The sequence below is a fragment of the Vitis vinifera genome, chromosome 13 (genome assembly GCF_030704535.1).
Source record: "Vitis vinifera cultivar Pinot Noir 40024 chromosome 13, ASM3070453v1".
Lineage (NCBI taxonomy): Eukaryota > Viridiplantae > Streptophyta > Magnoliopsida > Vitales > Vitaceae > Vitis > Vitis vinifera.
In genome coordinates, this window is record NC_081817.1 from 3,453,865 (window position 1) to 3,525,953 (window position 72,089).

General features: G+C 34.8%; 5 protein-coding genes across 12 annotated transcripts; 2 read left to right on the forward strand and 3 right to left on the reverse strand.

The window, feature by feature from the left end:
• Window positions 1-849: 849 nt before the first annotated feature.
• LOC100246154 (probable phosphoribosylformylglycinamidine synthase, chloroplastic/mitochondrial) lies at window positions 850-7,332 on the reverse strand. 7 transcript variants are annotated; one of them, XR_002031465.2, is made up of 6 exons: window positions 6,882-7,213; window positions 6,712-6,767; window positions 2,418-6,619; window positions 2,265-2,329; window positions 1,415-1,476; window positions 850-1,248 (listed from the first exon to the last, which is right to left on the reverse strand). XR_002031465.2 is itself a non-coding variant. In XM_010660235.3 (4 exons), the coding sequence occupies exons 2-3, from the start codon at window positions 6,751-6,753 to the stop codon at window positions 2,423-2,425; spliced, it is 4,239 nt and encodes a 1,412-aa protein (XP_010658537.1). In that variant the 5' UTR covers window positions 6,754-6,767; window positions 6,882-7,332; the 3' UTR covers window positions 2,060-2,329; window positions 2,418-2,422. The 7 variants fall into 7 exon arrangements, 1 of the variants encoding a protein (XP_010658537.1); XR_009467400.1 differs by having other exon boundaries at window positions 2,259-2,329; XR_009467401.1 differs by having other exon boundaries at window positions 1,364-1,476; window positions 2,259-2,329.
• Window positions 7,333-28,432: 21,100 nt separating this feature from the next.
• LOC100261537 (AT-hook motif nuclear-localized protein 15) lies at window positions 28,433-30,846 on the reverse strand. The gene is made up of 2 exons (XM_019223995.2): window positions 28,786-30,846; window positions 28,433-28,664 (listed from the first exon to the last, which is right to left on the reverse strand). Exon 1 carries the CDS (start codon window positions 29,902-29,904, stop codon window positions 28,921-28,923), a length of 984 nt encoding a protein of 327 aa, XP_019079540.1. The 5' UTR covers window positions 29,905-30,846; the 3' UTR covers window positions 28,433-28,664; window positions 28,786-28,920.
• Window positions 30,847-44,929: 14,083 nt separating this feature from the next.
• Window positions 44,930-55,181, forward strand: LOC100244370 (thylakoid lumenal 15 kDa protein 1, chloroplastic). Its single transcript, XM_002282897.5, has 8 exons — window positions 44,930-45,242; window positions 45,335-45,442; window positions 45,600-45,695; window positions 45,808-45,880; window positions 46,234-46,295; window positions 52,837-52,918; window positions 54,532-54,592; window positions 54,666-55,181. The coding sequence occupies exons 1-8, from the start codon at window positions 45,111-45,113 to the stop codon at window positions 54,715-54,717; spliced, it is 666 nt and encodes a 221-aa protein (XP_002282933.1). The 5' UTR covers window positions 44,930-45,110; the 3' UTR covers window positions 54,718-55,181.
• A 526-nt stretch (window positions 55,182-55,707) lies between these two features.
• On the reverse strand, window positions 55,708-59,756 carry LOC100244414 (uncharacterized). Of its 2 annotated transcripts, none has more exons than XM_010660233.3 (4): window positions 58,718-59,756; window positions 56,561-57,106; window positions 56,233-56,314; window positions 55,708-56,148 (listed from the first exon to the last, which is right to left on the reverse strand). In XM_010660233.3, exons 1-3 carry the CDS (start codon window positions 59,567-59,569, stop codon window positions 56,234-56,236), a joined length of 1,479 nt encoding a protein of 492 aa, XP_010658535.1. In that variant the 5' UTR covers window positions 59,570-59,756; the 3' UTR covers window positions 55,708-56,148; window position 56,233. The 2 variants fall into 2 exon arrangements, with proteins under 2 accessions (XP_010658535.1, XP_010658534.1); XM_010660232.3 differs by having other exon boundaries at window positions 55,708-56,153.
• Window positions 59,757-67,558: 7,802 nt separating this feature from the next.
• LOC100249572 (zinc finger protein 10) lies at window positions 67,559-68,776 on the forward strand. Its single transcript, XM_002277837.5, has one exon. It carries the CDS (start codon window positions 67,790-67,792, stop codon window positions 68,636-68,638), a length of 849 nt encoding a protein of 282 aa, XP_002277873.1. The 5' UTR covers window positions 67,559-67,789; the 3' UTR covers window positions 68,639-68,776.
• The last annotated feature ends 3,313 nt before the right edge of the window (window positions 68,777-72,089 follow it).

Below are 72,089 nucleotides of genomic sequence, written 5' to 3' on the forward strand. Positions count from 1 at the left end.
AAGCCAAATCACATCTCCTAACCTTCCTCTCCTTGCTTTAGCAACATCAACAAATGACCTTTTCTCATCCTCCACCTAGCTTCCACCACTCTTAACAACCCTGTCACAAGCAAAGCTGGAACCAACCTTGGCTTCAACAGGGGTACCAACACTAAGAGAACGTAGCTTCTCAGCCAAAGTGGCCTAACCCCCAAGTATCCCTTTTTCCTCAAGGAAAACTAAATAAAACCTTTTTGCTTCCAGATCAAGAACGGAACATAGGATGAACCTACCCGCCTCATTTGCACGCCTTTCCATCCTAAACTTCCTTCCCTCATCCTCCCAGCATTTTACAAATCTCCCAACCCTTTCCTCCCTCCAACAAGCTTCCACTCCCTCCAACAAACAGCTGAAACTCAAATCCTCAAACCAAATCCAAGAGGAAAAACCCCTGCTCCCCTCCAAGATGATTCCTTGTAGCTTCCCACCAAGACGATTCCTCGTAGCTTCCCACCGATTGCCTCCACCGAGATTTGGAAAGACTTCAATTCCAGAGCAAACCAACATCTACCTCCCCTCATTGGTTCAATATTATTACCAATCCTACTACTACCACCTTGCCTCCTATATTAAGGAAATGCACCAAGAAAGTGAAGCCAAGAAGAGAATCAGAATCAATGTGGTTAGCTTACTGTGGGAACAACAACCAGTGGACCAAGACCAAACCCCATGTAGGATTGAATACTCTGTTCTTTGCAGATTTTACTGGAGTTGCAAGTCGTCACTTTTTTTCATGGCTATGGTTGATGACAAACTAGAGTAACATAGTATTAAACACGCACAGCACCACCACTCCACTCGATAGGGCAGTTTACTCAAATAATGTCAATACACCATAGTCTTCAAATTACAGAATAACATAGCATACCGATATTACAGTATCACCAACATCCAACAGAATCAATGCTTTCCTCTACCAAAACTGTCTTCAGTAAAAAACAAAATAGGTAAAGTTGGCTCTCCTTGTTTCATAAATTATTCCAACACCATTAAAGACACCAGAAAACCAAATAAGGAGGTAGATTTCAACAATTCACTTCAAACAAATTTCACAATCATGCGTCTGACTTTCAAATGTACCATCATGTATGCTCAAAGAACATATTTATTTAGGCCAGCAAGAAGCAATCGAGCACCTAGAATATCTCATAGCATCACATCAGGAGGAAAACTTCTTCTTGCCCTTCACACTCATAAAAGTTCTGGCACCTGACAATTCACAGGGAAGGGAAAATAAAAATTGCACATTTAAGATTAAGGCAGTAACTGAGAATGATGAATCTAGAGAAATGTAAAGAACTAGGAAATTGAACCATTATTTTACTTATTTGCAATCAAACTTCACAATAGATGAGCAAAGATTTAATCTTAGTACTCTTTTAAAATTGCTCTAAGTCTTCACCGATAAGCCAGCTGACACTCTTTAGGATTGCAAAGCTGCAAAGAGGCAAAGTTTTACATTGGTTAATATCCATTGTGGTATTGGAAATTCGCTGGAGATGATGAACCTTATCAAAAAGATAGTCATCCGTCATTGTATTCCACAAAGGACCAACCCAAAATTTTCTATCTATTCTACTTGGTGACCACATAGTTTTTGATACAGAATTTCTGATCAGCAAAATCTTGATGGGGATGATCGGAGTTTTCTATTGACACCAGCTAAGAGTAAGAAAATGAAGCATTGACTAGTCATATTGCCAGGTTTTAAATGCATACTCTCATATCTCAACATAAAAGGTAGGAAATCCAGCAATCTAGCAAACAGGAAAACATGCTTTATGGAAAGTTGAGAGGATTCCCTTAATAAACCAATGCACCTTTCAAAGGCAGATATAAGACAATATCAGTCATGGAATAACAGAGATCATTCTTTCACCTAATTCGCTGAAATGGAAATTTTCACTCATTGTGTATCAATGTAATCAGTAAAGAGCTCACTATCATGTACGCTAAACATAAAAGTATGTACCCCGTTGCTTCAGATTGTACAACTTCATGCAATCGAACTATCAAAAAGTAAGTTCAAACAAAATGCTGTTCCCATTATAAATAATTGAAGTTCCTCACATATCATTAGTTATAAGTGGACGGGAAACCACAACACCATAAGAAAAATTCCAATACCCGTTTTACACTCCACTTTTATTTGTGCTTTCAGCCAATAAAGTTACGAAACAAAATTTCATAGGTTAAAAGGGAAAGGACAACATCCGCACCCTAACCTCCAAAAGCTCTGCTAGCCTTCTCACTGACAACAAAAGACCTTACCTCTCCAGCTATCAAGCTTCTGCACATCAGAAACAGGAGAAGTGCAAAATTAATCACCAATCAAAGCAGAAAACTATCGCAAAAGAATGAAAGGAAAAAGAACAGACACTCCTCAAGAGCACCACTCCCTGGCATTTTGGAACATTCGCAACCAAGGACTGGGGCCTGCCTTGTCCACATTCCACTGCTTCGGATACCATGGGAACTGCCACATCAAGAAGCATCGCTCTGGATGAGGCATCATAGCAAGATGCCTCCCATCCGGAGAACAAATCGCTGCTACTCCTAGGGGAGATCCATTCAGATTGAAAGGATAGACTTCTGTTGGCTTCCCATCATCATCACAATATCTAATTGGGGCCAAATTTGAATCAATCACACTATCCAGAACACTACCATCAGGAAAATAAGCTCTTCCCTCACCATGGGCAGCCCACACACCCAATGTGCTGCCCTCCATTCCTTTGAACATTATAGCAGGAGAGTCCTTTATTGTCACACTTGTGAAGCGACATTCAAACCTTCCTGACTCATTGTGGATGAACCTTGGTTGTGAAGGGTCTCCACCATTGCCAAAAACACCCCCAACTTGGGGCCCAGGGACCCACCCCAACAGGGCCATTAGCTGACACCCATTGCAAACCCCAAGACTAAAAGTGTCTTCCCGTTTGTAAAACTCTTGAAATTGATTTAGAAGAGGTTGATTGAATCGTATAGAAGCCGACCAACCTTTGGCAGAATCAAGTACATCAGCATAGCTAAAACCACCTACAAACACAATCCCACGGAACTCCTGCAGAGAGATGACTCCATTGAGAAGGTCTGACATGGTAACATCCCATGGTTCAAAACCGGCAGCATAAAATGCAGCAGACATTTCTCTATCCCCATTGCTGCCTTCCTCTCGAATCACAGCCACTTTCGGTTTTGAAATTGCAGTCATATATTTCTTATCTGTAATTGCAGGAGTGAAGGACAATTTCCATGAAGGTTCATGTCTACTCTTCAACCCTTCTTTCTCTAAATCCACACAAGAAGCCAATCTTTGGAATTTTTCCAGCTGAAAACTGGTTTCCTCCCACATGTCCCTAAGATAAGAAGTGTCCTCATTTAAATGAGTAACATCATCAACCTTTAATTCTATCATGGGAGTCGCAGTTACTTGTCCAATGATCTCAGCTGAAACACCAACGCCATGAAGCTTTCCCATTATCATGTCCAAGTTTGTCCTGCTAACCTCTAGAACAAGGCCAAGTTCTTCTGCAAATAGTGTTTCAAAGAGGCTATTCCCATGTGAAGTCAAATCCAAGGCAATACCACAATTCCCAGCAAATGCCATCTCCAGCACACATACAATCAGTCCACCATCACTGATATCGTGACCAGCAGAGATCGACCCATCAGCAAGGAGCTCCTGAACTCCCTCAAAAGCCCTTTTAAGGTAAGGAACATCATCAAGATCAGGAGACTCATCTCCTACTTGATCAAAAACCTGAGCTAGAGCAGAACCACCTAACCGCCGCTTTCCCTTTGACAAATCAATGTGAAGCAGAATTCCCTCATCTTCAAGCTTCAAATCCGGGGTCACTGTTTTGGTTATATCAGGACATGTGACATAAACACTGATTACAAGATTTCCAGGAGCCTTGACAACCTCACCTGATGCATGGGCTGCCATGGAAAGACTGTCCTTCCCTCCATCAATAGCAATACCAAGCTCAATCATTGCTTCCGAAAGAGCCATAGCAGCATCGTACATGGCTGCTCCTTCGCCTTCAAGTTTGGCAGCATACATCCAGTTCGCACTTGACTTAACATCAGATAGAGCAGTTACCTTTGCCCAAACAAGATTTGTCAATGCTTCTCCAACAGCCAGTCTTGCCATTGCTTTTGGATCCAACAGACCCTTGATTGGCTGTTCCCCAATCGCACATGCACCTCCAGTCATGTCAGTGTAAGTCTGAGAGATGACTGCAACATCAGAAAGGGTGATTTGCAAGGGACCAACAGTTTGCTGCTGTGCCACAAGACCTGTTACACACCGATCAACTTTTGTTGTCAAGAAGCGTTTTGAACAGACTGATGGAAGTCTCAGTACCCTCTTCAGAGATTCCATTACAGTGATCCCAGGTGCAATATCAAGTGGTTCTCGTTCATGATCAATCCGCTTAAATTCAAAGACTTTTTTAGGCATGTCCCCAAGTACTTTCTCGAGCTCAAGATCCACAGCAGGAGGAGGTGGAGGAAGTCCACTCGAATGACATCTTTGAATAGCCTTGCTATCAACTAAAACAATTCGTCCCTCACCATTTATTGTTCCAATAACAGCCATAGAGACCCTTTCTCTTTCACAGATTGATTGCAATAGGCTGCGGCTTTCAGGCTTCACTAAGATTGCATCTTGCTCCTGATATTCTGCACCCCATATCTCCAACACAGACATTGTGTGGTCACCAACTACAATTGACCGAATATCAATCTGAGCACCCTTTGGGTATATTATTTCCTTAACGACGTTACAATTCCCACCAGCACCCTGGTCATGTATGCTGATTATTGGGTTATCTTCCCTCATTTCAATGCAAGCTCGGACAACACGGTACAATTTCTGTGCCATCTCTGCATCTCCACGCTGTACTGCATTAAAATCAAGCTCAGCATCATTCTGACCACTAACCATACTAGATGCAGCTCCACCTCCCATTCCTATGCGATATGCTGGGCCTCCAATCTTAACTACTAACATTCCAATATCAGGCTCTCCTTTTGTTATGTGGATGTGATCAATCTGCCCAATCCCTGCACTGAACATGATTGGCTTTAACCATTCCCGTCTTTCCCCACTTGGAAGTCTCATTCCAAAAGTTCTGGTATAGCCCTGAATCAAGGGCTCTCCAAATTTGTTCCCATAGTCAGACGCGCCATTGCTAGCATCAATGAGGATTTGAAGAGGTGAAGCCAAGTTGGATGGGTATGTAAATGATGGATCTTCCCATGGAGCATAAGACCCTTCAATATTAAGATTCCCAACACAATAACCAGCTGTAGCAGCAACAACAAAAGACCCCCTTCCTGTTGCATGGGTGTCCCTAATGCGGCCCCCTGCACCAGTCTCTGCACCAGGGTAAGGCGCCACTGCACATGGGAAATTATGGGTCTCAGCGGTAAATAAAATATCAAGATCACGAATACTTGTGTCTAAGGGACATGTTAAACCCGGCTGAACTGGTCGCAATTGTTTCACAAGAAAGCCCTTGATTGCACTAGAGTTGTCCTTGAAACCAATGACAGAGTTATTTGGATTTGCCTGTAAAGTGCTCTTCACAATCTGCATGAGAGACCGACTCATTCGTTGCCCATCAATAACAATTTTCCCAGTAAAAAACCAGTGCCTACTATGCTCACTGTTAGATTGTGCGATATCAAACAATTCCACCGTTGTAGGATCCCGCTTGATGTCTTCCCTGAACAGCCTAGTGTAATACTGTAAATCTTGCTCATCAAATGCTAAACCCATTTCCTCATTAATATCCTCCAATGCCTTCCGCCCCCTCTCCATCACAGGTACATACCGAACTTCCTCTGGAACAACACTAGTCTCGAAAGATGTGAGCTTCTGGGTGTAAACACACTCGGTCATCCGATCATGGACCATAGCAGCAAACTCATTAATCTGATGATCTTGCAATGCACTACCAGCCTTGACATATAACAAGTACCTCCTTGATCGTTCCATTCTGGTCACCTCTGTCAACCCACACGCTCGGCAAATTGACACAGCATTAGCAGACCATGCAGTAGTAAAAGACAACCTCGGTCCAACCTCAATTATCACCGTATTGATCCCATCTCGCCTCTCCTGATCAAGAAAGCTCTCTGTCCCCAAATTTTCAGGCTCATAAGTTTCTTGAAGAAGCCACTTGAGAACTAAAAGCTTTTGACCTGACAGCCCTCCCTCAAGCCCAATATTAAAACACTGCTCAGTCTTCAAATCAACAATCTGGTTCGAGATTTTCGTTTGAACCGACTTGAGAAGTTCAGCCGTCGCACTCTTCTGGATCAATGGAATACGAAAAAAATGTATAACCTCTGCAGTGGGCTTTTGAACAAGGTTTGATTTTTCATCCAGCGGACTGGTAACACCACCAGAAACCACAGCTCTGGGCTTTGCTTGGGCGCGGCACCTCAGTGAAGTACCTCTATTAGATAGACCCAGTTTTGGTTTTCGCACATGGAATGTACCCCAAAGCAAACGACTTTTCTGCGCATGGGAGTGCCTCTGCAAAAGCAGATTTTGCCTTCGGGTACCCTGAAAATATCCAAATAGAAACCCATTTTAGAATACCTCCCAACAAAGCATGTAAATTACGCACAAGCACAGAGTTTAGCCGTGGAACATACCCACAAAAACTCGGTTGCTGTAATTTCACAGGCAGCCGCCATTTCCTTTCCTCAACCTGTTTGAAGAAACATAGAATTTTGTTTTATTATAGATTACCCTTTCCCACTAGAATTAACAGCCAAAACAAAAGACAAAGAACAAAGATAAAAAATCAGAAAACAAAAATCACCTCAGCTGCAAGGCGCTTCCAGTAAACCGTAGCAGCGAGGATGGGAATAAACAGCACCTTCGGCACCGACTGGTTGATCTTGGCGAGCGGCGATCGACTAAGATATGTACTCACCCTCACTCAGTTTGGCGGCGGGGTTGCGGCTTCGGCTATCTCTCAGATACGATCAAGAAGAAGAGAAGCTAGACAGAGAATGAGAAAATTCGACGAGAAAAAAAAAAAAAAAAAATATATTTTGGATTCTCTCTGTGTTTGCTTCCCTCTTATTTTCTCATTCTCTCTCTTCTTTACTTTCTTTCCACCATTTTTATTTAATAATTTTTCCATCCTTCAAAAACCCTAGGTTCGACCAAAGGCCTTCATAAACCCAAAACCAGAATAAAAAAATATATTTATCAAACGGACGAAATAATCCCTCAAAAATATCTAATTGACACTTATATTAAAAAATATATATATGATCCTATACTTACAAAAAATAATGATTTTATTTACAGAAAAAACCCTGTTTTAATTATTTTTTACACTTATAGAAAAAAAGGAAAAAATAAAATAAAAAGGGTATTTTTGTCTTCTAACAATAACATTTATAAATAAAAAAAAAAGTAGATTTTGAAGAGAAAATAGAAAAATATGGAAAAAAAAACATAGAAAGGGTATTTTTGTCTTCTACCCTACTAAGATTGCTAACTCCTTGCTCTGAAACTTTATTATGCCCACTCAAAACATAATTATTTTTAATATGTTCATCGAATTAGTTTTAATATACCTAAAATGTTATTTTTATTTTTCATATTTTTTTCCATCTTCTTCTCTAATTTCTTTTTTTGAAAATAACACTTCATGACAAAAATCTTGACTCTGACAACTTCTTTATTAAAAATAAAATATTTAAAATAAATTTAAAAGTGCATTTGACGGTATTTTTATTTAAAGTATTTTAAAAAAAAATTATCTATTAATATTTCTCCTAAAAATATTACAAGTAATTTTTAATTATTATTTAAATTTTTAAAAGTATTTCATAAAATTTATCAGGCATCTACTTTTTTTTAAAAAAAAAAACAATTTTTAACTAAAAAACACTTCTTAAAATTATTGTCAAATAGACTCTAAAACTAATTTCAATATTTTTGAATTTTTTTCTATCCGAGTAGGGTATATTTAATATTTTTTATTTATATAATTTTTTATGAATACTTTTTATTAAAGTAACTTAAAAAATATTAATTTTTATGAAATTTTTAAGTGAAATCTTAAATTTAAAATTCGTTTTAGAAGTCTTTTTTATTTTAAATATATTGAAAGTTTTCGATAAAATTATGGTTTTTAATTTACTAAAGATTTTTAAGTTTAAATAATTTTTAAAAATATATATTTTTTTACTTTGTTAATGATATTAAGACATTAGAAAGTAAAAAGTGAAGGAAAAAGAAGAGTAAGATGAGATATTGATTTGCAAGAGCATTTCAATGTTTTTTTTTAAAAAAAAGAATCATAATTTAAGGGGATATGTAAAGTAATTTCAATGGATAATATATAAATATAAATTCTCTAAGATTTTATTTCCTTTTCTGAAATTATTCCACTTGGTATATAATTATAAATGGAATAAAATTAGATTTCGGAAAATCATTTGGTAAAACTTAATATTTATTACTTAATAATTTAAGTTGATTTAAAGTTAAATTATACTTAAGTCACTGGCTTAAAACTTATTACTTATTTTTTATTTTAAGTATTAAAGTTATTTGATAAAATTAACTTAAGACTAATTTTAAATTATCAAATTAACATATTGATCCTAATAGATTATAACTAGGGAAATGAAGGTCAAGCAATAATGGAAGTTGCGAAATAACAAAGAAGATTATGAAAGTAATTAGGGCAAATAGAGGTAAAAGGATAAAATAAAAATATTAACTTAAAAATAAATTATTTGTTCTTACTTATTATTTCAAATTATTTTAAGTCATATCATTAAACTAATTAACCAAATATACTTAATTTATTTAATAACTTAAATTAAATTATTAAATTACTTTAAGGTATTAAATTGATTTACTAAACGCCCACTATCTTTAAACATATCTTAAAGTTGAATACCACCTTGCTTTACTATCTCACATTCCATACCACCTCTCTTTTTTCCCACTTTCACCACCTGGACATACAAATTTCTTCTTGTTCATTTTTACATTAAACAACTAAAAATTAAAAATTAAATAAAATTGTAAAATATTTTATTAAATTAATATCTAACATACCACTTCTTTCATCCAGCTTCACATTTTTTTTTTCATATTTAAATAAATCTTAATTATAATCTCTCTCATGCTTTTAATATTTTATTAATATTATCTAAAAAAAAAACTATATAATTATGTAAGCAAGACAGGATATACCTTTGTTAGGTTGTTACAAAGTTGCTATTATAAGATATCTTTTTTCTTTTTTCTTTTTTTACTTTTTATCCTTATATTAATTTTTATAGGGATTACTTGTCCTTTGTACATTAGAGGAATCTAATCAAGACACCTTTTTTTATTGAAGTTGGATCCACCCGAAAAAGAATTATAAAATATTTTATATATATTTCATTCCAAAAATTTATGTTTTCTAACCTCGGGAGTTAAAAAAAAATATAAAGCAGCCTCAATCGATCGAGTTGGGGGTCGACCGGTTCACTAGCCGTTGGAACATTTAATACTTTGGCAGGTTATCGTTACTTCAACCAGACCTCGATTGAACCTCGACCAGAGGTCGACCGGGAAGGAAAGTCTACTGGATGATAGATAGTGTTTTTAACACTCCTCGATCGGACCTCGATCGGGTAAGGGGAACCGGTCGACCGATTTCCTGACCGGTTGAGTCGGTTGGCCAAAGCCTCGACCAGTTCAACCTTTTGATCTCGAAAACCTATATTTTTATATTCTTTTCTTTTCTAGCACTTAGACAAGGTCTTTAGGTAAATTAATATGTCAATTTTGAAACGTTTTGCCTAAGATACATTTGATAAAACTTGGTTTTTAATGAAATTGTAACTTTAAAAAATAAACCGAGATTTTCAAATATGCATGAAATGATATATAAAACCTAAGTGCACTCATGCATTCATCTTACATTTGTTTTCTATTATTAAAGGTATTCCAAATGTCTTGATCTTGTATCCATTAGGTCATTTGATGAATTTCCAAATTAATACCTGAGATTCTTTACAATTCAAACCAATTAGTAACTTTATCATGGTTTGTTATCATCAAAACCTAATTATGAGAACCCTTGGGCTAACAATTTCCCCATTTTTTATGATAAAAAACTTGGTTATTTAGGAGAAGAAAAATCTCCCCCTCAAACTAATCATGGATCAATTAATCAAAATTTATGAAGTTAAAACAAAGATAATTAAGACATGCAAAATTTCAATAGGAAACAGTGTAAGTCATGAAACATATAGCATATCATATATAAGTCAAATGTACACGAAACATATAAGCCTATCATATATATGATCCAAACAAAAGATATGACAATGATATACATGTAAGTCTCCTAGAGTCTAAATATCTCTCCCACTTTTAGCAACATAAAAAAGAAACAAATGTGGTCTCTATGAAATCAAGGCTAAAGAGGTGGAGGTGGAAATACGGAGCGTAGGTAAGCCATCATCTCCTCATGCTGACTCTCCTGGCGACCCTCATTGCGCTCAATCCTCTACTAGAGATGCTCAAACGCAGCATGATGTTGATCCATGCTAGCCTTCATACGCTCAAATCCCTATTGCAAATACTCAAACTGAGAGGTGAAGTCAGTCTGATACCGATTCATGCAATCTTCCATAGAGTAGAATCGAGTATCACTGACTACTACAAGCTCCTCCATGTGAGTGCCGAGAAAGCTAATCTGAGTAGATAGATCCATCCAAAGTGCATGATCAGGAGCATGAGGTGCCTGATGAGGTGGAATCTCTGTGTGAGGAGGCTCGGTGAATGATGGCTGAGAAGATGGTCCTGTTGTGTAAGTCGGCTTAAACATCCTCATCTCAGACATCATCGACTCAGAAAATGTGGCCTTAAACTGAATACCCTCTGACTGGAGTGAAAGAATGTCAAGCTCGGGTTCTCTCTACTGAAAGCCTCTCTAAGGGTCTACTCCATTTTCCATCTCTTGTATCTTGGCCTCCTCCTCTACTTCGGGATACACCTGTCCCTGTCCCCGGGCCTATGCTGGTGGTCTCTCTACTCTCCTAATCCAAGAACCATCGGGGGCCTTCTCAAATTTCATTCACCCCAAAGACTGTTCACCATATGTATCATAAATGTCGGGGACCTCAAAATTTGTCTTTTTGCTCAAATCAACCCCGACATCCTTGAACACTCTAGTGAAAAAGCAGTCATAGGTGAGTACGCAGGTCATGCTCTCACAACATGAGATCATGTGCATCATCATCAAATACCCCAAGTGAATCCGTCTCCCCATCAAATTAAAGTCCACGATGAATGCCTCATAATAGGAGACCTCGTCTCGGTGTCCGCCTCGTGGTAGTAGGATAGAGCAAATCATGTGGTGTAGTACTCTGCTAATTACGGTCAAACTGTGGGCCGATGGTTTGCCCATCCCCGGGGCGTCTGCAAGTTCGCACATCCTCTTAATGGCCTTTCTAGGCTCGAAACCCATCATAGTGGGTCAAATCTTGGACTCGTACACCCTGAGTCCAATTGGAGCAATATTGAAAATGCGGTAGATGTTCTCCGGGTCCAACCGGATCTCGACCCCTCTAATGATGGAAATAATCGGGCCACCAATGCCATATGTCGTCCTCGAATAGAACGCTCGCACCAATGTCGGAAAAATCGGCTTCAAAACCGTCACCATGGGTAGCCAACCCATCCTACTGAACAATCCCTCAAATCCGAAATGCTAAAATTGGGAGAATTTGATATTTCTCCCTGGAACTACTTTCCTCTAAGCAAAATTTTGCTTATATCGTTGGTAGTCCTCCACGGAGCTAAATAAGCGGTGTCAAACCTCGCCTTTCGGCGAGCCTCCGACTAAAAGGGCTGAGACAACTCAATTGGAAGTTTGCCCTGTGCCTTAGAGGCAACCGACTCTCTCCTAAGAGCCATGAAAAAGACAGAAATAAAAGATACGAGGCGAGTAGAGAGAGAATCACTCACAACTAAAACCCTAGGTGCACGGGAAAGAAGAAAACCTTGGTTGTGGCGTGTGGGAGGAAGAAAGTGCAATCCAAAACCAAAACCCTAGCCTTCAATCTTCCAAAAAATCCAATTCAAAGCTTTCAATTGGTCCAAACCTTGCTTAAACTGATATCTGGAAGTCGAAATGTGAAGAAATTGAGGAGAATAGTGGAGAAAATGACGTGCGAGAGTCTTTTTAAATCCCTAGTGCCGACGAACCGGCTGACCGGTCCTGGTCCAATTGATCGCCTGGTCAACGGGTTTGACTTTTCATCTTTTGTGCATTTTCTCGTTTTCTGATCCACCTGTCATTTTTAGTTGAAATCCCCAATTGTTTATGTCCAATGCCAAAGGAATTTTGATTTTTGGTCAAAATTTGACCATTTATTTAAGTGTATGTCTATATGATGCGTCTGACATGAAATTCATGCAATCAGAAGGTATATTTATCAAGAATTCATTAAGCAATCATTAGATCATAAAGAAATCACCCTTAGTTGTCTTCTAATATCAACAAATTGTTCTTTACTTAAGAGGTTTTGTAAATATATTGGTAAGTTGATTTTTTGTGCTTACAAATTCAAGTGTTATGTCACCTTTTGTGCATGGTCTCTAAGAAAATGATGTTTAATCTCTATATGCTTAGTCCTAGAGTGTTGCAAGAGATTTTTTGATACATTTATGGCACTAGTATTATCACATTTAATAGGAACATGTTCAAAAGATAAATCAAAATCACTAAGTGTTTGTTTCATCCAAAGAATTTGTACACAACATAAACCGACTGCTATGTATTCGGCTTCTGCCATTGACAAACTATTGAATTTTGCTTCTTACTATGTCATGAAATAAGTGAATGTCCTAGGAAATGACAAGTGTCACTAGTGCTTTTTCTTTCAACCCTACAATCGGTAAAATTGGCATCCGAAAATCCAATTAATTCAAAGTTATCACTCTTAGGATACCATAAGTTTATGTCCATTGTCCCTTTCAAATATATAAGAATTCATTTCACGGCACTTAAGTGAGATTCTTTAGGACAATATTGAAATCTAGCACACAAGCATACACTATACATAATGTCGGGTCTACTAGCTGTCAAATATAGTAAAGAACCTATCATGCCTCTATACATAGATTTACCTTTCTCATCTTTATCAAGCTTGATGGATGAGCTCATTGGAGTCTTCATTGTTTTGGTTTCTTCCATGTTGAACCTTTTGAGAAGATCTCTTATATACTTTGCTTGATTAGTGAAGGTTCCTTCCTTTAGTTGCTTGATTTGAAGTCCAAGGAAGAAGTTGAGTTCTCCTATCATGCTCATTTCAAACTCACTATGCATGCACTTAGAAAATTCTTCACAAAGATAAACATTAGTAGCACAAAAAATGATATCATCAACATATATTTGAACTAAGAGCATATCATTTTCTTTGATCTTTATGAAAAAAGTTGTGTCGATTTTTCCCATTTTAAAAACCCTTTTTCAAAATAAATTTACTCAATCTTTCATATCATGCTTTAGGTACTTGTTTCAATCCATAAAGTGCATTTTTAAGTTTAAAAACATGGTTAGAAAAGTTAAAATTTGAAAACCGGGTGGTTGTTCAATATACTTATTCATTTATAAAGCCATTTAAAAAAGCATTTTTCACACCCATTTGATATAAAACAAAGTATTTAAAACATGCAAAGACAAGTAGCATCCTAATGGCTTCCAACCTAGATACGGGGGCAAAGGTTTCTTCATAATCTATCAATTCTTCTTGATTAAAACCTTGGGCTACCAATCTTGCTTTATTTCTAATAATTATGTCATTTTCATCCATTTTATTTCTAAAGACCCATCTAGTTTTAATAATAATTTCATTTGAAGGTCTTGGTACTAATTCTCATACTTCACTTATTTTAAATTGATTTAACTCATTTTGCATAGCAATCATCCAATTTTCATCAACTAAAGGATCATTTATTTTTAGGCTCAATTTGAGAGATAAAAGCAAGATTATTGCAAATATTTTTAAGAGATGATCTAGTGTTTATCCCACTAGATGGATGACTTATAATTTGATCTTGTGGGTGGTTGATGATAAACTTCCAATCTTGAGGAAGGTCTTGGCTTGATTCACCTTGCACTTGTTGGAGAGGGGGTAGTGCCAATGGTGATTCTTCTTTCTTGGGATCCTCTCCAATTTCTTCTTATTACCTTCTATCTTCAATTTGCAATTTTCCCATGGAGGAGGTCTCCAAACCTAAATCATTATCAAAACTCTCTCTTTCTTAGAAAGAATTGTTAGATTCATAAAAAATAACATGGATGGACTCCTCTACAACCATGGTTCTTTTGTTAATAACTCTAAAAGCTTTACTTGAAGTTGAGTAACTAAGAAAAATTCCAACATCCAATTTTGCATCAAATTTTCCAAGATTGTCTTTGGTGTTTAATACAAAACATTTGCACCCAAAGACTTTGAAATAGTTAATCTTGGGTTTCTTGTTTTTTCAAAGCTCATAGGGAGTTTTCTTAAGAATGGGTCTCAATAATATTTTATTGAAAACATAACAAGAAGTGTTAACCGCTTCGACCCAAAAATATTTTGGTAAATTGTTTTCATTTAGCATGGTTCTAGCCATTTCTTGAAGATTTCTATTTTTCCTTTCAACTACCCCATTTTGTTGAGGAGTTCTAGGAGCAAAAAAAATGTGGTTAATTCTATATTCATTTCAATATTCTTCAAAATCAATATTTTCAAATTCTCTCCCATGATCACTTCTTATACAAGTAATTGTAAAACCTTTTTCATTTTGAATCTTATTACAAAACTTTGAAAACTCATAAAAGGTTTTATTCTTTTGACTTAAAAACAAGACCCATGTGTATCTAGAGAAGTCATCCACAATAACATATGCATAAGATTTTCCTCAAAGACTTGGTGTCCCAAAAGGACCAAATAAATCCATATGCAACAACTCAAGAGGTCTTAACATGGAAATGAAATTTTCGTTTTTGAAAGAGTTTTTGATTTGCTTTTCTACTTGACAAGCTTCACAACTGAAGAAGAAAAAGAGAAAGAAGTGGCAAACATGTGCTTCATGGCAATAGATGAACTTGATAAGGTAAACTCTAACTTTAGTGATGAAGATATGCATGATGTTTTTGAAGAATTGTATGAGGATTTTGAAAAACTTAGTTTGAAAAATATTTCTCTTAAAAAGAAAATTCAACAACTTGAAAAAGTAAACAAAAAAATTTCAATTGTTGAAATTTCTAAAACTCATCTTGAAAAAAGAAAATGAGATTTTGAGAAAGAAAAATGAATGGTTGACCTCCTTTCTTTCAATATTTTATTGTGGACAAAAATCTTTGAAATGATTCTAGCTAGCCAATAATGTGTTTTTGACAAACAATGGCTGGGATTCAAATCTTCAAAAAATTAAAAGTGTTTTAAAAACTATTTTGTAAAAGAATCCACAAGTGCAAGTCCTTCCACTACTTGCAACTTTTGTGGAAGAGGAGGACACATTAGTAGTATATGTCCTTTAAGAAATGGTTCTTAAAAGAATTCAAATGCAAAAGCTAAAAAAGTTTGGATTGAAAAATCCAAGGTCACTAACCCTCAAGGACCCAAAAGGATATGGATACCTAAATCAATTTGAGTTTTATATTGTAAGATTCAAAGAAGGATAAGTGTTTATTGGATAGTAGATGCTCAAGACACATGACCGGAGATAAAGTCAAGTTTGCTTTCCTTATAAAGAAAAATGGAGGATATGTTACTTTTGGAGACAATGCAAAAGGAAGAATCATTGGTCAAGGCAACATTGGTAATGACACAACCTCTCTTATTGAAAGTGTTTTATTAGTAGATGGTTTAAAACATAATCTTTTAAACATTAGTCAACTTTGTGACAAAGGTTTTAAAGTGATTTTTGAAGCATCTCATTGCATCATCAAGGATATTCAAAATGATAAAATCATCTTCATGGGTCATAGATGTGATAATGTTTATGCTATAAATATTTCAAAATATGATGGTCATGATAGATGTTTTTCAAACATGATTAATCAAAGTTGGTTGTGGCATGGGAGGTTAGGACATGCTAACATGGACCTCATTTCCCAACTCAACAAAAATGAACTTATCAGAGGCATTCCCAAAATAAATTTTGTAATGCATTGAATAACACTATTAGAGCATACAAGCATATGATCATTCAATTTTACCTAGGTGTATATTAAAAAATCTTATTTTTAATCCAAACCTTGGTTTAACAAATATGATCATTCAAGCATGTGATACCAAATGTTATATTATTAACAAGAATTATACCAAGTGTTTGCAAAATGATAAAATGATATTGCAAATTAAGTTTTAGAAGGGATACCATTATCAATGCATTCTTTCCAAGGTAAGCATATCCTCTTTCTTTTATGGATCCCTACAAAATAAATTAAGTAACCTTTGGTACCCATATATTTTTAGGTCCTAAAGGGTTAGTCTTTCTTTCCTTTGAAATCCAAAATAATTTAGAGTTTTGAAGAACATGAGGAGATTTTCTTAAGGGACAAAAATCACTAATGTGACTTCCTCTTCCACAAAGACTGCAAATAGTTGAAGGTGAAAAACTAGAGACTTCCTTTATAAAATAATTTTTAAAATATTTTTGATTTTTGAAAGGCTTGTAGTCTAGCCCCTTTTGATCAAAAATGCACTTTTGACTTGCCATTCATTTTTCTTTTTCAATTCCTCATTTTTATTTTTAAAAGAGATTTTTGTCTTCTCAATATTTTCAAATTTTTCCTTAAACTCATTGAGCTCATTTTGAGGACAAAAAATATTTTTGTTGAGATAGAAATTTTTGAATCAAGTTTTTCAAGATCAAAATATAATTCTTGAAGTACATCTTGAAACTCATTATGGTTAGAGTTGGAGTTTACCTCATCTTGATGTTCTTCCAAAGCCATAAAGCACATGTTGGCATTCTCATTTGTGCATTCTTCTTCCATGGATGGAGTCTTCATTACTTTCACTTTCACTCTCTTCCTCTTCATCATCATTTGTTAAAGCCATAAAAACTATACTTTTCTTATTTTCTTCAACTCTTTGATGATTGTTCAAATTTATCTCATAAGTCATGAGTGACTGATTCGTTCAAAATTGGTGTCTCAACTGATTCATGTCCTCTCAATGGTCCCTGACAGTGGTGCCATTTGATTCGTGTCCAGCTGGTGTCCCTTGATTGTGGTCCTCAGGGAGTAATCAACAAAATTTATAACCTATTACACCATGTACTAGGATAGCCTTAGCTAGCATAGCATAGTGGCTCTAGGGTCGTTCACTGGGATGGGTTTTCACTCTACAATTGATATTAATTCAAAGTTGAATTGGTGTCTTTTCATTTCAAGGTTAGCTTTAAAAGAAAACATAAAGATGTTTGAATGAAAAAGGTTTGGTTTTAAACTAACCAAAAATAGTAACTGATTTTACTTACAAAGAAAAGTGTTTCTTGGAGTTTAGATCACTAGGTTCAGGTTCCTCATACAAAAAGGAGAATTCCGGTCACTTGTTTTTTTTCCTCGTATTAGAGAATTAACATATAGTTAATTCTCTAACCGGTGTGGTACAGATGCTTCCCATTAATGGGTTCAAACACTAAATCCCTCTCACTGATGCACCTTGCAATGGCTCGTGCCTCTCACCTAGCATTTGCCATTCAAGGTGATCTTTAACTTTGGACTTCCCTTCTCAAGCTCGCAAGAGATAACTAATGGATGTCTCCTTAGAATCCAAAATCTTACCAAGTGTTAGCTATTCTAGAAAATCCTACCTCTAAACCACCTCCCAAAGGCTCGCAAGAGATAAACAAGTGCATCTTAATGAACGGAGATCACTTGCCTTATCAAGTGTTGGCCCAGGTGATTTAGAGGCGTTTTAAGTTAATTAAAAAGATAAAAACCATTAACGGGTCACACTTTCTTTTCATTAAAAACTAAAACAACAAAATTTCCAATTTATGCATGAGGAAACTTACCCGGCTTTCTTCACTCCAAGAGACGAAGAGCCTAGCCTCTCATCCTCTAAGGAAAAATCCTCAGAGTTTGATTGACTAGAAAGAAAACTAACGAGAAAACAAAAATATGAAGGAAAAACAGAGCAAGTGCTTTATTCGTCGATTCCATAGATATCTCATTCTAAAGAAAATTACAAACTATATATATGAGGTTATTTCACCCTTTTGTTCTTACTTAAAGACTAAGGAATCCTATGATAGGTGGGTTACAAGGAGACTTTGGGGATTTAGACAACAAATATCTAAAGCAAAATATCTCAAGATGTCGGTTGGAAATATCAGGAAGCTTCAGGAGAACTCCGCGACACTGTATACTGAGAGAAAAACTCTCCGAGTAAGCGCTATCAGAGGATCCGGATATGTCTAACCGGAGAAATTGAAACGTCCTTCTCTCCTATCCGGCGTCAGACTCCGGATGTGAAATATCCGATCAAAGGATCCGGACATGTCTATCCGGAGAAGTTGAAACGTCCTCCTTTCCTATCCGGCTGTGAGATATCCTGCGCCGCCAGGCTATCCGGATCAACTCCATCCGGATTCCCCCGGGTGGAAGGAGCTATGTCGCAAGGGGGACCGTCTGCGTGCAAGATGTAGGGACCCCTCTCCCGGATGACACGGAGCTCAAGGCTATCCGGATCAACTCCATCCGGATTCCCCAAGAGGACATGTGGTGCGCTCCCCTATCCGGACTCCCTCAGGGAGAAGCACACGGCACTCGTGAACATCACACCCGGACGATAGCATATCCTATCCGGATATGTTGTCCGAATCATGGACTTAAAGTGAGCAAGCCTTGCTTCGTCATTCGGACAGCCTGCCACAGACCATGTTCCGCCGTCATCCGATGGTGTGTCCGAACGCCCTGTCTGGACATCTTTGCTCCTTGCATTCCGGATTTGTTTATAGCAAAGGACTTCAAAGCTTTGGTTCTTCATGTTTCTGAGCTTTCCATTGCTTTGCCATGGATTCCAAAGAACTCTCCTCAATCTCGGATTGCTTTGGTGATAAAAAAGCTATCAAAATACCAAAACTTAACACAATTTGATTAGAATTGATTGCAAGGGTCCTTAATATGTTAATTGGGTTAAAAGGTGATAACTACTACTCAAAAGTGTTTAAAAGAGTTAATTACAAGCTATGAAATAGCACTTTTTGAGTAGTAATCAGTGACCCAATAAGTTCTTCAAGTGAAAGCTTGGTAAGATCCTTTGCTTCTTGAATAGCCGCCACTTTTGTTTTCCATTTCTTTGGTAAAGACCTTAAGATCTTCATGATTTTCTCTACTTTGGTGTAGGTCTTTCCTAAGCTTTCAAGTTCATTCACCATCACCATGAACCTGGAAAACATTTCTACAATAGATTCAAAATCCTTTATAGAAAATAATTCATAACTATGAACAATTAAATTGATTTTTGACTCTTTCACTTGATTTGTTCCTTCATGAGTTATTTCAAGCAATCTCCAAATTTCTTTAGTCGATTTGCATTGACATATTCTATTATATTCATTTCTATCCATAACACATTACAAAGTGAAAATGGCCTTACCATTTAATTGAAAATTTCTTCTATCAAGCTCATTCCATTCTTGCTTGGGTTTTAGAACCATGACTCCATCAACTAGTTTTGTAGGAAAAGTTAGGTCATCTTCAATGACGTGTCATATGTCTAAATCGGTTGATTGTAAATACCAAGTCATTTTAGTTTTCCAATAGGGATAGTTGGTTCTCGTAAAAAATGGAGCTCTATTTTTTTGCAAAACTTTCAATTTGAGATGAGCTTGATGGAATAACCATGTCCTTTTATACTATTAAGTCTTAAACAAGAGACCTAGCTCTTATATCAATTGTTAGAAAAATTAGACTAATCCAACCTATGGTAACCACCCCAGATGAGGAGGGAGAGAGGGAGGGGGGGAGGGGGTGAAAAGGGTTATGGTTTTTTTTTTTTTTTTGTAAATTTAAAATATATGAAAATAAAATACAATTGTATGAAAGTATATAATAAAACAATATAAAGACAATTTGCATATAAGTTAAAAGAATAGGGAAGAGAGAATGCAAACATAAGATTTTATAGTGGTTCGGCGCAACTTGACCTACATCCACTCTCCTTTAGCTTCAATCCCAAGCTTGAGGTTCCACTAATTCAACGCTTCCAAACCAAGCCTTCAAACAATACAATTGAATTATGGTTCCAATCCACCATCTTGGACTTTTGGCTCCAAACACCCTTTACAATTCTCAAAAGATACCACACTCTTGAACAACCTCTCAAGCGATACCCCACACTTGAGAATCTTCATCTCAAAGATATACAAATAATTGATCTCACAAAATCCTAATACAAAAATTTTAAGCTCAAATGATACAAGAAAACTAGGATTGAATGGTGCACTAAAAATATGCAAGTTTTAAAACAATGATGCACTCAAAACACTTCCAAGACTCAAATATATTCAAGAAAGGTTTGGGAAGGTTGAGTTTTTCAATAATGAAGATTTGGAGCCTTTTTATAGAGGAAAAAAGCCAAACTAGCCATTGGGGGTTCGACCAGTCGAGCTGGGGGTCAACCGATTGACTAGCCGTTAGCATTTAAGGTTTGGCAGGTAACCATTGGACTTCGACCGATTGAGGTGTGGGTCAACCGGTTCCTCATCCGGTTGAACAACCATTCTGAAAGAAAGAGAAGGTTTTTTGCACCCCTCGACTGGTTGAGCTGGTAGTCGACCGGTTCCTCATCCAGTTCAATCGGTTGAGCCGTTTTTTTATCAACAACCAACTTTTTCAACTTAAAACCTTTCAAAACAAGTTCGAAAAACATTTGACAGAAGGTTCATTTGACAGAAGGTTTTAGTTGAAAACATGAAATCATCTAATTTTTTAAATATTTAAAACAAAATAACTCTTGGATGATTTTGGTGCATAAGTAAAGAATGTAATACATGAAAATCCTAGTGCACCAACAACCTCACAAAGAGATCTTATGAAACTTAGGTCTTGAAAAACCTCATCTTTGAGGTGATATTCTTCTTCATGATTTCTCCTTGGCTTGATTTGTTTTTGTGATTGCCACTTTGAAAATCGTCTTATCTAATCACATTTGAAATATAATCATTAGTTCTAAACCTTGTTTTGTTATCATCAAAACCGAGATTAACCAAACCTTGGTTTCACAATCATATTTTTCACTTGGTTTTTCTTCTTCAACATCTTCTTCTTCCTTAGTTATAGCTTTGAGAGCTATGCTCTTTTTCTTTTTGTCTTCACCTTCTTGTAACTTTTGTGCCAAATTGATCTCATATGTCATTAATAGCCCTATGAGCTTCTCCATAGGTAGCTTGGTCAAGTCTTTTGCTTCTTGAATTGCAGTGACTTTTATATACCACTTTGATGGGAGTGACCTCAAGATCTTCATCACCTTTTTGAATTCCTTTTAGGTATTTCCAATACTTCAAGACCATTGACAATGTCGGTGAACCTAGTGATCATCTCAACAATAGTCTTATTTTCTTTCATAAAAAAACAATTCATAGTTATGAACAAGTAAATTGATTTTTGACTCTTCCACTTGATTTGTTCATTCATGAGTTATTTTAAGTAATCTCCAAATTTCTTTAACCGATTTGCATTGACATATTCTATTATATTCATTTCTATCCATAGCACATTGCAAAGTGAAAACGACCTTAGCATTTAATTGAAAATTTCTTCTATCAAACTCATTCCATTCTTGCTTGGGTTTTGGAACCATGACTCCATCAACTAGTTTTGTAGGAAAAGTTGGGTCATCTTCAATGATGTCCCATACGTCTAAATTGGTTGATTGTAAATACCAAGTCATTTTAGTTTTCTAATAGGGATAGTCGGTTCCCATAAAAGATGGAGCTCTATTTTTTGCAAAACTTTCAGTGTGAGATGAGCTTGATGGAATAACCATTTCCTCTTGGACGATTAAGTCTTAAACAAGAAGTCTAGCTCTGACACCAATTAAGAAAATAAAGGTTAATCTTAAATGAGAAAAATACTCAAGAGGGGAGTGAATTGGGTTTTTCAAAAACTTTTTCAACACAACAAATTCAAACACAATAAAAACAAATATAATGAGATAAAGTTAGGGAATTCAAACTCAAATTTTATAGTGGTTCGACACTTTCTTGCCTACGTCCACTCTCCTCAAGCTCCTAACCGAGTGAGGATTCCACTAACTTAAAACTTCAACCAAGTTTCTAATCTTCTTTACACTTGGATTCCGGCTCCAATGGGCTCTTACACAATCTCTTCAAGATTCAACTCACTTGAAGGTTTTAACACTCAATTTACAAGAATGATCTTCTATCAACCTAGCTCAATAATGACTCAAATACAAATCAAAGCTATGATGACTCACAAGGGTGCACTAAAAGATATGCAAGTGAAGATTTAATGCACTAAGAAAGAAATGAGAGTTTTTAAGGCAAGAACAAGTGGGTAGACAATTAAATGCAAGTGTTCTTTATATCATAAATGAAGTGGAGCTCTCAATTTATAGGTTTCTAACCTCGGGAGCCAAGAAAAACAAAAAACAACCTCAACCGGTCGAGCTGGGGGTCGACCGGTTCACTAGCTGTTGGAGCATTTAATGCTTTGGCAAATTACCATTGTTTCAATTGGACCTCGATCGGAGGTCGACCAAGAAGGGAAGGCTACTGGATGAGAGATAGTGTTTTTAGCACTCCTCGACCGAACCTCGATCGGGCAAGGAGAACCAGTTGACCGATTCCTTGGCCGGTTGAGCCGGTTGGCCAAAGCCTCGACCAATTCAACCTTTTGGCCCCGAAAACCTATCTTTTTCTGTTCTTTTATTTTCTAACACTTAGGCAAGGTCTTTAACTAAATTAATATGCCAATTTTGAAACGTTTTGCTTAAGGTACATTTGATAAAACTCGGGTTTTAATGAGATTGTAACTTTAAATAATAAACCGAGTTTTCTAAAGATGCATGAAATGATATGTAAAACCTAAGTGCACCCATGCATTCATTTTACATTTGTTTCCTATGATTAAAAGTCTTCAAAACGTCTTGATCTTGTATGCATTAGGTCCTTTGATGAATTTCAAAATTAATACCTGAGATTCTTTACAATTCAAACTAATCAATAACTTTACCATGGTTTGTTATCATCAAAACCTTATTAGGAGAACCCTTGGGCTGACAGTATATTTATGCACTTGCTTATGATCATAATTTAAATTGATCTTAATCGTTTAATTACGTGACTATATCAACAAAATCATTTTATTTTATTTTATTTTAATTAAAATCCAATTTTTGGACACAAAATTTTTTACGTGAAAGCTTATCTCTTTTATTTCACCAATAAATTGTATTTTGAAAAAACACTAGGACTTTGTTAGCGAGTTTGTCCAATTAATTATTAAACCAAATTACATCTCTTCTTCCAAGCATTTTTCAATAAAAGAGCCACGTTGAAAAATACTTTTAGATTCATTTTAACTTACCTTGTTTATATTAATAGTTTTTTTTAAATAATTTGAATTTATTTATTACAAAAATAATTTATTATTTATATTCATCCATTAATATTTATAAAAAAAATTATTGAAAATACCCATTGCAAAGTATTAAATTAAAAAATTATTGGGACGTGAAAAGGGTAAAAAGGAAGAACATTTATGGAATAAAAAAAACTATAATATAGTGTTTTCAAAAAATATTTTTTAATTATTTTTCGTTGTTTTTTAAGGAATGCTTAAAAAGTAATATATAATAATTAAAAATAAAACATTAAATATAAAAATTATTTTTAAAACATATTTAAAAATATTAAAAATATTTCAAGTTTTCAAACCAATTTTTGTTTTATTAAAACTGTTTTCAAAAACTATTTTTTAAAACTGTTTTCAAAAACTATTTTTTAAAACTGTTTTCAAAAGCCCTTACTAAAGACAGCCTAATTTTTTGTATGAATTGAATAGTAGCTTGATAAGATACTCTAGTTGAGCAATAACATTTGATAAAACCACATCTTCTAGTGATTGCCATTAATGGAAAACAAGCAAACCAACACAAGTAGGGTTTCAGACAATGAGTCACCTGATTTTACACTCAGTACTGGAGCTTAATTTCAAGCCACGGACCAGCTGCCAAGTTATAAAAACACATCCTCAAACCCATGTGCTGAATATGTTAAACAGGCAAACGGTTTACATAAGCAAGCTTGGTAGTTGACAGTCCTACAGGCCATGGCTGCTTGAGGTTCCCATTGGAACTACCTGCATGCTAGGAGCAGAAACGCAGAGAGCTAGAATATCGAAAAATCCGGCACAGCAGCCGGTCATGTATGTTATGAATTCATTTTCCTTTTCACCCATCACTTTGGAAATAATTCAAGTTCAAATCACATCTCTCCAATGTCTAATCCATCGCATATTTAGTGACCAGCTGCCACCTATATATGTTATCATTCATGATGTAAAGAGGCATTTTCAATGTCCTTATATGATCCAAAAATAGTGCACTCTTCATCTACATTTCTCAATTTGGAAATCAGCAGATCAGCTAGTCGAGAGAAAAAACAATCCCAGACGTTACTATGACACAGATATTGCACAATCATCCAAATATATTACTAGTTTTGGGACACTGGGATTGGGGAACTTCTTTTCCTAAGCAAGAATGAGATAGTGATATAAGAGTAGAAAAGTGAATTCAATCACACAGCAATGGTGATACAAAATCTGACAGCCAGAAAAACGTAGCCGATATTTCTTAGAAAAATCAGAAGATCTATCAAGAAAGAGCTGAATCTGAATTTCCTGATTCCAGAATAGTATACTATTGTGCCTACCAAAAGGAGTAGGATCCTCTTCTACGTCCTAGTTTTCAATAAGGGGCGCCTTAGCTAGGCCCTTTTCTCACTGATCTTCGACCAATCCTCTTCTGTTCTATGAAAGTAGTGTACAAAGCTAAGCCGCTCTTGTCTATCTCTGTGGTTTCTGTCAGCTCTTTCCAAGGAAGAGGTATCCCCTCTATGCCCCCTCTTTCAAGGGTAACTATAATAATTAAGTGGCGAATGGATGATTCCTTATTTGCTTCTTTCCACGCCATTTAATTATGACACAATTTCCATCTCCTTGAAAAACTCCTACAAGAAGCTTTTGAGTAGTGTTGCTACAAGGAAGCAGCTTTCCCAAAACCATGCTGCTTATGAATGAAGAAACCATGCTGCTTACGAATGAAGAAACCAGCAGGCATGACTGAATGACTTATTGACATATAACTTTTCATCTTTTAGGGTAAAGTCATCATAACTCAACACTTTAAGACAGTCCATAAGCTTCCCATGCACATAGAGAGAGAGAGAGAGAGTCACAGTTTATAAATGAACAACATTCACAAATACTAAAAACTGCTGGAGAAGAAACATAATTTCACGAATGATGTTCATTAACAAATAAAAAGAGTTTCTATGTAAATAAAAAAGAAAATATAAAAGAAAAATAGAAGGAAAGAAGATAAAAAATAGATTTAAAATTAATAAATTATTTTTTCATGCTATGTCAAACTTATTTAACTTATTTTATTTTTTCGACATAAAGATTAAATAATTTAAATATATATAAGTTTCTATACAATTTTAATTATATTTGATTTTCTTTGATATTTTTTATAGGGCAATCAAATATGAGAAAATCATCATTTTCTTTAACATTTTTTTTTTCTTAGTATACCCAAGAACCAAACCTAACCTAAGTGATTTTTTCCCAACTCACCATCTCCAGATTAATCTTTGTTGCTGTTCACTGTGGTTTCAAGAAAAAAGGGAAAAGAATAATAGCAAATTAATATGAGGGCATGGAGGTTTTTTCCCCTACACCATAACTAGAAACTGAGAAGGTGCATATGGGTCACATCATCATATGAGGAGCATCAAATTGACTATGAACAAAAATAAAGAAAAGTTTTATGGAATATGATAATGAACTTAGAGGGACAGATGATCAGCATTCATTTCATTGACTCAATGACAGAAGAGATTAGAAGTCAGACTTAGGCCAACAAACCATATCCATTTTTGGATAAATAACCCAACTCAACAATGTCCCATGGACAAGTAGTGGTGTATGTATTACTTAAAATAACCATATGCAAGCACACAAAATCAAAGCCTCAAAATTGGAATGTGGTAACCAAGCTAGGACTGCGCAACTCAATATATCACAAGAGGTTGAATAAACGTAGTCATGATATAATGCATGCATCATTCAAAAACATGGGGAGTCAGAACACTTGCATACACCATTATGATCCTTTTTACTTGCTAGCTATAAACAATTATCATCCATATGCTCAATCATAATGTACCCCGAGAACCCTATATTACATATATCGGTTATGTTAACATTAATTTGGCATGGGCAAACCCGAACTAAAGGCAAGTAGACCTTATTCCCTCCTAAGTTTTGTCAGAAAAATGCTATAGTACTGCTGGTGTTTAATGGATTTCAAGTTTGACATCCTACACTGATGGATGTTTCTTTTACTAATGCATGTATGACCAAATCAAATATTAAAGGAAATTTGTTAAAACAAGTCATAACCAGCCTAGAGCTTCTTTCGGTCAAATATATCCCGGACATGTCCATGTTCAATATTACTTAGCTATCTACATTTGGAAGAAAAAAAAAAATCAAATTTCTCTATGTTGACTTATGTAGAGTCATGACCAATTCTTGCCACTTGTCCACATTCAGACAAATGAGTACCAACCACCAAGGAAATTAATGTCATTATGCTTACATCAACCAACTTTGACCAGAAAGAGAAAACAAAACAAGGCCACGAAAATAAAAAACACCTATTAGAATTCTTCCAGAGCTCAACTAATACAAATCAGATAATATGTTTACTAACTGCATATAACATTCTATTATATATCAAATGGACCTACTTATTAAAACCATAGAGTGGTCCTTTATCATCATTTTCTAATAAAGGAGTTATGAGTCGATATTATATTTTTCATACACTTGGTCATATTCATAAATGATCAGCTAATACCTTGGAAATTTATTAGTGATTATCTTACATCAACCAACCTTGACCAGAAAGAGAACAAACAAGGCCACCAGGAAAGAATCACCTATTAGAATTCTGCCTCAGACTAGTTCAACTACCACAAACCAAACAATATCTTTACTGGATGCGGTAAAGATTTTTCATACATTATAAACTCAACAAATCATTGATAAGCCTTTGTCACTATTTTTGGATGTAATGGTTGTGACTTCATATAACACGAGATCCCTATTTTACATAGCCAATAAACAATCTTGTTATTCAATTCCCCATTGTTTCCAGTGTTAATTTCATGTACCTATATAGCATAATATTCAGTTCTTCACTACTCATAACAATTATTACTGTCGCACTGCTTGTTAATCAGCATACTATGCACTCCTCAAAATTATAGAAACATTTTACTTCATTACTTGCATAGAATGTCATAAAATTCATAGATCTCATAAAACTTCAACCTTGATCACTAAGTGATTGCATATATTAGCCAAGAGGAGAAGAAATTAATAATGGAGAGGAATCATGAAAGGATAACTATATATCGACCTTCAAATCTCCAACAGAATATTTAGATAAAAATGAAATGTGAATAATAAAACTGAAGACTTACAAGATAGGTTGATGGAGGTGTATATGATCATCATCTCTATGTGTAAAAGGAAATTATAAAGTAAAAGGTAAATGACAAAGAGGGAGATTCACTACTAAATCCTTATCATTAATGGTGTAGATACTAGATAGTCTACCATAGGAAAAAGAGTTTTGTTAGAAGTGACAATTTGCTTTATTTAGGCAGGAATGCCCCTCCAGCTCATGGAGAGCCATGAAACCCTAAAGCCCCACCAAGTGTTCACTCCCTTCTAATCAAGTTGAATGATGATAAAACCCATTTGGGGAACCATGCAGATGAATCGCAGTGATGTGAAAGCATGCACAGCATACACCAGTCAGTTCTAACCAACTTGGAGTGATTTGACCTATATGTGGGAATATACAGATGAATCACACCCAGCTTTAATTTCATCTGCTCTATGTACCACAATGATGTGAAAACATGCCCTCACATGTCCCAACCCATCCAACTTGGAGCAAGTTGATCTATTTTTGGGAATGTAAATAGGAAGGAAACCAGTATTTCTCTCTTTCCCTCTCCCAAAATGAAGATTTTTCAGTCATTAATTAGTCCACAAATCAAAGTCCATGTTCAAAATTCTTATAATTAAGCGAGTATTGGATACTCACAGGTCCTACACTGTGATTCACAGTGGCATCACCATCCTTTCCCGGAAAATAGAACATGATGAGAGAAAACATTATTTATGCTTACCAAATAGAAGAAGCTAGCCCCTTTCTCTTTCTTTGGCTCTTCATCCATTTCTTCACCACTACTCCTCTCTTGCCTACATCTACATGGTTAGAAATGGATTGCTCCCCTACAAGTAGATTAGCCAGGGAGAAGAAACAAAGGCACCCACAAGTTTCAGAACATCAAAACCTACTAAGAAATGAGATTCACAAAGGAAAAAGAAAAACCAAGTAAACAAAAAGTTCTACCTTGCTTGCTATGCTTACAACAACTGTCAAACATTTTGCACAAACAAGTTAGCAAAAACCAAACTAACAAGCCCCTCTCTTTCTCTCTTCTTCGATCTTCGTCTTCTTCTTCTACTTCTTCTTCTTCTTCAAGTCTTAGTAAGGAGGTGGACGTGGAGGAGGTGCCCAAAAAACGTCATGGGGCATTTGTCCATTGGGTAGAAGATTGGGGGGGAGATTGTAGATGGGCATGGAAGATGGATCGACCAAACCATGAGATTGAGGTGCTGAAGTGCCACCAGTTCCTGAATTCACCCCTGATGTTTGTGGCATTTGTATTCCTTCATTTGCTGGCTCATCTTCAAGCGGCAAACGCTCGAAAGTCGCATTGGAAAAGGTGGCAGCAATCACAATCACTGGGCCCGAAGCCATAAGCGCACCCACAACGCTTCCACCTACCACCTGCCCTTGCCCTCCGGCCAAATAGACCGTCAGCCCAGTAGCCCCCGGTGGGGATGGCGCTGGCAAGAATGCTCCCGATAGAGACAGTATCTCAAATCTGCCTTGAAGTGTGATTACGCCTCCTGGAGCTGCCGGTTGCCGGAGGGTGACATTGTTGACAATGCCGCTGGCACTGAGGACCGAGACCCCACGGTGGCGGCGCTGAGCAAAGTTGGCAATACTCTCCGCGATGTCGCTTCCGCTGCTGATTTCTAATACATGGCTTCTGAGCGCATTTGGGCTCTCTTTAGTAATGACTATCGGAGGCTTCGGCTTGTTTTTTGAACCGGGCGGTCGGCCTCTGGGCCGGCGACCAGCACTACTAGGTTCGGCGATTTCGTGGCCGCCAGCGTTCTGCTCACTGTCTTCCAGGTCGATTTCTCTGCTGTCTTCTTCCTCAGGGTTCTGATTGGCAGCACTAGGGTTTGGGTTAGTGTTGCTGCTACTGCTATTTGTGGCGGTCGTGTTGGTGGTGGTGGTAGTGTTGTTGTTGTTATTGTCCATGAACTCTTGCTCTCTTCTGGGTCCAAGGCGGTTCAATCCACCCTGGTCATCTTCGGTGTTTCTGAGGTGAAGCGACGGAGCCGAGGACATAGGGTCTCGCATGGCCACATTCCCGGCCCACCAACGATGCGTCATGTCTTCTTCTCGAAGAAATCCTTACTATTCAAGAATCAAAACAGAAGAAAGAACCGTAAATTGGTTAAGAAAAGGTATACCCGCTTAGCTTTGCTTGCCTTCTCCTTATTCCTCTCCTCTCCTCTCCTCTACCTGGAATCTGATATATGATTACAAACACCCAACTTTGAAAGCTTCGATGCACCAACCAGCTGCCTTTTGCTTCCACTGATACAAATTGATTGAGAGATTACGCAACCCGGAATATGGATGGAGGATAACTCTAATGTTCTTCTCTTCTTGGTTCTTTGTTTGTTTCCTGTTGTGGATTGAGATCTAACAAAGAATCCCAACTCCAGCAGATAGAATCCAAACCTTATCCTCTCCCCCTCACCCAATAATCCATCCAAACCCACCCAACCATGTTGCATGAACCAGACATTAGCCACATGGGTTTTTACTCGATTCTCATGAAACCCTAATCATTACCCTCCAATTCCAAAAATCAGATCCAGAAAACGCAAGTGAAGATAAACAACTTCAAACCCAGTTCCGAAATTTCATAACATGTGGCGATCTAACATCTAGCCCCCCACAAAATCGCATCAAAAGACTCAAAGATTTAGCTCAGCTTGCACTTTACTTCATTCACCAGAAGCAAACGCCCCGAACTTATCACGTGCACACACGGTAAACTCTTAACTCCCACGCCTCTCTGTACTAAGCGTAAGAACCAGACGAAGAAGGAGAAATTGGTTTTGTACCTCTCTAGAATCACCCAGTACGATTTGGAGGATACTCGGCCTGGACCCCCCTCCCGCTGCTGGTCTTCCTACAGTTCTTTTTTCCACTACTTGTTCTGGTCCTGTGGGTGTACGTTAACAGATCGCGCACTCCCCTGGCGTACGATAAGGAATCAAAAGTATCCCTATATATACTGTACACTAGGTGGTTTTTCTGTGCCTGGTTTTGCCTTGTCTCCTGGTTTAAGCCTCTGACTTTCAATCCTCTACACCCCCTCCGCATCACTCTCCACCCACTCTACCCAATCACAAACCAACACGAATCCAAAAGAAAACCCAACGCCATCGTGGGTCCCCTCTTTTGGCTCCGCTGATGAAGTCTATATGACTCAAACGTGGCAGATTACACAGTAGAAAGAAAGACAACACCTGTCTGGAACTGTTGGCATTGCTTAAAGGGGTAGACTTTCTCTCACAAGGCGGAGAGGGCTGTGGGGTAACGTGCGCATGAGGGGGGGAGTGGGAGTGGGTGGTGGGAACACGTCACTGTCTGCAAGTCCCGACAAGGTATCGAATGCCAAGGTCTGGAACATCACCAAGAAAGGACGAGCCTTTTGAGCCTCGAAACACCGCCACCGCCTCCACCACCACGATCGCCACCACCATTACCACCACCACCACCATCCTTGAAGCTTCCTCCCTCCTCCATTTTCATCACCGTCTCTTCTCTGCCCTACGTTACTTCTTTTACTCTTTTTTTTTTTCCCTCTCTTCGTTCATCTCTGTCACCTTTTTTGGTATTCACCTTTTCCCATCTTTCTCAACCCACTACTGGGAAGATATTGGAAGAACAGTATCACTGTATCACGGCACCCTGATTTGATATGCAGCCTTTTCAGGGGGCTTCCTTCACTGCTACAAACTTAATATAGTACTCAGTTTTGGTTGTTTATTTTAATATTTGTCGACAGAGATTGAGGAAGAAAACTTGAATTCTTCTTAAAAATAAAAGCTCATTATTATATTTGCAAATGGGCTTCAAGAATGGCGATGCCATGACCATCATCTTGACTTGTCAATGGGGTTGAAATTCACTCCAACCAGTCCTCTCCATGCCACCATAGGCATAAATGCGCATTTATTTATTTATTTTTAATCCCTCCAATTATGAATTACCCAATCAAATTTAGATCATACATAAATGACACAACTAAACCTCATTTCAATCATCAAACTTATCCTACTTCTATGGACGGGTCTAAATTTAAGAAAAGATAATTTCCTTATCTTTGAAAACTATAAAAAAAAAAAAAAAAAAACTATTTTTTTCACTCAAAAAAATTATAAATTTTTCTCCCATTTTCTCATTTAGACTGAAATTTACCTTTTAAGGCTGCATTCAAGTGGGATGGAGTGCATGAACAGAGAAAATTCCATACACGATGCACATAAATATAATAAAATCCAAAAAATATGAGACAAAAGAAGAAAGGGAGAAAATCCTCATTAAAAGAGTGGGACACTCAAATCTTGATTTTGCATAATTGATGGAGTAAGTTAAAAACAGGACAGACGTGATCAGAGTAAAAATGGGTTGTCAACTTGTCAGCTGAGTGGGGAAGTGGGTTGGGTCTAGAATGATAGAATGACGGAATCTGAGCCCCATCCATGTTGGCTAGTATTTGAGGAAAGGCTTTAAAGTCAGTACCCAACCCGCTTCTCAGCATAATTCCAATTTAGGGAGGGGCATTTCAGTACTTGTAGTGATACGTACGTCTGTGCGAATCATTATTAAAAGGACAACTTGCATGGCCCCACTCGGCGTCTGTCGCCTGTCGCCTCTGGCCTCTGGCCTCTGGCCGCCACCCCCACCTCCAAGCTCAAGTGATGGATGGAATCATTACTTTGTTACGAGTTTTAAACCATGATTAGACTTTCTTTGACAAACTAACACCAAAACAATGTTGCAGTCTTTTTATCTTTTATCACATCTTGAAAATCATCACTCAATTCCGTCTTCTTCTTTTTTCTTTTTTCTTTTTTTGCCTTGATGTGATAATTAGGAATTTTAAGCTTTTTTTTTCTTTTCTTTTTTTTGTCAAAATTCGATTATGAAGAAAAAATTTGCACGTTGTGTACAATTTGATGTATGTCTTTCAGGTTGATGTCATACTCATGTACGTTAATCACATGCGCAAAGAGGGAAAGGACGAAGCCATGTTTTATTTTATTTGAATTTATGCTTGGATTGGAGTTTGAATATTGTTTTTATAATAATAATAATTCATGATCATATTTAGTACTTGTAAGCTTTTTTTATTGGGTTGCACGTGAATATAAATAAATAAAATTAAGATATAAAAATATAAATAAATGATCTCAAATGCCTCATGGACCTTTTTTATATGAATATATATAATTTTTTTTTAATTAAATATAATATAAAACATTATATTTTATTCTTTAAAGTTTAAGAAAATGAAAATATGAAAAATAAAAGAAAAAAATTTAAAATTTTTCTACCCATTTGTTGTAGAGTAGGAAAAGAAAAGGAGAAGTAAATTGTTGATTAAATATTTTTTTTAAATAAAAATTAAATATTTTTTTTATGAGATCTAAATATTAAAAAAGATGAAATAATTATTATATTTATGAGTTTAATTTTTTTATATAAAAATAATTCATTTTTAATATAAATGTTATTGATTATTTCAAATATTTATATGTAGATTTTAAGAAAAAAATGATAAAGGGTTATATTTTTAAAATCGGGTTTTTTTATTATTATTTTAATTAAATAACTAAAATTTTTATTTATTTATTTATTTCCTGTTCTTAACACTTTTCAATAACTAAATTAACCGAGTTGGCTCCACATGGTGGTTATTTGCTCACTAACAATTGTTGGCAATAATCCACAATAATTAGCCATAAGTGTTTAATATAAAGTGGCTGAGGTTCTCTCCCCCGTAGTTGGAACTCCTCTTTATTTGAAAATATGTATGTACTTTATAAGCTTTCAATAAGATGTAATTTCAACATCAACCCACGTCACAAGTTGGATGTAATTCAAATTTTGTGAACATCCTCTCCTTTAAGCTGCCACTTGTCCCTTAATTTGAGGCTTCCTGTGCCCTTAATTTGTGGCTGAATCCACCTTCCCCCAGGCTAACACCCAGTTTTCTATCTCTTTCTTTTGGAATTTTCTTTTCTTTTCTTTTTTCTCTCCTTCTAGCTTTTCACCTAGAGATTCCCTCAAAATTTTAATTTGTTTCATGTGCTACATTCAAAGTCATTATGATATTATTTAGAAGAGCTTACTCTCAATTGTGAGATATTGTCCGTTTTAGATCCAAAGGGATCTTCATAACTTTAAAACGCGTTTACAGAATTACGAGAAGTTCATATTTTTATAGTGTTAGAAACTTTCCTTCCTATCCGATGTAACTTTCCTTCCTATCTGATGTGAATATCACAAACACCCACGCGTCTAGAGAGTTATGAGGAGTTCATACTTTTATAGTGCCAAAAACTTTCACGTAGGACGTTGCGTCTCATAGGATTGTGTGACCAAACAAACAAATACCAACACCCTTATGGTCTTATCCGATGTGGATGTCACAAAGACACAACGTCCTCGTAGAAGGTTGTGTCCTATCCTTATGGTCCTATCTGATGTGGATGTCACAAACACCCCCCATGCAGACGCAATGTCACCATAAGGGTGTTGGTATTTGTTTGTTTGACCACACAATCCTATGGAACGCAACGTCCTCGTAAGAGGTTGCATCCTATCCTTATGGTCCTATCTGATGCGGATGTCACAAACACCCCCTATGCAAATGCAACGTCCTCGTAGGAGATTGCGTTCTATAAGATTGTGTGGTCAAACAAACAAACACCAACACCTTTATAGGGTTAAACAAACCCTATATTGAGGTTAGGGATTGACTCTTATAACATTTGTAATGGTCTAATCCCAACCGTATAGATATTGTCCGCTTTAGACCCAAAGTGACTTTCACGGCTTTAAAACGCATTTACATGGTTAAGAGAAGTTCATACTTATATAGCACTAGAAATTTTTTTTTCATATCCGATGTGAGATGTCACATTAGCAAATCAATTTAATAATTTAATATTAAGTTGTTAGGTGTATTAAAAGTTTTAATTAAATAAAAATCTAGTTAGATACAATGTATGAAAAAAGAAGAAGCATGAGTTATAAACGTGAGGTTTATGATTAAAATTCACTACGAAAGATATAGATTATAGTCACGTAGTTTTAGAGGGGTCATCAAAATTCTTAATTAAAAATGACTTGAAATGGAAAAATTTTGTGGATGACATTCCTAATAAATTCTATTGACGTGGCCATTAGATGAATCAAGTTTGTAATGGGTTTTCATTCCACTTAAAACAATGGGCTATTTCTTATCGCAACCAATATTCTATTATAGTTGGGGACTTTTTCTCTCCCTAGAAAAAAGCATTAGGGTTTTATAGGTACTATAGCTATTATATATGAGTCACACCCCTATTTTTGAAACCCAATTAAGAGAACACCCTCAATGACCCGTTTCAGGCACGGGCGACATCGACACCTGTATCTTCTTTGGCATCAACACTTTTGTCTTCTTCAACTCCTTTTTTTCTACAAGTTGTTTCACCATTCACCGTTGATATCTTCAATTCAACTTGATCTTTTTGTCAATTAGTTATAAGATTCAATCCCTAGGCTTCCTTCCTCCTTTCTTCCAGTACTATTGAATTTTTGACAAATTTTCGTACTGATTACTGATTTCTATGGCCATTTTTGTTTTTTGTTGGAATGAACATTGTATTTTATTTTCTTTTCCTGCACTTTCTAATTTCTAAGCTCTTATATTTTGAAAATGAAGAGATTCAAAAGGGAGTATGGATGGCTTTCTATAGAATGCCTTTATTCTTTCTGTATTTTTGTTTCAACAATAGTATCTCCTTCATTGTTACCATTTGTGTTGTGGGTTTCAGACCTTTCCTTGAGTATACATTCCTCTGACTTGTGTACACCGGCATTTGAAAATTATAGTAAAGATGAATCCACTTCTACCATGGAGAAAAAAAGGACACTGTCTACATGTTGATACTTCACAATGTACTCACATCCTTTGAAACCCAAGGTTTCTTCTTTGGAGCCTAAACAAGTCTGACTTGATTTTCTCTCTTCTCCTTAGCAATTCTGTCACATCTAACTTCCTTTTGAGCTGCAATACTTGCTGACTGATCATCATCTAAATTCCTGAATTTCCCATTATTCATATCTTCACTTGCAAAAACAATCTCTTTGGATATATAGAGTCACAAAACATGGGGACAAATGAACTAGTATCTTTCTCATTGGTCATACAAACATCCATGCTCGTAGAGGTAGTATTTGTTGTGAGAATATGGTTAGAGTAATTGAAGTAGTAGTTTCCATGGCTTGAATTAGATGCAAGGATACAAATACCACAACCATTACTATAACTACATATGCGAATGATAAGATAAACTCTCATCAAGCTTGACCTTATCAATATTTGCTTTGAGTGGAAGCTGCATCAGCCTCTTCATACTTTGGAACAACTCTCAAAACAATTGGAAATTGGAAAGCTCTTTTTTTTAATGTTATTATAAGGCTAATTCAACTAATCTAGACATAAAAGCAAGGACTGATCATTGTTCCAAAGCATCATATTACTATATTGTTTTTTTCCCCTTGTACTGAATGAATGCTTTATAAAGTTCAAAGAAGTTGTAATGCTTTGACTTGCTCTTTTTCTATTGATTATGCCCCACTAGAGGTGAATTTATAGAAAACTATAGTAACTTAGTGAATTGGGATACAATAGTTGGGTATATAATTATCTTCTTTTTACATTTGAAATCTTCCTTTACAAATCAGAAACCATAAATGTTGTTATTATGTCATTACCTCCTTTTAGGAATAGAGAGATTTTCAAAAAAGGAGATTTAAGACTTGATGCATTTGAGAATCATTCATGTACCCCCATCATAGACATCATAAGTTCTAGTTGGTACATATTCTTTAGGCTTTAATTTCTATTGATGCTTAATCATTTTTGTGTTCTAATGTATTCAAACAGAAATGGGAGTGCATTACCTTGTGAGAACCCTATTCAAGTTAGGATTCATGATATATATATAGTACTTGAAATGATTGGTTGCATTGTTGAGGTTTACAGTGGGAAAACCTTCAATTGAGTTCAAATCAAGCTTGAAAAGATTTATCATTATTTCGATGAGTTCTCAATCTCTTATAAGTTTGTGAAGCATTGAAGGCTTAGTATTATTGCCCCCACTCTCATTATCTAGATTGAATTTTGCACAATTTCTATATGTTTTAGTGTTTTATTTTCTTACAAAATGTCAGCTTTAGTAAGAACCAATAACTTAAAATCGACAATGTATATAAGGTCACCTTATCACGTCAAGGGCTACTAGTGAGCTAAGTAGGGTTATGACCTTTCCATGTTGAGTTAAAATTTGAAGGGCGCGCAGTACTTAGCTCTAATAAAATCCGTTGTTTTACTTGAGTTTAGAAAGTTTAGGTATTTGAAGACTATTTTTGAATTATTCTATTATTCTTGTTTTCTATTATGATTGTTTTTTTCATTCACAATTGGCAGTTTAAACCATGTGTGTCAACATCATGACAACGTACTATGTATCAAAATTAGTCTATAGAAATATTTTATTTTGGTTGTTAGGAGGGTAACAAATTCTTTTATATTTTGAATGCTACTAATTATATATATTACAAGAAATTCCTATTGGAAACAATAACAAGAGTATTTTTATTAAAGAAATTCATAGAATTTTGAAATTTGTATTGGAGAATTAAAAGAAAAAAAAATTTTCAATTTTGTATTTGATGATTTCTAAGAGGGAAAAAAAAAAAAAAAAAAAAAGCAAATGACTACATGTGGTTGTGGCCAACTCCAACCACATTACCTTTTAGTGGGGGACACATTTAGGATATAGCTACCAATGTATAGTAGGTGGTCACATCTATAATGCAGCTACAAGAACACATTTGTTGCAACTTACTCTTGGCCGCTATCTAATGCATGAACATGTAGCCACAACAAAGCTTATAATTGCACTATCTATGGTGACACTTGGTCACAATCAATTTGATATGGAACCTTATGTTGTTGTCATACCCTTTATGACCTTTAGTGGGGTTCACTAGCCACTGCTATGAGCTCTTCTTCATGTAGTGAAAGTTTTATCCAAAAACTCTTAGAAAAATTTACATTTAACCTTCTAATTTTATTTTTACCACCTGTGAAACTTTCCCAAACTAAGCTTACAACTCATTTTTCTCACATTCTCTCACAATTTTATTGCTTAATATCAATGAGTAAATATATTATTTAATTAATGGTGTTAGTGCATTAGGCTATTAAAATTAAGTTAACAATTTTGTTCCATTCATCATGGTTTAAGTCTTTGTATACTTTCATGTGATTTACACTCTTTTGAAGATTTAAGGTTGCTATAGCCTATAAAATCAACTCGAGATTAAACAGGTAAGTATGGTTGAGTTATTTGAGAATACTAACGTATAAGACATATAGTAAACTTATATAAATTAGAAATAAAATTAATTTTGAAAGAACTTTAAATTGAGAATTAAAAAAAAAAATTGGAAAGATTTCATATTTTAAATTCAAATAGATTCGGAAAGATTTTCCTTTTAGAATTCTTAATTTAACTTCTTTTTCAAATCTTTTTTTTTTCAAAATTCTTTAAAAGATTTAAAAAGATTCTCTTTTTTAAATTCTCAACTCAAAATTATTTTTTAAATTAATTTTATTATTTGGAAAGATTTTTCTTTCTAAGTTCTCAATTTAAAATATGTGATTGATTCTATATGATTTATTATCCATTTGCATGCATGACTTGTATCCTTGATTTATATTTTCCCTCTTATCCTATTTTGATAGTATTGGTTGGGGTGTAAACAAAACTGCAAAAACCAACGAATAGATCCAAACCAATCAAAACCAACCATATTAGTTCATTTTTCAATGATAAAAAAGGTTCATTCCATTTGAGGATTTTGAAAATCGATTTTTTTAATTTGATTTTCGATTTTCTTATCTCCTAATCAATAAAAATTGAACTAAACTGATATTTTAAAACTTAATATATAATTATTTGATATTTGATAAAAAAAATTTATATTAGATTCTATTAAAGTAATTTATTATTTTTATATTATGGTCAAATTAATTCTAAATGCATTCAATATATATTTTACATCAAATCTAAGTTGGTTTCAATTAATTTTAAAAATAAATTAGTTTTAAAGGTTTAATATAAACTCAAATTAATGGGCTTTGGGCTCAAAATAAAAATAAATCTACAAATGGGTTAAGCACTAAAACAGACCATTAAATTGGATTAAAACCGATTCATGAAAACCAAATCAAATTGACCTTAAAATGCTTGATTTGTTTTGATTTTTTACTTCAAATATGGTCAGTTCGATTTCTATCACATACAAAATCGACTATATGAGTTCAGTTCATTTTTTACTCAAAAAGCAACCAAATCGACTTTTTCCCACATACTACTTTACCCTAGATATTTGTGTTTAATGTGTGCAAGTTACAAGTACTGGAATATTTCTCAATGTTGGATGCAACGTATTGTCCTCTTCATGTGATCAAATAGGTTTAGATGAGCGTTACTTAGTGTTATGTAAACTCCGTTTGGAAATATTAGAGGATTTATGTAATTATTATTTTGTAACAAAATTGTCAAAGTTGGAGATTGCTAGTGTATTAGGCTATTTAGATTAAGTTGTTAATTTTGTTCCATCCATCTTGGTTTAGGACTTTACTTACTTTCCTATGATTTCCACTCCTTTGAAGATTTATGGTTGTTGCAAAATCAACTCTGATTAAATAGGTAAGTATGGATAAGTTATTCGAGAATAATAACATATAAGCCATAAAGTGAACTTAAGAAATTAGAAATAAAATTAATTTAGAAAAAAATTTAAATTGAGAATTTACAAAGAAAAATCTTTCCAAATAATAATAAAAATCTAGAAAGGAATTTTTTTTAAAAATCTTTCCAAATAATAAAATTAATTTGGAAAAAAATTAAATTGAGAATTTAAAAAAGAGAATCTTTCAAATCTTTTAAGGAATTTATAAAAAGGATTTGAAAAATAAGTTAAATTAAGTATTTTAAAAGGAAAATATTTCCAAATCTTTTTTAATTTAAAATATGAAATCTCTCCAATTTTTTCTAAAATTATTAAGTTTATAAATTAGTTTTAGTAAAATATGATTTCTAAATTGATTCCAAATTCACTAGATGTTATCCTATATATACCTCTTGAAAGAGTTCTCTTAAGAACTAATGCACCTTAACTTTTAATTCATTATTCTTTGTGCTTAACCCAAAACTCTCAAATATGTTTGATCATTATTCTTTGTGTTTTACCCAAAACTCTCAAATATGTTTGTCTTTTGTTTTGTTGGGTTGTAAAGGAAATTTGTATCTCTTCAAACATCGAGGTGAGATCCATTAAAGCACATGAAGTGTTGCTTTGCAGACATAGATTGTAGTATAGGTTATGAAGGGTAGATCTAAGGATAACATCTACCAAGTAATTATGTGTACTATTTTCTATATAGTGGATTGTTGATTCGAGATCTTTGACCTTATGGTTTTTTCTCTTTACACTTTCTGTGGAGGTTTTTCATGTAAAAAATATTTTTTTTCTTATGTGTATCATTTTTAATATTTTCTACTCTCATAGGAATTAAATGAATTAAAAATCTCAACTTTTGGGCTAAAATTCTTAAAAACACCTATTCACCCCTTCTAAGTATTTCCATACTATATCAAATAACCTTCAAATAGTTTAGAAAAAAGTTTCAATTGACATTAAAGGTATTCTAATTTACAATCTTATCTTTAATTTATTTGATAAGCTTATTAAATTTCCAATTTATGAAGTTTCTTCACTTATTTACATCACTAAAACATGGTCAAATAATAGATCTATGCGCATCAAGTCCTAATAACAATCCTAATCAAAGCGATACAATGGATTTTAAAAATAATGCCATCCTACTTTTCTAATAAGAACGGTCGGTTCTCGAAAGGAATGGAGCTCTATTAATCCAAAACCTATCCATATAAGATGATTTGGAAGAATTAGTCATATCCTCTTAGATAGTTAAACAAAAAACAAGATATCTAACTCTAATACCAATTATAAAAAATAAAAATAAAAAACAACTAATTTGAGTAAGTAAATCATCTAAGAAGGGGAGAGGGGGTGAATTGGTGTTAAAAACTTTTTCAAAATAATCAACAAATAACCAAAATAATAGGAAAATGAAGTATAGAGCAATAATAAATTAAAAAGATATGCAAACTCGTTTATAGTGGTTCGACACCCTACTAATGTCCATGCTCTTTAAGCTCATAATTGAGTGTGCCTTCAAGACTTTTAAAGCCGAAGTTTTTAAACTTCTTACACTTGGATTCCAAGGTTCCAATAAACCTTCACAATCTCTTCAAGTATTTAACTTATTTAAACTCCTTTATTTCATAATGAGTAAATAAAAATATATTTAATGCTTTCAATCCTAGAACAAGTTTAGCTCACAATACAAAGGAAATGTAAGATGAGTTAAACAATGCATTAAAGGAATTTGCAAATGCATTAAAGAAGAACTTTTAAATGAGAGAAAAATATATTTTTCCAATTGAATGTAGTTGTTCTTGTTGGAGAATCACAGATCATATAGAATGATTATAGAAACTAATCATCCAAACAATAGATACGCCAGAATCTCATGTTAAATCTATAAGATAATAATATTGAAATATATGTCTGAATCCATTAAGATTATGTACTTGAGTCTTGTCTTTCACATCTGAAACGAGTATTGCAATCTCAAAATCACAGACTAATGAGATGTGAATAAATAAATAATTTTTTTTTATATCTCATCTCATTTAGACTAGGGACCATAATCCTATTTATACCCCTTATTATTTTATTTTATTTATTAGTCCATCATTAATAAATTAAATAAAATTGGTCTCTACACATTGCAAAACCCTTACAATTCATATATATAGAGATGCTTTAAAGGCCCATTATTAATTTAATTGATCACATTTAATTAGACCGAAAAATAAGATAGTTTAATGTACAATGTGTTAATATGTAGGTCCATAATTATCAAAATATCCAACATTTCTCTTGTTAATAAATGCTCTAAAACTCTTCAATTTATAAGTTTTTAGCTTAACAACCCATAAAGTCACAAAAGACCCTCAATCGATCAAACACTGGTTCGACTAGTTCACTAGCCATTAAACATTAAATGTTCTACAGGTGACTACTGGTGCTTTTCAATCCAACCAAAGGTGTGAGTGATCCTCGACTGACCCTTAATTGATACTCTACTAATCCAAAATCTGATAAAGTTATGCCTTGATTAGCTACACCCTAACTATTAGAAGAAAAAGAAAATTAAGAGCACCTTCGATTGGTCGAGCCAACTCGATTGAGTCAATTCCTAGCTGGTTCAATCAATTCCTACTTTTTTCAACCAATTGCATTGTAAAATGCTTAAAAAGACTCGATTCAAAGTCTGGAACTTCTAGTAACTTGTGTACACATTCTTATCTTATTATGATGAATTTAACTTAAGGTTTTGAATTAAAATAAAGATTCATCTATTTTCTTGATAAGAATGATTGTTTTAAGCTTAAGAAATGATGAAAATAAACTGTTAAGTACATGAAAAAATAATTTAGACCTAAGTGTACCAACAAATACCATCTTACAAATTGTTTTAGGTTACTTCAAGTCTTTAAGAGTTCTAAGAATTCCTAGTATTGACATTTTTCCATAGTTGCTTGAACTTTTTTTTAGATTTTCACAATTAAAATTGAAAACTTTACTTGATTTGAATCATTAGTAATCTTAACCTTAACCTTGTTTTTGTAATCATCAAAATCCATTTAGGAGAACCCTAGGTCTAATCGTTATTTTTTTTATAGTTATAAATGAAATTAGCAACTTAAAATTTAACAATTTGTATTTCATTCCATAAATGTTCACATCAATTCCAATATTACAATAATTGAATTCAAATTTACAAACAATTATAATGAAGATGATATTTTGGGTCAAGCTTTGGTATAGATTGAAGCATGGTTATTCAGTATCATACCTTATAGTTTCACTAGTGATTTGTTGTCACCTATATATTAAAGGGTTATGTGGATGGAAGACCTATAATAATCATAAAATTGGAAAAATAACATCCTTGATATTTTTTGGAGACATAAACCTCTTTAGAAATTGTTGTCATTCTTTATATTTATTCTAAAACCTCATTTCCCTCTTTTTTCTATTTTGCTCTCATTTTTACTACCCACTTCTCTTTCTAAGTTCATTTTGATTTGTCTTCCATGACGTTTTTTAGCCTCCTTCTCGCTATTGTCTCTGATGTGAAGTTCCATCATAGCTTTATCATGCAACTCAAATTTTCTCTTATTGCCACAATTTCGTCATTATTTCACTTGAAATGATTAAAATTCTTCTTTAATTGATTAACTATTATTTTAAAGATATATATATGTTTTTATTGTAATGTGATAACTTAGTTAATAAGAAGATAAAAACTCAGGGAATGTTTGGTAAAACTTAATACTTATTATTTAATGACTTAAATTAACTTTAAATTAAGTTATTCTTAAGTTGTTGACTTAAAACTTATTACTTAATTTTTTATTTTAAGTATTAAAGTTGCTTGATAAAATTAACTTAAAACATATCTTAAATTATAAAATTAATATATTTATCCTTGTAAATTACAAATATGATAAAGGAAGTTGAGTAACGATGAAGGTTATGAAGTAGTAAAAGAGATCATGAATATAATTAGGGTAAATAAAAGTAAAAAGATAAAATGAAAATATGAACTTAAAAATAAATTAATTATTTTCACTTATTACTTGAAGTTGTTTTTTTATTTAAAAGCACACCATTAAGTTATTTTATCTAATATACTTAATTTCTTAATGATTTAAAATAAATTATTAAGTTGATTTACCAAACATCCACTTAATTAAATATATTTTATTTAACACTTGCTAAAATTGAATATATTCTACATTTTTAGGAATATTGCTAAAGATGAATGTCCTTTTTGTGATGAAGCAGATATAAAGCAAGTCAAAGAAATTATTCTCTTGATGTAATAAGTGAATGAAAATATTATGACCTTGTTTGCTATAATTAGACTTTTTTTTTTTTTTTTTTTTTTGTAAGTGAAAATTAAAGTTGAGGTCAAAGTTAATTTTTAAATGACAATACGGATATTATAAAAGTATAATTAAATATGAAATAATTTCTTTCTTAAGTCAAAATAAAGCTTCTACGAAAATCAATATTGTTCTTATTTTCATATTAAGTTTTTTTTATTAAGTCATAAACAATTTAAATAAAATTAGTCAAATAAATATAAAAGTTTTTAACTTCTCAAAACTCGATCCAAATAAGACCTATGTTACACATATATTTTCTTTTATTTATATTATTTGTATCTTAATACTTTTGTTGTACCTTGATTACACTTTTATATCATAATTAAAAATTTTCAATCAAATTTTGTTTACCTTAGTAAGATATTCTATATTATGGTCATCTTTTTCACATCTAGGTAATACATTTTGTATCTTAGTCATATTTTTTATATCTTAACATCAAATCATATTATTTGCACTTCGATAACATTTTTGTACATAGGTTACAATATTTCATATCTTAGTATTTTTGTTATACCTTAATCACATTGTTTTTACATAACTCACATTTTTCGATCTTTTGTAACATTCTTATAATTGGATTATAATTTTTGTGCTTTAATATTTTGGTTACCCTATTTTTATTTTTTATATTTTTGTATTTACATAGTCTGACCACAACTTTTAAACCCTAATTACATTTTACGTACCTTTACTAAATTCTTGACGTACTCTCTCTATATATATATTTACTAGGATGAAATGCCTTTAGGCCCCTCAGGACCACTGAAAGCTTACTCGATCGTGTATATATTTACTAGGATGAAATGCTCTCCATTGGAGGTTTACTTGGTCGTTAACTTTTGGGTCGGTTAAATTAGTCGAGGTGCCCATAAATTGGTCCGAATATTCACGGTTATAAAAGTAAAAAAACCTTAATATGAAATGCCATTGTAACGCTGATTTCCAACGTGCCATTCCTCCGAAGGAAATTGAAAACGGAAAGGGAGAAAACCCAAACTACCTACAGGACAAAGAAAACAATATCAGTTGCTCAAGAAATATTGTCTTTTAAGGCAAAAATGAAGCCTTATCCATGATCCACATTGAGATTTCGGGGTGGGAAAGAGGAAATAGGAAATGGCTCTCCTCCTCAACGTCTCCCTCTCTTCCAAGCTCCCCCCATTCCCCATTCTCAAACCACATCTCTCTTTCCCCAAACCCCACCTCAACTCTTCTCTCTTCCACAACACCAACTCTGCTACGCCCCAGGTCATATATTGACATTCCTCATCCTTGTTCAATATAAGTAATCTTGGTTTTTTTTTTTCTTTCCTAAATTCGTTTTTGGGTTTTTTTGGCAGGGAAATGGAATCAACTTTGATCATCTTCACTTGTCCGTTACTAGGGGAAGCTTTGTTGCTCTTCTCTCGGCTTCTCTCTTCTTTGTCGATCCCGCGCTCGCTTTCAAGGTAAATGGTCACCACATTTTTTGTTGCTTTGCAGGAAAAAATACAGGAAAGCAAGAGATTATGAGCATAAGATGCGGAATTTTTGTTTTATTTTTCTTAGTTTTCCCGAGGACCAAACGGAGCATAATTTTGTTCTGAATTTTGACAATGTTGGAAGGGAGGGGGTCCGTACGGCGCGGAAGTGACCAGAGGCCAGGATCTCACCGGCAAGGATTTCAGCGGGAAGAGTTTGATCAAGCAAGACTTCAAAACGGTAATGTAATTTTCATTCAGAGACTGAATTCTCATCTGGGTTTTGAAAGATCAATTATTGTTTTCTGTTTGGGTAGAGGACTTCATTGTGTTTCTGTTGTTCTTTGTTGCAGTCCATACTCAGACAAGCCAATTTTAAAGGTGCCAATTTACTCGGCGCTAGTTTCTTTGATGCTGATTTAACAGGTTTTTTCCTTATCTCTTTCTTCTGCACCAGTCTGCCTAGTGCCTTGTAGAGAATAAAGATACTCAATTCAGGCCTTTGAAATAGAGAACACAGTTCCAACTTATTCAATTCAAAGAACTAGTTTTGTTACTTATTATTGATTAGTATTGGGGGTCTAGTTCTTGAATTTTAGAATGATCCAAATGCAAATGAAGGTCATATATGGATTTTGAGCCACCTTGTTGTCTGTATTTCTGTGTAAAAGCTGAAATGTGGCCAATTTGATTAAATTCTCTAACCTGAAAATTGATTTTTCTTGTCTTGTTCAAATAATTTTCTGTTTTGTGATTTTGTTATTTGTCTTGTGCTTTAGGGGCTGATCTTTCTGATGCTGATCTTAGAGGTGCAGATTTTTCTTTGGCAAATGTGACAAAGGTGATTATTAATCTAAAATTAAAACTCAATCTCCTGTTCAATATCTTTACAGTCATACATTTCCTTTTGTCGCTCTGGTGTTCTTTTTTTGCCTTGAATGTTACCAGTTATCTTTCCAATGTAATTCAGACTCTAGTAATTTTATAAGGTTTCGCAATCTGGTTACCTGGATAATTGGAGTATTCTCATCCTATTTTATGTGATGAAGAAACTAATTCTCTTAAAATAGTCAGAACAGTGGTATACTGCTCCAACTTGAGGGATTATGCTATGAGGGAAATTGGAAGAGAATGAAAGGTATGACCTTTCATGGCTGCAGAACTAAGGTGCCACAAATGAGCATAAAAGCCTCCACTAAACAAAGTACCAAGAGAATGAACTTGATCCAGATCATACCTGGAGACCAGGCAAAAAAGAACCATTCAAAAGAATCATGGAGCAGCTTGGGTAAAGATGCATTTGAGGAAATCCCGTAATAGTTGGAGGGTCAAGTACCACTTGAAACAGGGAATCCAAAAATAATATACAGCAGGTAAAGCTACACCTGGTAAAGGCACCAATGTAGCAAGTCAAGGTGTTGTCACTTCTTGAAAAAGAAACCCCAAAAATAGGAAAGGCAAGTTAGACTTAGGTTAACATTGGAAAAAGAAAGTAAAAATAGCAAGCAATAGATTGGCCATAGATATCGCCTAAAAAAGCATCTCAAAATAAAAAAAGAATTTAGGTTCAAAGCCTCCCAAAATAGCATGTAATAGGCCCTACATACAGTATTAATAGCAGAAAAAGGGATCAATTCTTCACACTTCATTCAAAATTTCTGCTTAAAAGTTCTTTCCTCTTCAATTGGCACCATCTGTGGGAAATCCTAGTCCTTTTTTGCCTGGTTAAAACATGAATTCTATATCTGTGCTGCAGCATCTTCATATGATGAATCTGCACTAGAGGATGTGGAAATAGCACAAGCTTCCATCCAAAACTAGCTCTCGCAATTGTGGCATCGATTAGATCAGCAACAACTGGAGAACCAACACCAAATTGAGAATATCTTGTCATCGTGAACCAACAGGCGGAATTACTTGAGTGAATAGTAGCTCATTACAACCTAGGATCTACCTATCCTAGGACTACCAAGGTAAGCCAGCCTAATCAGAAGGAAGAGTTTAGCAAGATCTATGACAGCCATGATCCATCAATTACTTTGGGGAACCGGGATATAAGTATGGGATGTGTTGGAGGCTTAAATCAAGATGCCAAAAAATTGGAATGGAAGTACAAAGAGTTGGCAGTAGAGGTCAAGTATTTGAAACTACATTCGTTGGAATCTAATGATGAGGGGAAAATTGGACAAGGTTGTTTAGGTCACCCTTGGTTCCTCATCTCCTTAAAGAAGAACTTCCCCTTCATTAAATAGTACTGGAATTCAATCCTTATGGTGGTGTGGGAGATCCTACAAAACAACTTTATCATTTCCAGCAAATATTGTTTCTAGTAGATGACAAGAAGGGACTTCTATGCGGAGTCTTCCTATTCAGTCTTTAGAATGCTGCCTTGATATGATTTCACCAACTACCCACACAATGTACACATGGATTGGCACAACTGTGTTATGTCTTTGTGAGGCAGTATTTTTGTAACATCCAACCTCGAAAAAATGTCAACATTTTCTTCAACATCAAACAAGCTCCAAGAAAACCCATTCAAAATTTTGTGCATTGATTCATCATCAAAATGTTTCAGGTAGAAAGTAGTGACAAAGAACGACCATGGTGGCATTCAAAAAAGGTTTCCTCCCTGAAAGAACAAAAATAAAAAACACAAAGCGAATGATTTACGTCGTTCAGCTTAAAGCCTATATCCATGGGTGAAGATGAAAAAGAACTTTCATTATTATTGAGGGAGATTATAACCCTACAGTTCTCAAATCCCAAAGTCCTAATTACGCCCAAAAAGCGATTCTCTCTCTCAATCAAAATCTCTTTCTATATATGTTTGTAATTAGAAGATTCCATATAGGTAACTAGTTGTATAATTGTCATTATGCGCTTTGTGTAGGCAAACTCCTTGGTTTGCCTATGCCTGATTGAAAGCTGTTGTTGTAGGCAAACTCAACTAATGGTAGACATCTTTCTCAATTATCACCAAAGTCAAGTACATAAGCTCATAACATTTCCTCCTTGATACAAATGACTCTCTTTGACTGTCCATTAGTTTATGGATGGAAGGATGTGCTATAATCTAGATGTGTCCCCAAGGCACTTTGTAGGCTAGTCCAAATTGTGAGGAAAAACGTGGGTTTTGATCGAATACTATGGACATTGGTACACCCCTATGATGATCTTAGTAATCCCAAGATGAAATCCATATTGATATTCTCCCATTTCCACTTAGGAATTGAGAGGGGCTGTAGTAAACCTATTGGTCTTTGATGCTTTGCTCTAATCTATTGGCACACAAGACATCGCGAGACACAAGTGGCTATGTCTTTCTTCATTCCCATCCACCAAAAATGCTCTCATAAGTCTCGATACATCTTTGTCCCACTAGGTTGTATCGTGTAATGAGAATGATAAGCCTCCTGAAATTAGCATTATCACCACAATGTGCCTCCTTTAATATAAGCACCAACTAGGGATCGCTATGCTGAGTTGCTTGAATGCGAACTATCAATACCAGTTATGCTAGCATGTTGGCTAATATAGTGCCCAATTCTTTTGTCTCTATGTGTGACATTTGACAACCCTTAAGTGTGATATGTGACTCTCTTTAAGTGTGACATGTGGCACTTCTAATACATGCCCAAATTCGTTACACTTATATTAATAGTGTAGTTAATGTAATTCTTTCTACTTTATTTGTGTAGTCTTAATGTTATTTAAATTTTTTAATTATTTTAAATTATTAGGGATTTAATTATTCTACTAGGATTTTAATTGCTCTAAATTTTAGATATAAATATATGAAAAGAAATGAAAATTTTATTTCATTTGAATTCAAGTTGTTATAGCTCAAATTCCTAAGATTCAAACAAACTCAAAAATTTTCCATGTTACTTTGCTCCCACAAGGCCACACCCTTGAGGGGCCTTTAAATAATGTAGTGTCTCCAAGGAAATTTAGTAGTCTCATCCATTAGACTCTTCTTTACAAAGATCTCTTCATTAATGTTTATTATACTAAGTGCATGAGCAACAAAAGCATCATTAACATACCTCTGAGGTGGTTTAATTTGCCTCCTCATTTTGTCCCTAACCAAACTATATTATTGAACTTCACCTTTTCTCTCACATCAAAGTTGTTTTTTGTATCAAATTTCTCCTTTTGAAGACTCAACATTGTAGACTCATTAAAAGTCACATCCCTATTGATTAGAAATTTGGAGAATTTTGAATTTGAGTACCACAACATTTACCCTTTCACTCTATTTGTATATCCCAAAAATATGCACTTCTTTATCCTTTGTTCCAACTTACTTTCATTCACATGAACATAAGCTGGATAATGAAAAATTCTTAAATTTGTATAACTAGAGGGCGAACTAGACCATACCTCTTCAGGAGTCCTACAATTAATGAAAATTAAAAGAAATCTATTGATAAGATAACAAGTTGAATTTACCACTTCAACCTAGAATTCCTTCAACAACCTTGCACTTGAAAGCAAGTATCGTGCTCTTTCTAAAAGAGTTCTATTTATCTGTTTGACAACACCATTTTGCTATGAAGTATGCTTAATTGTGTTGTGTCTTATAACACCTTCATTTTTGCAAAACTCATTGAATTCTTTCCCATAGAATTCCATGTTATTGTCAATTCTTAAGTGTTTGATTTGATTTCTTGTCTGCTTCTCAATCATAGCTTTCCATTGCTTGAATTTTCCAAAATCATCATTCTTTATATTTCAAAATGTATACCCATACCTTTCTAGTGTAATCATTAATGAAAGTTAAGATATATCTTCCACCACTATGTGATACAACCTGAGAAGGGCATTAAAGATCCAAATGGATGTAATCTAAAGTACCTTTAGTCCTATGAACAATCACACTGAATTTAACTATGAATTGTTTCCTTGACCACATAATGCTCACAAAAATCCAATTCTCCCATTTTTTGTCCACCAAGCAAGCCTCATTTGTTCAAGATTGTCAACCTTTTCTCATTCATATGCCCAAGCTGCATATCCTACAATCTGGTAGTCTCTGAAATTGATTGAGGTTGAAATTGCAGTTGCACCTATACTCCTACTACCCTATAATATATAAAGACCATTAATTTTCTTTCTTTTCATCGCAATAAGGGCACCCTTTGAAATTCTCCTTACTCCACCTCTAGCTTTATATGTGTTTCCATTGGAGTCGAATGTCCCCAAAGAAATCAAATTTTTCTTCAATTCTAGAACGTGCCTTAATCCAGTTAATATCCTTCAATGTCATCATGCATCTTAATTAAAATTGTCTATCTCAACAAACCTTACATGCTACATTATTTCCTATGAGAATCATCCATAAGTTGGTAGGTACTAAACTAATCCTTATTAGAAGACATGATAGGCACCTTGAATAAAAAATTCACTCACTACCTAAGTTACTAATAGTAACTGAAAGGACATCTGCAATGTCTAAATTTTCTTCTGCAATTGAAGTATCACCAAAATTAGAAGCTTTCTCTTTGTTACAATAGAAACACTTGTTGTTTCCCCTTGACTTCAATTTAGATCTAGATCGACTTTTTTAGCCACTATTTTTCTTTCTTGTTTTTCTTTTAGCTACCAAACCTTTACCTAAGTTTTCCTCTCTATTCTCAAACACCCTCTTCTTCAACTCCTTTGAGTTCAAGGTTGCTCTAACATCCTCTATGGAGAAAGTATCTCTACCATATATCATGGTATCCATAAAGTGCTCATAAAAATTCGGTAGGGAGCACATCAAAATTATGGTTTAGTCTTCATCATCAATTCTAACATCAATTCCTCAAGTCCATGATAGTTTTATTAAACTCATCAAGGTGGTCCTTAATGGATGTATCTTCTTTTATCTGGAAAGTGAACAACTATTACTTCAGATACAAGCGATTTGTAAGAGACTTCGTCATATATGGACTTTTCAACTTCAACTATAACTTAGTAGTCGTATCCTCTTCTACAACTTCATGAAGTACCTCATTACCCAAGTGCAATAGAGTGGCACCGTGTGCTTTCTCCATGAGTTCATCATTTTCTTCATTAGACATCGTTGTTGGTTGAGCTTCTCTACCTTTCAGTGCTTTGGACAACCCTTGTTGAACTAACAAAACTTGCATCTTAAATGCACCATAACCTGAACTCATTTCTTCCATCAAACTTCTTAACCTCAAACTTTGTCATTGTTCCAAGTCTAATTACTTGTACTCTAATATCAGTTTGTTGTGAAAAACCACAACAAAGATTAATAATAGGAAGAAGAAAATAAGAGAATGAAAACAAAAAATACATAAAGTACACAATGATTCATGTAATTCATCCTAAAGCCTACATCCATGGGTAAAGACAAAGAAAAACTTCTATTATTGTTGAAGGAGATTACAATTCTAGAACTCTCAAACCCCAAAGTCCCAATTACACCCGATGGACCATATCACATGAAAAGGATACTCATTGTTTTTAGAAGTTCCTCCAATATCCTTTTCCATGAATGCTACAAGAAGATGAAGCACATCCAACATGACCTAGCCCCAACTTAAGCTGTTCTTTCTAGGTTTAATGGGGAGCCCTCTTACACAGTAGGTCAGATTAATTTGGAGGTAGACATTGCAGCAATATGCACATTTACTCAGTTCCTTATAGAAAGGTCCACCTCAGCTTATAATGTGATCTTAGGGAGACCATGGATACACTTGATGTGGCCATGATCTCCACCTATCAACAAAAAATCAAGAAATCGCCAAAGTGATCAAGGTCCTTGGAGATCAAATGATTGGGTGTCAGTGTCACAAAATGGTATTGCAGACCCCTTTTAGAAGCTTTCATGCTCCAGAAAACTCCTCCTTACCCTGCAGTAAGTTCGGTAAGGGACCTCCTCCCAAATAGCAATTATAGAAAGTTTCCTCTCATGAAAACTCATAGAAGATACCTATGGCGAAGGAACCAAACTGAGCTGTATGCATTGGAGGGAAAGCTAAACTGAGAACTAGCATAGACACTATCATCAGGGCAAATTTGCAGAAAGTCTTCTCTCACGACTAAGGAAGAACATAGATGTCTTTGCTTGGGGCATCAGGATATGCGGGGTGTAGTCCGAGTGTGATCAACCACCAACTCAACATTGATCTCAACTACTTATATGTAAGACAGAAACTACATCAATTCACACCCTTTAACATTTTGGATCATCAAGAAAGAGGTGAACATCCAAAACAAAAATTACTGTATCTGAAAAGGACCCCCACACCTCACCCTTGTCATTTTTTGTCAACATGGTTACACTGGGTGACATTGAAGAGTCCTGATATCACAGTTTATAACACAGGTTTCCATGATGCTCTTACATGTGCTGCCTCTTCCTGCAGGCAAATTTGAGCAATGCTAATCTGGAAGGTGCACTGGCTACAGGAAACACATCTTTTCGTGGATCAATTATAACAGGCGCAGGTATCTTGAAATACTATTTAATCATGGTTTGTAATGATGGAAATTGTATGCTTGAATGGTTATGATGAAAGGAGTAGTAAAGAAAGAGTTTGCTTGAGCATTCATTACTTGAACAACACAGCATTGAGTGGTTACTTTATGTTGTTCTGGACTGTACTTTTGGGAGTAAATCTTTCAACATATTAAATATGTATCCATAGCTGCTCTAAGCTGATAAAAAGATGTGAACCTGTACACTAGTACGCTAGGAATGGAAACATCATATTTGGGCATGAAAATATTCTTAAAAAACATGCATATGTAAGATAGAATTAAACATTTTATTAAAAGTCTGTTTGGTTCTTGGGAAGAGTGGGAGCATTAAGAAAGTGCTAGTAAATATAAGGGGAAGAAGAACCTGCTTCCAAGGAAATCAGTGCTCATTCTAGTTGTAGAAGTTAGAAAATTTAATATAAAGAAATTCAAATGAATCAACTGCCCTCTTATTACATAGAGGCATGCTAAGAAGAATGGAAAAAACAAAAAGGCAAAAATGAAAAAAGAAAGATGAAAACAAAAGTACATCAAAATACATACAACATTAGTAAGATTAAAGAAAGAGATGAGCTTTAGGACTCATAATTAACATTTTTCACATACTTTGAGAATTGCATGATTGCATATTACCGGCAATGGGGTCAGGAGTATACAGTTTAATAAAATTGCATGTGTCTATTTGGAGGACAAGGAAAAAGTGAGAAAAAAATCCACAAAAGTGGAAAATAAAAAACCTATCACTAATCCTTGGTTTTTTTTGCTCAATTTTGATTGAGAGTGACTCAAAAATGAATTTCCAGAGTCTCAGTATCCAAACTGTAAAATGCTGAAATTACCTCCTGCTGCCATTTTGTTTATGTGATCCTCCTACTCGATTGTTTACCTTGTCCTAACCTTGGTCATCTGGGCACATTATTCAAGACCTTCCAAGCCAACCATTGTGTTGTGTTTATGGACTCTTGATCTAGTAATTCCTTTTGCTACACAGTGTCAATAAGGAATTTATAGGACTAATGGTCGTAAGTGTAAAAGTAAACCAAATAGATACTTATACTTCTCTCATCTGGTCTAATTTTGGTCTAGTACACCTAGATTTTGGCAAAGTAACTATTTTTTTAAGATCATCTTTCTCAGCCTGCATTTGATGCAAATGTAGCAACAATTGTTAATTCAGTAAGATGCTTCTGGTTTGCTGTGTTTGCCAAGACACTGGTTCAATAAGAGAAAAATGTTCCTATCATATTTACAATTCTCTTGGCTTTTCTCAATCGACTGGAAGCATAAGGGTCTTATCCGATGGTCATTTAGGAAGTCCATGAATATTAAATGAATCCTGTGTTTTAAGTATCTTGGCAATGACTCGGTTTCCCTAAAACAGCTTCTATTTGTTTTGGTCACAAAGTCATTTCAACTATTGGATTTGAATCTAGAAATGCAATGAGAAGCAAAATGAAATGATTTCACTTCCATTGGACATGATATGCCTTTAATGTTTCTCAGTTTTAATACAACTTGTTAAATATCCTGTTGGAATGCGATTAGCTAGCCTTTAACTGATTTCTTATATATGTTGCTAGACTTCACTGATGTGCCTCTGAGAGAGGATCAACGGGAATACCTTTGTAAAGTTGCTGATGGGTAAGATAATTCTTATTACAAATGTTTGTTTTTATATATTTACTCCCTAATGAAGCCAACCTTTTGTTATCAGGGTGAATCCAACAACAGGAAATGCAACACGAGAAACACTGCTGTGCAATTAGTATTTATATTTCTCAAACACGTCACAGTATTATAACAGAGGGAAACCGGATTGCTGCCATGTACCAGTTGCAGTTTTCATTTGAGATGAGATTGGTACCTGGTTTATTGTGGTCACTGATACCATTCTGCTGCAGTGTAACACACCCCTTCTCTTTCATTTTTGGCTGGGCCTTTACGTTCAACGTTTCTGATACAACTGTAGCTGGATCTAATTACGTTTGCGAGGATGCTTCACAGGTTCGAAGATTGGTCTTTGATTCCTCATTGTGCCATAGCTCCCACGTCTTTGGTCAATGGTTGAGATCTTGGAAGGATTTTGGGTCAATATCCTTTCCCTGGAATAGTTTAGCTAGCGTGTAAAACTGGTGCTTCTTTGTTTTGCCTTTTTATCTCTTGTTGAGTAACTTTTGGCTTAGAAGAGAAATGCCCTGAAATTTGAATGGCATTAGTCATTGGCTTTAAACTGGTCTGTGTTTCTCAGTCCATGTCTCCTTGGTCCGCAGGAGTGGAGCGGTTAAAAGTTGTGGAATATATATTTAAAAACAAGAAAATCAGCCGAAGAACATTTTAGGTTACAAATGGAAAATGTAAAAAAGATATTTTCAAAAATTGTTTTTTTTAATTAATTTAAGAAATACTTATCATTTATATTGACCTCAAAAAGCATATACTAAATTTTACCTTGTCATGTATACTTTGAATCAGACAAACTTGGCCAAAGAGGGGGTGGGTTCCATTGAGTTCTTATGTGAAAGCTTTCACATCCACAACGCTAAGTGGATTGATCCGATCCAATAAGGGAAGCAATTTTTGAGAGTTTTAAAATTATTCAAAAACTACCATCATTAAAAAAAAAATAAAAAAAATAATTCTTATTTCTATACGTGAGAGCACTCTCTCCTTGAAAGTTTTGTTTTTCTCCGTGAAGATCAAAGTCAAGGCTTTGTATTATGAGAAAAGAAAGGATGTCATATTCATAAGCAAGAAAATTAGTCAAACAATCAATCAGCATATTAGGTATTTGAAAAGATAACATGAAAGCCTTATTTTTCATCACTTTCAACGCTCCCATCATGTCCTATCCCACTTTAACATATATATATATATACACAGGAAAAGGCGGTCGCGAGGAGCAATGATTCTCCACTCGTCTATTCAGGGAGAAAGTATTGGAAGGGTGAGCACAGAGCCGGAGCGGTGTGCTGATTGATCTACATGTATATAAATATATGTAATTTTACATATCCTGAGTTGCGCTTACAGGTGTAACCAACTCCAGTGTTTTGTATGGGTGACCCTGAGAGCCGGAAGCAAGAGCTTTAAATGTTGATGCGTCCTGAAACAGACCAACACATGACCGTGCAGTGTCGTATGCATATTTCCCCCACTTCCCCATGTGCTCCGCCATCCTTTGTCTGCTTCGTTTCTTTCTACACTGTAAATGTTATCCAAATCAAAATCCAAAAATACTACCACATTTTACAGGGAAATTAAACCGAGTGGAACCCACTAACCTCAAGGCTTGCAGCTTCTGATCTTTACTTGCAGTGTGGAATCCTTCAACTTCACAATCTCACTGCATTGCCTGCGTGGCGCCTGCACATTCAATCAAAACATCATGTCGGTCACAATCACCCCTTCGTAGAATCGAAATTAAATCTGATAAAGGCCCAGGCCCAGGCCCACGGCCCCAATTCCACCCCCATGTGTGGGCTTACATTGACAAGAAATTGGGCCCCACACCGGGCATGGAAAAACGTGCGTGATCAATGCCCCGATGGAAGGGTCAATCCAACGGTAACACATGTACGACATACAGAGAAAGAGCGAGAGAGGGGGCACCTTTTTCCAGTCCTGAGGACTCATCTTCAATGTGGAGACTTTGATTCTCTGCACCGCCATTACAGGAGCATAATCTGGACGTTGACACGCCTTCTCTGGTTGGGCCACAGCCCTCCCATAGCTACTCATGGTCTCACCCTTCGCAACCTCCCGAACCTCCTCGAGGAAGTATATAACCGGCTGCTCGCACGGGTCGGACGTAACCTGTCGGGTATTGAAGGTGAAAGGCCCCTGGCTCCGACTCCGCCACGTCTGAAACGTCTGCAACGGCTTGTCTAAAATGTGGGCCGGCACGAACCACGGGTACAGCTGGGCTGTGTAGCCCCAGGAGACGGAGATGGACCAGTTTCGCCTATGGTCATAGCAGAAACTCTGCTGTAGGATTCGGGCCGGGTCGACCTGGTATGCGCGGAAGAGAGATTTAAGTGAATCTAGGTGGGTATGGCTCGGGAACATGGGGCTCACTGCATCAATGTGATGGAGTGAGACCAGTGGTGCCACCGGGTGTGCAGCTAGGAGACCATATGGGTCCCCTCTTATGTCCATCTGAAAAAAAGGACCAAAAAAACACCATTAGTTGAGTGAGGAAAACACAGAAGATAGTGTTTTAAGAATTTGTTACAAAAAAACAATTCTACGATTGAAGCTTTTTTTGGGATAAAAAACAAAAAGAAAAACTAAGAATATATTAAGGGGTGTTTCATTACTTAATTATTTAAGTTAAATCATATTTAAATTATTAACTTAAAACTTATTATTAAATTTTTATTATATTAAAATTATTTGATAAATTAATTTAAAATTTCACTTATTATTTAAAAATTATTTTGATTTTAAGTCATATCATTATTTTATAAATAATATTTAATTTATTTAATAACTTAAATTAAATTATTATATTAATTTACCAAAACATTATTGAATAGACACCTGAATTTTCTCAAACCAATGAACCATGGACAAGAGAAAAAAAGATGTAATTTTAAAAACTAAAAGTTGGGATGGTTATAATATTCAATGCAACTTTAATTGTTGTTTCCAATATTCTCCAATTAGCTTTTACAACACTGTCTAAAGAGATTCCATCGTCTGAAAAAGTTTGACACCGGTGCAATTTCTTAAGATAAAAAAATACTATCAAATCACTAAACCAGCCTTTTAATGACATAATCTTACTCTTTTGAAAAGTGGGTCATTTTCTTTATTATTTATTCAAGGACCAAAAATAAGATAAAGTGGGCGGCCACGACCCATTTAGTATTCACATCCGACTAACCTTAATTGACCCAGGAATGCCTATCTTAATTCCACAAGCTTCGTTAGACGGCTAAGATGCTTCGACAGCGGATCGTACAACAAGGACGCTTAAACATATGCTGTGGGTTAGGGGACTTATCTTAAAAGCATGCATATTCCCATGATTCAAATCTTTGATCTGTCCATTTTCCTCTCACATTATCTACTTCCTCCCCTTCTACTACCTAGGAACGAGAGGTTGCATGACATGACACGTAGCAACATACATCCAGCCCCTGGACTACGCTACAAACAGAAGCACATGGATTTCAACACTTTAACGAGAGCGAGGTGGGCTACCCTCTCCTACCGTTCATCTCGTCCTATCTCTCAACTCATGGGACGACTTTGTTCGTTGACCCTACAATGTTGCCGTGGATTTTAGGATATACTCTCTAAGGAGTCTTGTTAATTCTCATTCCTTACACGCACTCTTTTTGAAAAATCGGGAGTTTATACGCTGAATACCCACAAATAAAATGCTGAACGGCATCTTTCGCCCAACCATTAATGGTTCATGGCATGGTCCAAATGACCGCTAACTTTTTTGTTTTTAAAGTCTAAGGTGGCGGAGGTGTATAGGTGAACGGATCAAGCCCACCAAACCAGACTGACCCAGACTCATGCCATGCCACGATCCTATTGGTTAGACGATAGTCACGATACTAACCAAAAGACAGAGTCAGAAACAAAGAAAGCTGGTGACAAACCCTAGAATATGCATAGCCACGCGGCAAAAGGGCATTCAACAACAAAGCCACCGGCAGAAACGGTGAGATGAGCGGCGTGAATTTTGAACCTTCCACCCTGATTAGCCGCCACGTGTAAAAAAGAGTAGAAAGGAGCGACAAATTGGCGTACCTGGTGGAACCCACGTTCTGCTGTGAGAGAGACACCGATCTCGCTTACACACGCCCAGATCCTCTGATCAGAGCCGTAGAATCTGTAGTAGCGGTCGAGGCAACCGTCCAACATCGTCGCCAGTTTCGCCGCCAGGCCGTAACTAACAGCGAATCCGCCACCGCCAAACGCCATGCCATACGAGTGCATGACATCCTGTTCAACGCTCTCCGAGTTGGCCCCAATGTAGTACACCTGACGGTGATCGTACTTCGCTAACACCGAAACTAAATTCTCAGTGAAGAACACCGTATCGTCGTCTCCCATCACGAACCACCTCACATTCGGTAACCCGACCCGGAAACTCTCCGACACGATTCGGGCGATCCGGACTGCGGATTGCGAAGATGAGTACTTGAACCGCGACCAGTCCTCCGAAACCCGGTACGGCGGCGAACTTTTCGGCCATGGAACGGCGGCGTCAGGTTTGCCGTCGAGCCAGACGTACCCGCGGCTGACGTTGGGTTTCCACCACAGTTCGCTATAGTGCCTGCGGTCCTTCCATGTGGCCACCGAACCCGCAATCCCGAATTGTACGTGCGATATGTTCGTTTCGCCGAGATTATCCCCGGAAATATAGTCGGTGGTTCCGTAGGGTCCGCCAGAATATTGGGCGGCGCCTTCCGGGAACGGAAACCACCGAGTTTGACCCGTGACAGCCGAGTAGAGAACAAGTGATAAGGAGGTGACAAGAAAAATCAGTACCGCACATCTGATAACCCGAAAGAGAATATCAGAAGGTTTTTCAATGGAAAACACAACAAAATTGCAAGCTTTGAACGGGCCGTAACTGGGTTCACGAGCCTGAGACATCCCGAAAACCTCGGCAAAGTTCTACTTCTAATCAGCGAAGCGACCTGAGTTTATAAATATTAGCGTGGGGGAGAGGGAGTGCGCGTATAAAAAGAAGAGGATACGCATAAATAGTGAAATTTGCAGATACGAGAAATACAAAGATTTGATTTTTCGTAGATGGTAACTCCCATTGATTTGACAAATTCTCATATCGACATCCCAAACGCTGCTTTAACATCTGTCTATACATTTTTTATCTTCTTATACATTTTGTTAATATAATTTAACTAAAACATCAATCAAAATTTCTAATTTTAATATTAAATTATTTGTTTCTTAATAAAAAAATTAAATGGAAATTTTTGTTTTATATCAAGTTAATTTCATTTTTTTTTTTTTTAAATTCTGGGTTCTGGAACGTAAGCATGTTTGCTTGGGCTTGTCGGCCAGGCCCAACACCTAGATTAGCCCAATAAAATTACTAGATATGATTGGGGTTTTTCCTTTAAGGTCTTCGCACTGCCATTTTGGGCCTGGATGAATCAGGCCTGTTTTAGGCCTTTAGTTTATGCGTTTTTGTTAAGCCTTTAGGCCCATGAAAACGATCTGATTATTAGAGCCCATCTCGCAAAATTTAGAACTAAAATTTTAATTTCCTCCTGGGGATTTTTTTTTTTTTTTTTTTTGGGTAAAAGTTCTTTCTATGCCTTAGAAATTAAGAATTTGTTTGATAACTGTTTTCAAAAACATTTTTAAAAAATTGTTCTTTAATATTTTATAAAACAAAAATCCGTTTGAAAACCTATAATGTTTTTAACATATTTTTAAATATATTTTAAAAATATTTTTTATGTCTAATATTTTATTTTTAATCATTATATATATTTGTATAATTATTTTCTAAAATAACCTTAGAAAACAACTAAAAAGCTTATTTATTTCATAGAAGAAATGCAAAATATTTTCACATTGAAGCAGTTGGGACTTGACCCCAGCCTCTCATATGAAGAAAACCAAGGGTGGCCACCGAAGCATTTATGATTTTGTTTTAAAGAACGTTGCATAAATCTATATAATGCAATCTTGGGGGCATTTTTTTTTAAATAATTTTTATTAGTTAAAACTCTTAAATAAACATAAATATTTTATTCCATATTTATTTTTATAATAATAAGTATGAAAATAATATAAATAATACATACATACATATATATATATATATATATATATAATTATTTTTAATTTTAATAAAATATGAAAATACATTTATGTAGTTATGCTGACATCACTATTAAACTAATAAATCATTAACTTTTTTTTTTAATTCAATGATACTTCTAATTCTAAAAATATTATTTTTGAAATGATTCACATACAATCCTATAGATATTATATGTATATATAATTATTTTTAATATTAATAAAATATAAAAATATATTTATGATGTTATGCTAACATCACTGTTCAACTAATAAATCATTAAATTTTTTTTTTTTTATTCAATAATCCTTTGGATTTTAAAAACATTGATTTTATAATGACTCATATTCAATTATGTAGATATTATCCTCTCTAGTCCAAATGGTGCTTTTATAACTTTGAAAATACAGTAATTTTCTCACATATCCGATATAAGATATCACAAACAAACACTTCTCATATAGACACAACATTCTCATTATGTTTCACAAAATTTCATAGCCAAATAAACCCTTACATCATGATTGAGAATCAACTTTCATACTATTTTTAATGATTGACATCTAACCATATAAATATTATCCATCCTAACCCCAATGAGAGTCATTATGACTTTAAAATGTATTTATAGAGTTAAGAGAGGTTTATATTTAGATAATACCATAAACTTTCTCCCCAATTTGATGTAAGATATCATAACTTTTAAATGTATATGTTAGCCCAAGGGTTCTCCTAATCGGGTTTTGATGATAACAAACCATGGTTAAGTAACTAATTGGTTTAATGTTTAAGAATCTCAGGTATAAACTCGAAAATTCATCAAAGGACCAAATGGATACAAGATCGAGACGCTTGGAAGACTTGAGATCATAGGAAATGAATGTAAGATGATAGCATGAGTGCACTTAGGATGTTCATACCTTTTCATGCATCTTAGAAAACTCGGTTTATTCTTTAAAACTTGATTTTCTTTAAAACCTGAGTTTTATCAAACATACCTTAGGCAAATTGATTCAAAAGTGGCATATTAATTCACCTAAAGACTTTGCCTAAGTGTTAGAAAAGAAATGAATCAAAAAATAGGTTTTTCGGGGCCAAAAAGGCTCAACCGGTCTAGACTAAGGCCAACCGGTCGACCGGTTGAAGTCGTCCGGTCGAGGACCGGTCGAGGAAGGGTAAAAACCTTCTCTCTCTCCCAATAGCCTTCTATTCCCGGTCGAGGTGATTCCTTTACCGGTCGAGGTCCGGTTAAGGTCCGGTCGAGGTCCGATCGAGGCAACGATAACCTGTCATGCATTAAATGCTCCAACGGCTAGTGAATAGGTCGACCCCTAGCTCGACCGGACGAGGTTGCCTTTTGCTGTTTTTGACTCCCGAGCTTAGAAACCTATAATTTGAGAGCTCCACTTCATTTATGACTAAGAGAACAATTGCATTCAAAGCCTATCTACCTGTTCTTGATCAAAAAGCTCTCATTTCTTTCTTAGTGCATTAAACCATCACTTGCATATTCTTAGTGCACTCTTGTAAATCATCCTAGCTTTCTCTTGTACTTGAGTCATCCTTAAGCTAGGTTGAGAGTTTCATCTTTGTGTAAACTGAGTGTGAAAGCCTTCAAGTGGTTCAAATCTTGAAGAGAGTGTGTAAGAGCCCATTGGAGCCGGAATCCAAGTGTAAGAAGATTGAAAGCTTGATTGAAGCTTCAAGATTAGTAGAACCCTCACTCGGTTAGGAGATTGAGGAGAGTGGACGTAGGCAAGGAAGTGTCGAACCACTATAAACCCGAGTTTGAATTCTCTAACTTTATCTCTTTCCTTTATTTATTTTGTGCATATATTATTGTGTGGAAAAAGATTTTGAAAAACCCAATTCACCCCCCCTCCCACCCCTTTTGGGTATTTTCCTTAATTATTCATAGCCTTTGTTTTATCAGTATATATCAATTTTCGTTGAAAAAATCCAAATTCAAATTACAACAATCATATCAAGTGTTTTCAAAATATTAATTACAGCTTGGTCAATAGGATTAGATTAATCTTTATGTATACTATTCTGACATCAACATTTGACCTAGTTTTAAGATTATTAATAGGTAAGAAAATGAATTGTCCCTAAAATTGTCAACAAGATTATTAATAAGTGTGAAAATAATATATATATATATAATTATTTTTATTTTTAATAAAATATGAAAATACATTTATGTTGTTATTCTGACATCACTATTAAACTAATAAATCATTAACTCTTTTTTTTTATTCAATGATACTTCTAATTCTAAAAATATTAATTTTGAAATGATTCACATACAATCATATAGATATTATATGTATATATAATTATTTTTAATGTTAATAAAATATAAAAATACATTTATGATGTTATGCTGACATCACTGTTCAACTAATAAATCATTAACTTTTTTTTTTATTCAATGATCCTTTGAATTATGAAAACATTGATTTTATAACGACTCATATTCAATTATATAGATATTATCCCCTCTAATCCAAATGGAGCTTTTATGACTTTGAAATCCATGTTATATAATACAGTAATTTTCTCATATATCCGATATAAGATATCACAAACAAACACTTCTCATACAAACACAATGTTCTTATTATGTTTCACAAAATTACATAGCCAAATAAACTCTTACATCATAGTCGAGAATTAACTTTCATACTATTTTTAATGACTGACATCTAACCGTATAGATATTATCCATCCTAAACCTAATAAGAGTTATTATGACTTTAAAACGTATTTATAGAGTTAAAAGGGATTTATATTTATATAACACCATAAACTTTCTCCTCTATTTGATGTAAGATATCATAACTTTCAAATGTATATATCAATTTTCGTTGAAAAAATCCAAATTCTAGTTACAACAATCATATCAAGTGTTTTCAAAATATTAATTACAGCTTGGTCAATGGGGTTGGATTAATCTTAATGCATACTATTCTAACATCAACATTTGACTTAGTTTTAAGATTATTAATAGGTAAGAAAATGAATTGTCCCTAAAATTGTCAACAAGATTATTAATAAGTATGAAAATAATTATATATATATATATATATATATAAAATTATTTTTAATTTTAATAAAATATAAAAATACATTTATGATGTTATGCTGACATCACTGTTCAACTAATAAATCATTAACTTTTTTTTTTATTCAATGATCCTTTAATTTCTAAAAACATTGTTTTTGTAACAACTCACATTCAATTTTATGACTTTTGAAACGCATGTTATATAATATAGTAATTTTCTCACATATCCATGTCACAAACACCTTTCATGTAGATATAACGTTCTCATTATATCCTACAAAATTATGTGGTCAAATAAACCCCTACATCATGATCGAGAATCAACTTTCATACTATTTTTAATGACTCGCATCTAACTGTATAGATATTATCTATCTTAAATTACATAAATCATTTATGTTGTTATGCTGACATCACTATTCAACAAATAAATCATTAACTTTTTTATTTAATGATACTTCGAATTCTAAAAATATTATTTTTGAAACGATTCACATAGTATAGTATATATATATAATTATTTTTTAATGTTAATAAAATATAAAAATACACTTATGATGTTATGCTGACATCACTTCAACTAATAAATCATTAACTTTTTTTTTTAATTCAATGATCCTTTAAATTCTAAAAACATTGTTTTTGTAATGACTCTCATTCAATTGTGTAAATATTGTCCTATTTAGTCCAAAAAGAGCTTTTATGACTTTTGAAACGCATGTTATATTGTATAATAATTTTCTCACATATCCATATCACAAACACATTTCATACAGATATAACGTTCTCATTATATCCTATAAAATTATGTGGTCAAATAAGCCCCTACATCACGGTCGAGAATCAACTTTAATACTATTTTTAATAACTTGCATCTAACCGTATAGATATTATCCATCTTAAACCCAATCGAAGTCATCATGACTTTAAAATGTATTTATAGAATTAAAGGGAGTTTATATTTATATAATACCAGAAACTTTATTCCCTATTTGATGTATGACATCATAACTTTCAAATATATATATATCAATTTTCGTTGAAAAAATCCAAATTCAAAGTTACAACAATCATATCAAGTATTTTGAAAATATTAATTACAACTTGGTCAATGGGATTGGATTAATCTTTACGCATGCATACTATTCTGACAGCAACATTTCACTTAGTTTCAAGATTATTAATAGGTAAGAAAATGAATTATCCGTAAAATTGTCAACATGATCATGCAAGAAAGTACGAAAAATTTCACAATTTTTTTTCTTAAAGGAAACAAAGCTTTACTTTTGCTGTAATGACTGTAGACTAAGAATTGATAGATTGATTCATTTCGAAAGTCAAAATAACGTGCGGTCTGTAGAAACATATTTTCCTTTTTGGCAAAGATGAAATGGGTGTAAAACTTGACGTGAAAATCAGGAGAACCATCACTTGTTGAAACCCAGGCTTGTTTGTTTGGAAAGAAACCTATAGATTAAGAAAAATACCACCTTTTTCTTAATATTTATGTACTATATTTTGTGGAAGTCCATAATTTTAAGGTTTATTTCATTAAAATATATAAAATCATATACCTAAATGGATGACTTTTTTTTTTTTTTTAATAATTTTTCCAAGAATATGTCAAACCTAAAATCAATCTTCATACTCCACAAAACCGTTAGATGAATTCCCTACGCTAACTTCATAATTTGCTCATACTGACCTCATTGGCTCATTCTAATTTCTATTACCTACCCCATCACACAAGTTGAGAAGAACAAGACGATTTGGGATGAAGCTATGAAAATAAGACAATTTTGCTAGTTTTTTTTTTTCATTTATAGTATCGGTTCAGTATGGGCATTAATGAAAGGGAATCCGCCCTATGAAGTAGTCTCAAGTCTCAAAGGACTCCTACCATTGGTATTTTATTAGGGTCACCCTCATGATTTTCCAATGCTGTGTACCTGGGCATTATAGCATGCATAAAGGGCCTGCATTCAACCGGCGTTAGTCATCAATGACAAATTTTTTATACCATCTGGCGAGCCCTTCCACCATTTGGATGAGTTCTACTTCAACATTCAATAATTGAGATGGGGATTGTGTCTTAGTTTCTAGATGTTGCATGTCCCTTGATTGCTCTTCCATTAATTATATGTCCTATTCACCAAAATATTCACATGATTTGCCTTGTAAAAATGCAAGATTTGTGGTAGGTGGCTCCACTGGCCCTAAGTATATATTATTTCTAGGACCCTCTCAGGCTCTAGTCCTTTCACACCATTAAAAACTGTACCAAAAGAACCATTCAAATTAATCTGCCACAGGCTTGAATCATAGATTGACTCATGCTTCAACTGGGTCGTCATCCATTTGAGCCAGTTTTCTTATCAAATAATAATAATATAAGGTCACTACAATGCCCACCCCCAACCCATTATTTTGTAGGGTGCCTCACACTACACGTCCGACCGGCCTTTGAAAAAACTAAATAAAAAAATATAAAAATTTTAACACGATCAATATATTTTTAATAAATATAACATAATTAAATATATAATGAAGATAAATTTGATCCCAATGATTCAATAAGAAATTTAATTAGTTACGTTTCGAACGAAAAATAATAAAATTAATTCGGGTTTCACAATTTAACACTCTTAACCAAAGGATTTTTCTGGACCCAAGAGGAAAAATGAGGGGAGGGTAGTTGCAGGTCATGGTCACGGGGTATATACCCAATGATATAATAACAAACTGACACCATTAATTATTGACTTAGAGAAAGAAACTGAATGCCTTATTTGACTTGTTAAATCGATGTGATCTCAGAGATTCTCAACACGTTCACTACACGTACAAAAAGAACAATTTTGAAGTGATCAAATAATCAGTGAGGTCGAGCCTTTTTCATATTTGTTTATGCATTCACAACCAAACGGAAAGATTAATGGAGCCTTTGCAGTTCGAAGCACTCATCTGTCTGCCTGCTAAGCAAGTGGAAGGTTTAACAAATGACAATCACCTTTTGGATTCTTCTTCCTATTATTAAATTCTGCTGCTGTTTGTGCTTATCCTATTCCCACTCATACATGTTTTGACTCCTACTGTCCTATACCAAGAAAAATGATCAAAATTTTAAAATTGTTCTTAGAATAATCTCTGATAATTAAATCCAATAATATTAAAAGTATATATATAACAAAGTTATAAAAATAAGCATTATTATTTTGTTATAGTATCAATTTTGTACATATCGAAAAATAAGATTAATGCACACTAAATCAAGTTTTGATATCACATCGAATTATCGATTTTTTAAAACATTTAAATTTATAGCATTTGGATGCACTACTATAGTTCTTAACAGTTTTATAGTTATGATTAGTTCAATCATACTTTTCGTGTTTGCACAATTCAACTTTCATTAGATACTTTCAAAGATTTGATTGGTATTTTAGTGTTGCCGATTTGATACGTTAAAATTTTTCTAAAAATGAATATTCGATCATCTTTTGTATTGAAATTAAAATGTGTCCCATCCTCAATTCACATATGCAAGTGGACTTGATTGCATTTATGAGTTTGAATGGATTGATGGATGATAATGGGACCCAGGAAGACATTGCCCCAAAAAAAACACTCGGAATGGTGTCTCCACCGCAAACCAGCTAAAAACCAAGAGGGTGGATTCACTACAAGAGTCAAACCCGAGCGACCGTATAATTTTTCACGTAGTCACGTAGCAAAACCCAACCCGAAAAGTAAGCAAGAAGACTTTTTCCGCTGAACTTTTCCTCAGCCTCATAGATTCTCTAGTTGTTTTCATGGTTTTTCAATTTTGAATATTGAGATGCCCTCCTAGTCCACTACATAGCTATACATCTCTCTTCTCCACCCTCCACTCCCTTTAAATTAAGCTTCTCTCAAGCCCATCTCTTACTCCCAACTCCTTTTCTCCATCTCTGCTGCTTGGAAATAAATGGGGCAAGCTCAGTACCTCATGTTGATGAACAAGAAACATATTCTGAATTCCCATTGTCAAGCACCGATGAGCTTGTTCAACGATTCGTGGGAAGAACAAGCTTTCGCAGAAGATGCTGCAGGAGCTCTTGGACTTGGAGGATGCATATGGCCTCCCAGATCGTATTCATGTAGTTTCTGTAGAAGAGAATTTAAGTCTGCTCAAGCCTTAGGTGGTCACATGAATATCCATAGGAGGGATAGAGCTAGGCTCAAACAGTCTCTTAGTCCCCACAATGAAACTGACCTTCATAGTCAAAATCATGGTTCTCACAAACCTGACTCCAATCCCGGGCCCGGTTTTCTTTCATCACCTCTCTCTCCTTCTAGGGTTTCAGCTTTATCGACTCTGGAGAGTTTTAGTGAGCATAGCTTTGTCTCTCCACCTTATTCCTCTTCTATTCTCCAAGGACACCCAAAGGGATCTTCTTGTTCTTCCCCTCCAACTTGGTCTGATTCCGTGGCAGTCACACTCCTCAGTATCTCAGATTCAAAAGCTGAATTACAAAAGAATCAAACAAAAGAAGAATCTGCAATCCAGAGCCATGAGGGTAGTACAGTGCAAACTGATTTATCTGTGAGCTTGAATTCAGTTTCTCGTCGAAATCGATCAACTGGCTCCGATGATGATGAAGCCACTGTCGGCTTTAAAAGACCTAAAACTGCTGTTTTGTCACTGCCGTTCTTCCTTAACCCTTGTCCACAACAAAGGCATCCTCTCCAACCAGAAGTACTTGGACCCAAACCTAGCTCCATGGAGGACATTGATCTTGAGCTTAGGCTTGGTGATCTGCCAAAGGTGAAGTAGGCTGCAGTCTTTCTTTCTCAAGAAATTTATGTTTCGTTTTTATTTTTCTTTTCCCCCTTTCCTATGGGAAATTAGCAAAGGCCTTGTGGCAATCCATTGGAATTTGAATATAGAATGAAAAGCTCAGTCTTCCAAATATGTTGCACTTTCATTTGCATGCATCTCAGTTTATTTTCTCTCTATTTCACCGGGATAAGGCGATCATACAAGCATAAGGTGTGGAGGAGATTGGAATGATAGACCTTTTAGTTCAGTTCCATTTTCAAACGAAAAATGATGATCAAGTATATAACTTCAGAATGACAATCAAGTATAAAGAGTCCTAGTCTTGTAAACTGACTATAGTATTAGCGATGGTGAGGATGGAGTCACAAATAAAGATTAGAGGCGTTTTGCCCTTGTGTCTTGTCAGAATGATTTTGCCAGTGAGCAAAGCATTTTCCATCTGGGGGTGTGATTCACCTATTTAGATATACTAAAGATAATGACAGACATACTTTCTTCAGAAATTAGATCCATCCATCACTGAGGTGCAGGAACACATTTGTCTCTGAAGTTGTAAGAAAATCAATAACCCTCTTACACACTCTGAATTACCATTAGTTGCAGGCTCAACCAGAGAGAGATCACAGAACAGATTGGAAATCAATTCAGCCACATCCCAAAAGGACATACAGTAAGGGAAGTATCACTACATGGGGTTCCCACTTCACATGTACCGTCTCCTAGACCTCTAAAAGTCCACCAATAATTCAAAGAAATTAATAAATGAGAAGGCTTCTACGCTTCTCCTACCCGAAATTTCTCTATCTCCCTCTCCAAAAAAAATGCCACCAACTACGCGGACTCAATTTAATTAAGAATTACTCTCAAGAACATTTATTTAATTAATTTGTCACAGAGACAAGTCTCTCACATCATTGGCACTGTTTCACGCGTCTTTTGTTTTTACTCTTGTACGTGCTACAAACGATAGCTATTTCATGTCTCCACAACCAACCCAAGAAGCCCACATGCAATAGCCAAAAAATTCGAAACCCTATACCTACACCCTTATAGGTATATTAGTGCACCGAAGGTTCCTGAAAACACACGGTGATCATCTCCTAGGTGTTGTTTTTTAACCTTTCTTTATAAGGAAAACTGATGAAACATCGCTTTGACTTATTGAGTTCGCAGAAAAACCGATACAAAGCTGTAAATGGGAGGGAATTTATGTTACCCAACAAAATATTTTCCATTAAAAGGATGGGAATTGAGGACTGATTTGATGCTTTGAGATGATTGCAGAGGTGGGTTCTTTGCCTTATATGCAAGGAGGGAGAGAGGGGAAATAAGGTAGCTGACGTTGGTTTCTATGAAGTGCCTCGTTTGTGCAAGTGACCTTAAAGTGGACTGGTGGGTTTTTGTCTGGTACAGGGTCATTGAGTTGGGTCGTTTGTCCCTGTAACAGCTAGCGAGGTCTGACTCCTCTGTGGGGGGTGAGGTTTAAGGTACTGCAGTGACAGTGGTAGCCAGACTTGCACATGGGAATGAAATGTCTGTTTCTTAGCTTATTTTCAGAGATTCATTACAGATGATCAGAAGAGAATAAGAGCTCTTGTGTGGGTTTCTTTGTTTAGTGTGTTTTCTGAGAACTTTCGACATGGGGAAAGCCTCCTCCAATCCTCCTCCACATGCAATGTGATTGGAACTAATCTTAATTTTAATGACTTGTTAATTTCTAGCATTTTATTGGACAATATTGATGAAAGTGAATTCCCTTGCACAGCTTTTTCAACACATCTGAAGGCATGACTTGTGACTTTTTACAAAGTTAGATATGCCCATAAAGAGGGCTTTGAATAGAGTTAGTATCTTAACTAATACTATCTCTTTATTTGAGGAAGAAGACATTAATTTCAATTATTTCGCTATAGTCAATGTATACAATAAAGTTAGGCATACAAAAAAATCAATGTTTGATTTATTACCATAATCTAAGACCTTTGTTTGATAAAAGCATGTGTTAAAATGTACATTAAACATATGGATCTCAATTGTTCAACTTGTCCAACTTCTTAAGATGATTCATAAGCTTAACCATACTTCAATCCTTGACTTTTTTTTTTCTTTTTTGTTCTTTACTCAAAGTTGGAAGTAATCTTCCAAGCCTATCTACATCAATTTTGAATCATAATACTTAAGTGCTATCAGCACATGACAAATAATCCATATTATTTATGGTCTATACAATACAATAATATATATATATATATATAGATGAGTGTCAGTATGATAAGAGTCTACAACGGTCTAATCAGCAGGTTAAATTAAACTTTTTATGGACCAAAGCAATCATCGCCAGAATTGGAATGTACGAAACCATTGCTGCAGGGAACTGGGCAGGCTGAACTTTGACATGTAGGCCTAGGGCATGGGCCCCAATCTGAAGCCCATCCTTGATCAAAATAAAAGGGCAAGGGTTGTTGCCTGTTGGCGTTGTTTGATAAAATATCAGGGAAAAGTAAGTTATGGGCCTTATGGCACCTGTTTTTTGACCTTTCATGGCCTCGTTTTATGGAAATCCAAATCAGGGCCCAATTTTAAAAAAGGTAAGATTATCTACGGATAGAGCCACAAAATAAAGATAAAATTGTAAATCTAACCTACCACTTTTCTTCATCCAAAAAAATAGTCATTTTGGACAAAAATATCCCTATCTTTTTTTTTAAACACATATATAAATAATGAAAATGTTGAAAGGTACTTATATTAAAATTAGGCAACTCTTTAAATTAAAAAAAATAAGATATAATTTTATAAATTTGAGATTTTTTTATTCCTTTTAATAATTATTTCTAATGAGGTGGATTAGAGGGAATACAAATAAGAATATATTTGATAGTGATTTTAAAAAACGTTTTTAATCTTTCTAACACTTAAATGTTAAAAAGATTAGAAGTACTTCTTAAAATCACTATCAAACGGACTCTAAATCTTATAGAGTACAGTACAAACCATCTTCCAATATTAAAGTGCAAAGGAATATTATTACTACTTATCTACTTATACATAACTATCTTCCAAAAAATAAATTATTAGTGACTTATTTTTCAAACAATTTACTAATAATAATTTGGTACTTGAAATTGCCTACGACAATAATTAAAATTTGGCATCAACAAAAATTGTTAATGGAAATAATGACCATTTGGCATCAATAATTAATTTTTATTTTTATATAATATCATCAAATTCTAATTTCTAACATGAAATTTAATTGAAATGAAAATATTATTTACATCAAAAAAAGAATTTATCATCACCAATTATATATTGCTAACAAATTTTCCACTTCTCTTGTTTTCATTGATTTGGTTCATAACTGTGTGTAAGATCCCACCGAAAGTGAAATAAGACTAAATTTTAGGATCTGCGTATCAAATGATATCCTCCTATGGGGCCAACC

Bases quoted from the DNA above. Each gene is read 5' to 3' on its own strand.
- LOC100244414 (XM_010660233.3), bottom strand. From the start codon at position 59,569: ATGTCTCAGGCTCGTGAACCCAGTTACGGCCCGTTCAAAGCTTGCAAT. The intron at 57,107-58,717 runs GTACGCCAATTT...CCTTTTTTTCAG, and splicing joins CAGAACGTGGGTTCCACCAG to ATGGACATAAGAGGGGACCC. The intron at 56,315-56,560 runs GTGCCCCCTCTC...TTGAATGTGCAG, and splicing joins GTCCTCAGGACTGGAAAAAG to GCGCCACGCAGGCAATGCAG.
- LOC100244370 (XM_002282897.5), top strand. From the start codon at position 45,111: ATGGCTCTCCTCCTCAACGTCTCCCTCTCTTCCAAGCTCCCCCCATTC. The intron at 46,296-52,836 runs GTGATTATTAAT...CTCTTCCTGCAG, and splicing joins CTTTGGCAAATGTGACAAAG to GCAAATTTGAGCAATGCTAA. The intron at 52,919-54,531 runs GTATCTTGAAAT...ATATGTTGCTAG, and splicing joins ATCAATTATAACAGGCGCAG to ACTTCACTGATGTGCCTCTG.
- LOC100246154 (XM_010660235.3), bottom strand. From the start codon at position 6,753: ATGGCGGCTGCCTGTGAAATTACAGCAACCGAGTTTTTGTGG. The intron at 6,620-6,711 runs GTATGTTCCACG...GGATATTTTCAG, and splicing joins CAGCAACCGAGTTTTTGTGG to GGTACCCGAAGGCAAAATCT.
- LOC100249572 (XM_002277837.5), top strand. From the start codon at position 67,790: ATGGGGCAAGCTCAGTACCTCATGTTGATGAACAAGAAACATATTCTG.
- LOC100261537 (XM_019223995.2), bottom strand. From the start codon at position 29,904: ATGACGCATCGTTGGTGGGCCGGGAATGTGGCCATGCGAGACCCTATG.